Source organism: Nyctereutes procyonoides, unplaced genomic scaffold (assembly GCF_905146905.1).
Source record: "Nyctereutes procyonoides isolate TBG_1078 unplaced genomic scaffold, NYPRO_anot_genome, whole genome shotgun sequence".
NCBI classification, from domain to species: Eukaryota; Metazoa; Chordata; class Mammalia; order Carnivora; family Canidae; genus Nyctereutes; species Nyctereutes procyonoides.
The window spans coordinates 17,072,135-17,133,082 of record NW_026575160.1 but is presented as its reverse complement, the minus strand read 5'-3'; the positions used below and the strand labels follow the sequence as shown (position 1 = coordinate 17,133,082).

General features: G+C 39.8%; 1 protein-coding gene across 1 annotated transcript; it reads right to left on the bottom strand.

Annotated features, from left to right (window-relative positions):
* Nucleotides 1-311: 311 nt before the first annotated feature.
* On the bottom strand, nt 312-43,626 carry GARS1 (glycyl-tRNA synthetase 1). The gene is made up of 17 exons (XM_055314591.1): nt 43,367-43,626; nt 34,325-34,426; nt 33,469-33,571; nt 32,336-32,477; nt 30,554-30,642; nt 29,626-29,702; nt 25,657-25,802; nt 23,341-23,490; nt 19,017-19,179; nt 17,138-17,302; nt 12,906-13,013; nt 11,943-12,088; nt 6,959-7,044; nt 5,551-5,660; nt 3,037-3,130; nt 2,149-2,339; nt 312-594 (listed from the first exon to the last, which is right to left on the bottom strand). Exons 1-17 carry the CDS (start codon nt 43,592-43,594, stop codon nt 445-447), a joined length of 2,250 nt encoding a protein of 749 aa, XP_055170566.1. The 5' UTR covers nt 43,595-43,626; the 3' UTR covers nt 312-444.
* Nucleotides 43,627-60,948: the final 17,322 nt, after the last annotated feature.

Below are 60,948 nucleotides of genomic sequence, written 5' to 3'. Positions count from 1 at the left end.
TAGGTGAGTGGTTGTTTGGGGCTGGGGTTGGAACGGACAGTGATGCTAAGTGCACATGTGACTTCTTTCTGGAGTAATGGAAATGTTCTAAAATTGGATTGCAGTGATGGCTACACAATTCTGTAAATACATTAACCATCACTGAATCAGACACTTAAAACTAGTGAGTTTTATGGTATGTAAATTTTACCCCAATACAGCTGTTGATGAAAGAAATGTATTAACTGCGTTTAACATTAAGCCATGAGTATGTCTACCCAAAGGTGGAAAAATACAGCTTTGCTGAAAATGCAGAAACATGAACAAATGAATTACAAGTTTTTCAGAATTCCTTCAACTTTAATTATGGGGGTCAAATTAGGCAGCCACTGAGGATAAAATGCAGTCCTCAGGAGTAATTGCAATGCTGTTTGTAAAGTGGACATGATAAGAGCTACTTTTTCATTAGGGCAAGTGGTCGTCAGATGTCGCCAAATTCGTTATTCCTCGATTGCCAGTCTCTTGCCCTTCAAAGACAGGATACCTGGCCTCCACATCAGCCCACGTGATGCTGCCATTGGCCAGATCGCAGACCACACTGGGCAGTTCAGAGACCTGGGGGAAAGGAAAGAGAATTGCAAGAATCAATAAACTTGATTAGACTGCCAAAAAGAAGAGTCACTCTGAACTCAGGAGACCTTCTAGAGAGCCAAATCAGTGTGTAAATAATGACAAGATCCCTCTGTAAACTGGTCCCCACAGAATGTTTCCCATCACTCCTACTGAAACCTCCTTACTTACTTATACTCACCTCTTTCCCAGTCCTGCGGTCATGCTTTACTTCCAGCCCAAAATATCTACCAGCTGCCCTGGATAACTTAATTCTCCCGCAAAGCCCCTCCTAGTTATTCTAAATCTCTGTCACCGGGCAGCCCTGGTAGCTCAGTGGTTTAGCGGCACCTTCAGCCCAGGGCCTGATCCTGGAGACCCAGGATCGAGTCCCACGTCAGGCTTCCCTGCATGGAGCCTGCTTCTCCCTCTGCTTGTGTCTCTGCCTCTCTCTCTCTCTCTCGCTGTGTCTCTCATGCATAAATAAAAAAAAGTCTTAAAAAAAAAAAATCTCTGTCACCTGAAGCTACTTCATGTATGTTTAACTCTTAGAAGAGGAGCTGGTCAAGTAACATGAGTGAGGGAAGGTTGGCAAACTGGAGAGCCCTGAGCAAGGGGGCCAGCTGTTCCTTAGCCATAACCAAATATTGGTTACTACACAGCAGCAATTCTTAAACTTGTATCATAATCATCCAGAGGTCTTGCTGAAACAGTCATGTCATGCCCACCCTCATGGGTCTCCAACCTCCCACCCACCTCTGTTTCTCATTCAGTAGGTGAAGATTTTGCTTGTTTGACAAAATCCCAGGTGATATGAATGCTGCTGGTTCAGGGACCACACTCTGAGAATCACTATCAAGTGGGTATGTAGGTTCAGAGTAGCCAGATCTGGGTTTGTAAAAAGAAAAACCAGAAATCTTTGACTTCCGAATTAGAATATAGACTCCTTTGGAAAAAAAGCATTCTTTCACTTCTGTTTTCCTATTATTAACTCTCTGTAGAAAGCTGAGCACATAACAGGCACTCTAAATAAAACCTCTGCTCAAAATTAATAAATTAGTCAGGCAGTTGTCAATTAAAGTGGATGTTCTTTCCTTTCCCATCTCCATTAACCCTTCCCATTAAGTAAAATTACTGAAACATTATTGGCTATTTTGAATGGATTAATAGGAAAAGCTTATACATACATGTATACATTTGTATAGAAATATAAAGATAAATATGTCTAAGCGCACCAAAGCCTGCCAATAAAATTATGGCAGCAACCACTCGGGATTGTATTTCTCTTACCCAAGTAAACAAACAGCTATATAAAAGCAAACTGTTGGAGAATGAGCCCAGAGTGAGCCAAATGGTTATAAAACATTAGATAACTGTTAACGGGTATTTTCATAATTAAACCAAGGGGATTTGGGAATCTGTGCTCTGATATCAGCCTATGATTAAAATTCAAAAGGGAAAAAAAAGGGAGGGTGCGTACAAACAACTAAATCCGGGTCAAGTCAGAAGGAACCAGTAGACATTTCTAAGACTAAAAATGCTAAAGAAAACGCCAACCACCTCTGCTCTAATTTGCCGCATAGAGTCTCGGTCCCGCAGGGTTGCCGTGTGAGGGGTCTTGTTCACTGTATCGAAGTCAATGGTGATGCCAAAAGCCACGCCAATCTCATCCGTCCTGGCATAGCGTCTTCCAATAGACCCAGAGGAGTCGTCTACTTTATGAGAGACGCCGTTCCTGGTCAGGGCTTCCGCTATCCAAAACAAATTAAGTAAATTTAAAATAAAAAATGGAGAAAGTCCCAATGTCATTTAAATATTGTCACACAGCTCAGGAAATTTGTAAAAGGGACTGAGACAAGAGAGTAATAAGTAACAACTGCAAAAGAAAGAAAAACCCCCAAAGTTTACTAAGTGCCTTGCTGGAGTCCAACCCCTCACTCCTACCACCATCTCACATAGGAGAATGAGTATCACACCAAGAGTCAAGGCCGGAAGGCCCTGTCCAGACTCCCTCACCTCTACTTGTACAACTCTAAGCAACTCAATGAACATCTCCCATTTCCCGATTCTGAAATAAGTGGGCCCCACCACACGACCACTAGGAGCCTGTTCAGTGCTGTGGGAACAGTGGATGTAGATCTACCAGGATTGTTAACACTCTACTAGGATTCCCCCAATGAGGGGAGCAGTGCCAAGGTCAAGAGAAGTGAGGATACTTTAAATCTGACCCTTGGTTCCTATCTTTGACTAATTCAAATGCTAGGAGAAAACATTCTGAACAAGCATACTCTCTCTTTTAGAAATAAGAGCAGAGGCTAAAATCACTTAAATTTATTCTTTATTTAATATGTATTTCTATTGAAAAAAAAAGATACATTTCCTAAAATTCAGATTTAGTCTACTTGACAGTGTTCCCCTGGAGATTATTACCCAATTGGATTTGCTTACATAATTCCTTGACAAATGGCATGAACTCCTGGTTTTGACTCAGTGGCAGGACCGAACACTTGAATGGAGCTACTACAGCAGGGAAACTGAAGAACTGCATGTTTTTAAAAAGAAAGAAATCCAAAGGTGTTAGTTTATAAACATCTAAACATTATGTCCAAACTGTATTATCAAAATACCAAAACACATGATATGAAAAGCAGAGTAACAAAAGAGAAGAAACAAGATAATCAGGACCAGAAGGATCTGGTTTTCAGCTCTAAATTCAAACTGCCTTAGTGAACTCTGGATCTTAGTCTCTCCATCTAAAAGCAGGTACCTACCATCTGCTCTACTTACTTCACACGTCTGCTGTAAAAAGCTGAATGATGTGAAAGCATTCAGAAAGCTACCATATAAGATGGTCATTTTCTGGTACCACTTAAAGCCTAACGTGGTTTTCTACGTAAGGAGAAAGGGTGTGTGTGGAGACTGCTAAAGATCCTCTCTCCAAATCACCAAATAATAGGTGGCAATGCCAAAAAACAAAATCCCATTCTGTCCTTTAAGAAATTCAGCATAGCTGAAGGATCTGTGAGTCTTAGTGACCAGGTAAAATAGAAAAACTTAAATAATTTGCAAATGCATATCCAAATAGTATGAAACAAAAAGAGATGCTTTATATACCTGCATTGAAAAGTACAACCCATCTAAACTGCTCCTGAAATAGGTTTCAGAGTTACTCAGAAATAAAGAAAGCAAAGGTACTGTGTGGAAGGCAAACTAGTCTTCCACTTTGAGTTAGAAATAAAAGTTGAAGCCAGTTTTTAAATAATATTTGTATAAAAGGTCCACAGGAAGGCAAGAATATGGAACTCGGAATGACAAAGTCCCAAAAAATCACTGACATGGGTTCTAGCTGAGTCCCTCAAAAGCCTCATTAGCCTTAAATGCCAAGCAATGGTGACTACCCACTGTGAGTAAGCCCTAGAGTCCATGGCTTCCTGAATCATACAACATTCAGAATTCCACTCCTCTCTTCTATCTGGTGAGAGAGAAGCGAGGACCTACCTTTATAGAAAAATAAATTTTTTTAAATAACTTTTTAAATCTCACTGACAATGTTTGTATACCAAATTTATAGGAAAATGGATTAAGGGACTAGGTAATAAAAATTTAGAAGCATTTTTTGGCTTCCAAGAGCCTAATCAAATTTCTCTTCATGAGGGTAATCTCTATACAATTCATAAAACACTGTCACTAATTTATTCTTGATTAGGCCTTATAAAATCTCTATTAACATTCCAGTTATATCAATATTGTTAGATTCAAAGAAACAGCTAAAAGATTTTTAAAAGACCTTTTTATTAGAAAATTAAATAGAAAAGGCTCGAAGCAAACTTGGTATCTAAAAAGAATACTTTCAGTATGCTGCCATTCCTCAGGAATAACCATGCCTATATTTATTTACATGTTTGGTGTCTAGACCAGGTTCTTACTGTCTGTTGAATGAATGAGGAGCTTATTCCTTAAATGTCAGGAAATAAAGATGCAATTAGGGTAGAGAATAAAACAGTAAGTTTATTAGCTACATTATTACCAAGAGTATATCAGATTTTTTAAAATATTGGCACCAAGAACGTATCAGTCTATTCTTCAAGGTTAAATGTCCTAGAAAGATCTACAGAGTTGATGTCTCACATCATATACACTCATCTGTAGAATGGCTGTGCAGATAAGAATGTTTCATTCACTTAATTTGGCATATACAACCTCTCCAATCTAGCCAGTCTTCTGATTTTCCTGGAAATCTGTGCCTATAAATTAAAGGAGTATAATTTCTGCAGGCAGTGGCAAAGTGTGAAAGGTGGAATAAGGCACAGTGAAGAGATAAAGTGGAAGGCAAGGAGCAGTGAGTCAGACGCATCAGAGCCAAAAAAAAAAAACCAGTTTGTGGGAGTTAATGAAGACTTCTTAGAAACATTTATCTTTAGCAGTGCTTGAATGCTAGGAAAGGCTATACTCCAAGTACTACTGCCCAATTTACTATCTGTCGATCTCTCACTTGGGATTCTTATAAGAAAAAATATAGATCCTTGGGCTCAGTCCTGTGAATCAGTATCTTTGGACCAAAACGTTTACCCCTAAAGTCCTCGAATTTTATGTAGTTTGAGAAAGTTCCCTTTAATGCTTCATCCTCTTCCTCCCAATTTTCTAAAAACATGAGTATATCCAGAAAGTGCCAGTATCTTTCATTGAGGCAATACAGATAGTTCCCCCATAGTAGTATGTTCTGTCTCAGATAAAGAGCACCAGGCAACTGCATCTAGAATAATCTACATATCCAAAAGCTCAAATGAGCTAACATAAGAATGTAAACAGCAAAGGAGAGAGGAGTGTTCATACCAGTAGCACATGCAGGAACTAACCAATCACTAACTAACCAATCATTTCAGAGCCTTACTAATAATGTACTTCAGTAAATTTCATTCCCTGACACTATGAGAGAATAGCACAATATCCAAGACAACTTACTGTTCTCTGCTCATCTCCCTCACGCACATGGAATGTATGTTCAAATACCGTATACATGATCCTGCCCAGTCCAAAGGAGGGTTCAATTACATTCGGAACAACCTCTTCCACTGAAAAAAAGATAGAAATCCAATTAACACGTTCTCTCAAACTCTACATAATGCATTGTGAGTCCTCTCTCAACAACTTACTAACACTAAAAAGATCTCTATTTTTTTTTTAAAGATTTTATTTATTCATGAGAGAGAGAAAGGCAGAGACACAGCCAGAGGGAGAAGCAGGCTCCATGCAGGGAGCCCAACGTGGGACTCGATCCCGGGTCTCCAGGATCAGGCCCTGGGCTGAAGGCGGCGCTAAACTGCTGAGCCACCCGGGCTGCCCCAAAGATCTCTGCTCTGCATGGACTTGATTGATCCTGTACACCAGGACAAAGAAGTGAGAACATTCCTTAAAACTATCTGATAGGAAACATGATGCCTTTAAAGAGAAAGTTGGAGTGAAAAGATTTTTCATCAAATGTTTGTTTATACAACATAAAAATGAAACAAGGTAGCAGAGCATTCCTTCCATAGTAGACCACAAAATGTTATGTATACCAAGTATACCACAGTTGGTAAGCTATGAGCAGCAATAGCCAGTCCATCATCTGCCTTGCCTTGCAGAAAGCATTAAACCTCTCAAGCTTTTATAACACTTATCTAGAACCAAAAATCTACCACCACAGCTGGCCAAATTAACAAAAACAATTCCTATACACAATAAATATCACATGCTTTGTGTTTAACTTTTTATCTTGCTATCCTGATGAGAACTCTTTAAGAGAGCCAAATTACTGCCATTGTACTTCCAAGGTTCTGGGGTCAAGAGGCCCTCAGAGAAGAGTTTGCTCGGGGATCTGTACTCAATCAAAGACATTTACCAGAGGCCTCACAGAGGAGAGGCTCCACCTCTGGTACACACAGGAAATGTATTAATTATTACTTATTATTTGGAAAGGAAGGAGTGCTAAGCACTAGGTCTAAGGTAACTAAAATGATTTAACTTTGGACAGTTTGTTTCAAGGGAAATGAGAGAAGTAGAATCAAAAATTCACATATGTGGAAGAAAAGAGCGGCCGTTTCCTTTGTCTGTGATATAGAGTAAGAATAACATCTTAAAAATAGGGATCCCTGGGTGGCTCAGCGGTTTAGAGCCTGCCTTTGGCCAGGGCGCGATCCTGGAGACCCAGGGTTGAGTCCCACGTCAGGCTCCCTGCATGGAGCCTGCCTCTCTCTCTCTCTCTGTGTGACTATTATAAATAAATTTAAAAAAAAATTTCTGTAAAATGGTTATGTCATTAAAAAAAAAAAAAAACTTTAAGGAATAATGACCTTTTGTGTTTGTTTCTTAATTATTTTTACAAACTTACCATGTAGTGTTTTCTGGAATCTCTTCACGCTGACCATGTCTTTTGTTAACTGAAATGTTTTCCCGTCGGTTTCAACAGTGAATTCCCTACAAAGAAAAACACATAATATATCAGTGAAACATGCATCCCTATGCCTTAATTTAAAGGAGTTTTTTTTACCAAATACTAAACTGTTTTCATTTTAAGTGTAATACAGCTTGGTCAATATTTTTATCCGGATAAAAATAGCTGAAGTCAAATTTAAATTATTTGGAACACCAAATTAAGTATTATAAGGAACACTAAATTAAATATTATTTTAACAATGACATCAAACAGTATTCTGGGAAGCGCCCAAAAATGTGACTAGTTTTATAAAGTTCCACAAGTGTCTCAATGATTAATTCCTTTGGTTTTGAGATCAAAGTAAAGTCGAAACCACTTTTTTAAAAAATTCAGTTTTAGAATAATTAACATAAATTTGTCAGAAACCGGTCTGCTGGCAAAAGGATCACCGTTTTCATTATTGTTCTAACAAATGTAAAAATGACCAGCTTGTCATCTTATAGAAAGTAATCTTAAAATCCCCAGACTAATTCAATGTAATTTGACACCTACATTGATAAAGAGCAGCTTGCAGAAGTTTAATGATTTGGGTTGATATGTCAATATAAAACATTATCCCTCTGAAAATCACGGACTATATTATGCTCATATCCTGAGATATGCCCATTTCATTTGTAAGAATTCACTTTTATCAAGTGCTTCATGTAATACCTGTATTTCAGTTTAGAAAGTATTTCCTTACGTTTTGATCTGTTTGGATTTGTCTTGGCTCACAAGCAGCTCAGTACCAGGATATGAGAGCCCTCGTGTGGTTGTCTTTAAGCTGTGTAGCTGGTACACTGCACTGCATTTTGCTAGTTTCTAGCACTGATAAGCTTGTGCATTATGAATGGTTCTCACTGATTTTGTCTATTTTTACTATTTTGTCTGAGGTTGTAAAGGCATTAAAATTTACATAAACATTTTCATATATATTCTGTGAGTACAGTTTTAGAGTAGGTAACAGTCATAAAAAAGCTAAAATCAGTGAAGAGACGTTATTTGAGAATAAAGGTTTTTGACAGGTAATGATATCTAACTTGCCCATTTTAATGAGATTTGATGTTGTTTTTAGCATAAATAGATGTTAATTCTGGGAGACCAGAATGCTTTAAAATTTTCCTACTTAAATGGTTGATTGTATCTTCAACTTGTTACAAACTTTCATATCACAGAAGTTCTTTTGACAAATGTATGTGCACATGTAACCATCACGCTCCATTTCAATCTTCTTCATTCCCAAACAGACGTGCTTTCTTCCACTATAACCTAGACTCATCTTTCCTAGTTTTACATATAATCTTTTCTGTCAGACTTCTTTCATTTTGGCCAGATATGAAGTACTTCATGGTTAGCAGGCCATATGCAGTCTCTACCATGTTGTCTTTTTATTTTTTTATTTAAAAAAAAATTTTTTTTTTAAATTTATTTATTTATGATAGTCACAGAGAGAGAGAGAGAGAGGCAGAGACATAGGCAGAGGGATAAGCAGGCTCCATGCACCGGGAGCCCGGTATGGGATTCGATCCCGGGTCTCCAGGATCGCGCCCTGAGCCAAAGGCAGGCACCAAACCGCTGCGCCACCCAGGGATCCCCCATGTTGTCTTTTTAAATAACACTTTGAAAACGCAAACTCAGAGGGCTATTCAAAAATACAATATAAAAGACTTTACATGTGCACTTAAAAAACTATACTCTTCGGCTATTAGATATTTTTTAAATGGCAATTAAGTTGGTTATAAATTTATACCTTCAAACTCCTATCATTTTGTTTTGTCAACTTACTCTACCAATTACTGAGAAGGGTGTAGAAATCTCTGACTACAATTGTGGATTTGTTTATATTTCCTTCCAGTTCTGTCAAGTTTGCTTTATAGACTGAGGCTGTTTTTAGTTGCAGTTAGAATATGCCTTCTTGATGAACTGATTTTTTTAAAAGACTTTTGAGAGAGAGAGAGAGAGAGAGAGAGAGAGAGAGAGAGAGCGCGCAAACGAGCAAGCACACAAGAGGGGCAGAGGGAGAGGTAGAAGCAGACTTCCCACTGAGCAAGGAAGCTGAGCCAATGTGGGGCTCAATCCCAGGACTCCGGGATCATGACCCAAGCAGAAGGCAGATGCTTAACTGAGCCACCCGGGTGCTCCTGAGCTGATCCCTTTAACATTATGAAATGCAACCCTTGTCCCTAGCAATTTCCCTTGTTCTGAAGTTGACTTTGATATTAATACAGCCACTCCTATTAATTAATGTAACACTCAACACTCATTTGTATGGGAAATATTTTTTGATTCTTTTACCTTTAAACCTCTTTGTGTATTACAATTAGTCAATTTCCTGTAAACAGCACTTAATTGGGTCTTGATTTTTTTAACTAGTCTGACAATTGATGGCTATTAATTCAAGTGTTTAAATAATTGCATTTAGGGCAGCCCCAGCGGCACAGCCTGCAGCCCAGGGTGTGATCCTGGAGACCCTGGATCCAGTCCCACATCAGGCTCTCTGTATGATGCCTGCTTCTCCCTCTGCCTGTGTCTCTGCCTCTCTCTCTCTGTCTCTATGAATAAATAAATAAAATCTTATAAATAAATAAATAAATAAATAAATAAGTTATTGCATTTAATATAATTATTGACACTGCTGAGTTTAAATCTCCATCTCAGGAGTTACTTTCTATTTGTCTTATCTTTTCTTTGTGTTTTCCTTTCTCCTGTCTTCGTCTGCAGTATTTTTTTATTATTCTATTTTATCTTCCTTATTGGTTTACTAGTTATAGCCCTTTGGTTTCCTTGTTTTTTCCACGTAATTGCTCTGGAGTTTACTGTATGTGCTTTTTCAAACTTATCATAGTTTACCCCCACCCCCCAAAGAGTATCATGCCACTTCACATATAACGTATGCACCTTACAACAGTATGCTCTCTCAATTCTTTGCTCTCATTCTCTGAGCTGCTGATGGTATATGTTTTACTTCTAGAAGTTTCACAATACATTGTTAGTTGTTTTTGGTTTCGACAGTCTACCATCTCTTTTTTTTTAATTTATTTTTATTTATTTATGATAGTCACACAGAGAGAGATGAGAGAGAGGCAGAGACACAGGCAGAGGGAGAAACAGGCTCCATGCACCAGGAGCCCGATGTGGGATTCGATCCCGGGTCTCCAGGATCGCACCCTGGGCCAAAGGCAGGCGCTAAACCGCTGCGCCACCCAGGGATCCCCCAGTCTACCATCTCTTAAAGAAATTAAGAGATGTCATTTTAAAGAAATTAAAGAATATGTTATTTATATTCACCCACATATTTACCATTTATTTGAGTAGCTAGATTTCCACATTTCTGCCTGAAGAACTTCTAACAATTCACCTAGTATAGGTCTGCTGGCAATGTATTCTCTCAGCTTTTATTTTATGAAAGTATTTTGCATGGTAGAGTTATTTTTGGTTGCTATGCACTTTAAAAGATCTCAATCTATTGTACCATGGCTTGCACGTTTTTTGACAAGAACTCTAATCATTATTCTTATCTTTGCTCCTTTTTATGTAATGAGTCCTTGTTCCCCTGGCTACTTTAAAAACTTTTCATTATTGGTTTTCAGCAATTCTTTTTAAAGATTTTATTTATTTATTCATTAGAGAGAGAGAGAGAGAGAGAGAGAGAGAGAGAGAGACATAGGCAGAGACACAGGCAGAGGGAGAAGCAGGCTCCAAGCAGGGAGCCCAACGTGGGAGTTGATTCCGGGTCTCCAGGATGAGGCCCAGGATCGAAGGCAGGTGCTAAACCGCTGAGCTACCCAGGGATCCTGGTTTTCAGCAATCTGATTCTAATGTACCTTTCAGGTGGTTTTCTTTGTGTTTATTCTGTTTGAGGTTGAACTTCTTGAATTGGCTTACAGATGTTATTACATTCGGAAAATTTTGACCTATTCTATGTATCTTTGGATATTTTCTCCATATGTCCTCTGTGACTCCCAATTACACATGTTAGATTGCCTTATATTGATCCAAAGGACATTTTTTTCCCACTCCCTTTTTTTCTATGCTTCCCTTTGGATAGTTTCTATTGCTATGTCTTCAAATTCAATGATCTTCCTTCTGCAATGTTTAATCTGGTGTTATCCCAGTTGGTGCATTTTCATTTGCAATACTGCCTCTAAATTTCTGCTGGTCCTTTTTTTTTTTTTAATATGTTTTAATTTGTCACTTCACATGTTCATGTTTTCCCTTACATCCTTGACCATATGAAGTATATATATTACTGTTTTAACATCCTTGTGTGTTTATTCCATCACGTTCGTCACTTCATGTTTCTTTTAACTGACCTCCTCAATATGGGTCAAATTTTTGTGCTTTTTCATATGTTTAGATTTTTTTAAGTAGGCTCCATGCCCAGCATGGAATCCAACATGGGGCTTGAACTCATGACCCTGAGATCAAAAGTCAGACACTTAACTGAGCCACCCAGGCACCCCTGTTGAGAATTTTATTGTTTGTCAGACAGTAAATTTTACACTGTTTAGTGCTGGATTTTGTCATATTCTTTTATAAGAATACAATATATCTCTATTGTTTTTATATTCACGCTTAAAATAGAGACTACTCCAAAGCTCAAAAGAAGAACAATGACTGAGAGATGTGTCATTTTTAATTATTCTTCAGTCACTTCCTTAGACAAGTCCTCTCCTCTAAGAAAGTTATCACAGAAAAAAAAATATGATTATGGTTCATTTCAAATCTATTTCCAGGCTGTAATGCCAAAATTTCAGCAAACTGCTGAGATTTAAATATAGCCAAGAGATAATACTTACCTGGAAAAAATTTCTAAAGAAACTGATCTCACCCTTTCCAAACCTGCAGAGAGGCCGTATCTAAGTGGAGCCCACATAAAAGCACACATTTTAAATCTTACCCTTTTTCATTCAGTAGTTTCTCCATTTCTGTAATGTAACACTCATCACAAACAGCCAGGTACTCCAGCACCAGCTTTGCATCCTTCTTATACGCCTTACCAATTGCTCCCTTACTGGGTTCAAACTGAACAACATTGACAGTTTTGTATGAAGTAGTCAAGGAACCCAAAAATAGAGAATTGTCATGGTATTTTAGGAAACGATCTTGAGAACAATCCATCATCGAGTTAAAATGACTAGTTCTCTACTGGCATCCTAGATACTGTTTATAATGACTTCAAATGTAAGATTAAATAACTACTGACAAAATCATTCAGACAAACCTCACTCAAAATAAGTAAATGCTGTCAACATAGACTTCTACAAAGTTACAGTGAGATAAAAGGGATATTATATCTAATCAGCAACATAACCCGAGACACAGCATAATTACCTCTGCTAACTATTGCTGATTTCTGAAATGTCCCAAACACAACAGGATCTACTTTCTGTCACTGGCCTAACCCTAAGATGAGCCTACAACATCACTGCCTGGTAAAGAATGGAAACTTCTACTTTGCTGATTTACAGATCAAGTGAGCTAAATTATTATGTCATCTACCATAGAATGGCACTTATCTTTTAGTAGAGAAAGGATTCACCAGGTGCCCTTTATTTAAAGAACATGTAGGTAGGTACAGGTGTGGAGAAATGCATTGTGGAAATAGTTAAGAATAACTGGCTAACACTCAGAAAGATGTTCAGGGCACTCTTCTGAACATGCTTCTTTTAAAAACCAAATATTGAGTGAGTGTGCCAGATTACAAAAAAAGAGACTCAGAAAGGAGCAATAAGATGGGTAGAATAATAGGTTTAAATAAGTATTACTACAATATCCCAAACATCTCAATAGACTTGGACTTAACCACTTTCAGGATGTTTATACTTTAGTCCTAAGTTGCTGAAGTGACCAGAAAGGATATGGGCTCTTTCAGAGGTTTCTCAGCTACAAGTGGGACTTTGGTGGCTCGAGCATGACAAGAAAGGTCATAACAGGAACGATCAGCACATCCAACAATTTCAATCCAGCCCTAGGAAGACATAATACATAAAAGCACTTATTACTTATATTGGTTCATTCATAGATGCATGCAGATTATAAGATAATTCAATTATAATATCTCCACTCAACTTTTGTAAATGTTTGAAATGGGAATAGTTCTATACATTAGGCAGCTAATAACCCTATAAAATATAATTCACACATGTACACAAAGTTGTCTTATTTTCTAGACTTATTTTGCCATATTGTGAATATCTTAATATATTCTAAGATTCAATTAAGGAAATAAAATGTGAACCTAGACAAAAACTAGTAGATGCGTTTCAAATCTGTGACCATGATTCAAAATTAACCTGGCAAAAACCACCACTCCCTTTGGATGAAGCATCTATTGCATTCACAATTTGGCATCACCTGGTTGCGCTAAATACACACCTCAGTTGGCCATGAATAATGTGGGCTTTTGTGTTCAATTCCATTTCCTTCCCAACAAAAGAAATCTCAATAAAGAGCAGGTAACATTTAAGTCAGAATAAAACTTAACAGCATTACCACCACATAGATGTCAGGTTCCATTTCTCGTATGATGCTTTTCAAAAGCACAATCTAAACTTTTTTCTCTCTTTTTTAAAGATTTTACTTATTTATTCATGAGAGACACACAGAGAGGTTGAGACACAGGCAGAGGGAGAAGCAGACTCCTCACAGGGAGCCCGACGTGGGACTTGATTTCCAGACGCCGGGATCACACCCTGAGCCAAAGGCAGATGCTCAACCACTGAGCCACCCAAGTGCCCCTAAATTGTTTTCAAAGACCCGTAAGAACCTGTTATTTGAGTAAGAATGAAAGAAATAAAAGGCTTATTTTAGTAGATATCTAGTTAGTCCTTCCCATGATTATTTGTATTTTGCCTTTGACCCAAAGAGTATGAAAAATTACAACTGTCACAACTACTAAGCTTTCCAAGCATGGTACCACATAGGGTGAATCGATGAATGAGGGCAAATAAAAACCTCACAAGCTCAGAAACCCCAACACATAACAACAAAACAAGAATTAAAATTCAAGGCTAAAATCATGTACCTTGATCATCTAACATTCACTGAAGATGTTAACATACTTATAAATTAAAAGGAAAAATTATAAAAACATGTCCAAGAATGGCAAACAACAACTCTGGAAGAATGGTTACCCCTAAGGAAGAAGAGAAGGGTGGAACATTACCTAACTTTTTTTCCATTAAAAGAATAACATATGGGGCAGCTCAGGTGGCTCAGCAGTTTAGCGCCACCTTCAGTCCAGGGCATGATCCTGGAGACCCAGGCCTGAGTCCCATGTCAGGCTTCCTGCATGGAGCCTGCTTCTCCCTCTGCCTGTGTCTCTGCGTCTCTCATGAATAAATAAAGTCTTTAAAAAACAAACAAACAAACAAAAAGAATAACATATGAAGCACAGAGAAGTGTTCAAGTCCTTTTTTTGAATGCATAGACTGTCCAGTTTTATTCACCAGACACTGTTCTCTTGATGGAGTGCTTCAGATGGGGGAAGAAAGCTCTTTACCGGTTTCATTTCCCTGACTTAAATGAGTAAGAAACAATTCTCCTTTGTTCCCTTAGGCTGCGATGGAACAACTTTAACAGGGTTTTGGCATTTCATTTACTTCATAAAACATGCTCAGCAAACTGCACCAGTTGTTCACAGTTTGGTAAACTGTTAACAATTACAACATTTTATAAAGCAACTAGTTAAACTCACTACTGTGAGGACTTAAAATAATAAAAAGTCTTTAAAGGGACTTCTCCCCTCTCCTCAAAAATTCCTGCTATTTTTGAGCTTCTGGTTTTGTGTAGTTTTCTAGTGACCTTACATAAAATGCTGTAGCGTAATCTCAATGCTGGGCCCACATTTTCTTTTTTTTCAATTTTTTCTTTAATTAAAAAAAAAATTACAACTGACATGAAACATCATTATTTTCAAGTATGCAGTATAATGATTCAGTATTTGTATATATTGCAAAATGAGCGCCATAAGTCCACTTAACATCCAGCACCATATGTGGTTACAGAACTTATGGGATTTACTCTCTTAGTAGCTTTCAATATATAATACAGCATTATTAACTATAGTCATCGGGCTGTTCATCTCATCTCCAGGACTGAGGCATGGATTGGAGTCATTTCTGACTCCCATTACAGGACGATTTAGCCACAGCTCACTATGACACTCAGAAAGGATGAGCAGGAATGTAGTAGGTTCTATTAAAGCAACGTAGCACAATGGTTAGGAGCAAGGGCCTGGACGGAGACAGTCCTGGTTCATATCCCAGCTCTACCACTCACTGTGAGACTCAAGCAAATGTCTTACCTTCTCAGCACTTGTCTCCTCAGAAATAGGATCTAGGTTGAGGATTACATAAGATACTACATATGAAGCAATTAAAATGGTAAGCAGAGCCCCTACCAATTATACAGGCTGAACGAACAAACAAATGAAATAAATAAAATGTAATCCAGGCCACATTCAGAATCTCAAATGAGACAGCAAGAATTTACACCTACTTTAACCAAATTAGCGTCAAAGCAAACTAAGAAAGGAAACTGGTATGAAACAAAGAGAAAATAAATTATCTTTTCTCATACAACACAGAGTATTTTATTGGTTTGACTTGCAAATATGAAGAAATCCCAGAAAATCTAAAACAAGTGAAGAAATTAATAGTCATCTGTAATTAAAAAACTACTACTACTATCATTTTGGCATATATGTCAAGCCAGCCTGTGAGGAAAAGAAAGTAACAAGAAAAACTTAACAGACTATAGAAATCCTTCCTAAATCCACAAAAGAAAAAAAATACATTTAAAGCAACATCAGTAAGAGCCACTACAGATATTTGCATACCATTATGCATGTATACATGAGTGCATGTCTATAATGCATGTAAAGCCATCTAGAACAGGGGCTGAAAAGCCCATGGGGCTAAATTTAAAGAGTTGTAAAAAAGAACTGACAAAAATCTGCAAAGCCTAAAATATTTTTACTATATTTACTATAGAAAACAGTTGCTGATCTAAAAGAGACATGAACCACTTTTGGGAAGATGTATATAACTGAAGTTTCACTTTCTACATAATCTTCAGAATCACTTTTTGCTTTTTATTTACAAAAATGAGTCCCTTTCTAAATGGCTGATTTTTAATTTTTAAAAGTGAATCTGTTAAAACAAAGTCATTTTGAAAAGTAGAGTGAAACCAAGGGCATATAGGAATGAATGATTATTTTAAGTCATTGAGAAGCCTCTCTAGCATCAAATAAGGGAAATGCCAGAAGGCTCTCAGGCCCTTTGTTCCGATGCTACCTATTCCCACTGCCACCAGGGCAGAAAGCATTTTCTACATCCAAATGTCTTTGTATTTTTTTCTTCTTTTTACTTTAAAAAAAAAATTGTTTATTTTTAGTAATCTCTATACCCAATATGGGGCTCAAATTCAGGACTCTGAGATCAAGAGTCACACACTTTTCTGACTGAGCCAGCCAGGTGCCCCTCCTATGCCCAAATATCTGTCAATCTTAAGGTCCGGTATGAATGTTCATGTTTGGGAGGTGGGGGGTGGTAAGGTATAGCGAAGTGGTAGCCTGAAGGTCTTCTCTGAATTATTATTAAATACACAGAATTTGAGAAAAGGTAACTCCTAAACAAGAGATCATAATCTACTAATCTATCGATAAAACCTAATAAAGAAGCTCTCTAAACGAAGAGCACCATGTCTGTCTTTACTCATCCCTACCACCATTTCCAACATTTGCTAGTGTCCTTGTCAGGAAGGAGGCTACCCCATCTTAGCTGCACCTGGGGATACTACCCAAAACACTGCCTATCCCAGGAATGTACACACCAGCACTGCCCCATCACTGACCATCTCCCCAACCTTCATTCTCTGTTTGTAAGTCTATAAAGGACTCTTGGGATGCAAAAGTAACCCCTTCCTTCTTAGAAGGCAGGCAGCAACTGCTTTTTCCATTTTGTTTGGGAAAAGACCTCTTTTCTCTTTGTTCCACTCTGACATAAAGCACACAAAAAGCAATTTTGATATCCATGCTCCTAAATTAACAGTGTGAAGATCATATGCTCACAACCCTTCCATTCTCCTTACATAGGATGTTTTAGATTCGGCATCCCAACAGTCACAGGCATAGTGGGCCATCTCATTCTCCATGTGCTGGCGGAAGCGGAGCTTATCTGGAGATACTCCAACCTTCGTGAGGTAGAGGTAGATGCGGCCAATGAAGTAGCCTAATACTGAGTTGTTAATCACACCCTAAAAATCAATGAATAGACAAGTAAATAAGCAAGCAAACATGCAAGGACATAAAAAGGAAACAACACATTCTCTCAAAGGTCAATGTACCATTTTCAATTTACTCATAATCTATTGAAAAACACAAGGTAAGCTAATTTATCCAGCTTTCAGAACAATCTCAAATACCCAGAATGTGATTGTGGCTATTTTTAAAGAGGTTACTCTCAAGTAAACTAATTGATAAGAACAGAGTTATTCAACATCTTTCTGCCACACTCACTGGGTCAGCAAAATTTCAGCTCAATACTTCTTATCTTCTGAATCTATAGTACTAAAACTGACATTCATAATAATGACCCTACAAAGAGAGAGAGGCGGATTTATTTCTTCTGAATTAACAAAAGTAGTAATACATGTTGAGAGGAGTTCAATGTATCCTCATCCACTGAAGTTTGTGCACCTCATACTGTATATATCATTTTGATTCCAGGACCAGAAGGATCTTAGAAATCATCGAGCCTCATCTCCAACCTGCTACAGGGCTCTCTTCTGCAAAATGGCTGGCAAGTCATCATCCAGCCTCCAGTGGAATATTTTCAGGAGCAGGAAGTTCATTGTTCCCTGGGGCAATTCATTCCATCCTCAGACAGCAGCTACTATTAGAAAGTTTCACTCACTCATTTCTCTAGACAAATGATTAGAGAAATTCTATTCTATGCAAGACTTAATCCCAACTGCTATGCGGAATACAGGAAAGATTAAAACCCAGAGGCCTTGCTTTCTAGGAGTCAAAATATCTCCCCAAAAGTAATACACGTTGATAAAAGTTGGATTGACAGGGCACAGTTCAGACCAAGATCTTTTTTCCAAGTGATCTGCTAAATATTTTTTTTCACGTTAGCTCCCTGGACTGCAAATTGGCATGTTCGGGTAATTTCTTCCCACTATATTAAAAAAAGGGGGGGTGAGAGGGGTGCCTGGGTGGCCCAGCGGTTGAGTGTCTACCTTTGGCTCAGGGTTATGATCCTGGAGTCCTGGGATCGAGTCCTGCATCGGGCTCCCTGAAGGGACCCTGCTTCTCCCTCTGCCTATCTCTCTGTCTCTCATGAATAAATAAATAAAATATTTAAAAGAAAATCTCCTCCCCCTATAATAATAGTGTAGGATAAATATGGTCTAAAAACAAATACTAGGGGATCCCTGGGTGGCTCAGCGGTTTAGCGCCCGTCTTCGGCTCAGGGCCTGATCCTGGAGACCTGGGATCGAGTCCCACATTGGGCTCCTGGCATGGAGCCTGCTTCTCCCTCTGCCTGTGTCTCTTGTCTCTGTCTCTCTGTCTCTCCTGAATAAAAAGAATAAAATCTTAAAATAAATAAATATAAAAACAAATACTATATAAAAAATAAAATGGGGATCCCTGGGTGGCGCAGTGGTTTAGCGCCTGCCTTTGGCCCAGGGCGCGATCCTGGAGACCCGGGATCGAATCCCACGTCAGGCTCCCGGTGCATGGAGCCTGCTTCTCCCTCTGCCTATGTCTCTGCCTCTCTCTCTCTCTCTCTCTCTCTCTCATGTGACTATCATAAATAAATAAAAATTTTAAAAAAATTAAAAAAAATAAATAAAATAAAATGATCACTAAAATAAATATTTTGTCATCCAGTACACAGAATTTGCTAAGTGCTGTAGGCCCTAATTAAGAATAATCTAAATGAAGTCACTGGTGGAATCTTACCTGATCAACAGCGTCTCCTAAGCGCATTTTTCGAGCAGATTGTCCGCTGACTTGGGCTTTTGCTGAATACAAATAAAGGTGGAGGTCTGCCACATTCTGAAACTTAGGATGTTCCTTCTCACTGGGATCTACAAAGTGCTCAATTTCTGCCATTGTGAATTCCCTGGAAGCAAAAACATAAGGGATAAAAAATAAACAAGACCCTTATTTTCAACTTTACAATGATATAGGCCCTCATACTACAGGAATCTCTTACAAGAAAATTGTTTCCTAAGGGAATGGCAAAAAAAAAAAGGTTGGATTAAGTTTGTCTGGGTGGCTATTATTTTAAACATATTCATGAAAACTTTACAACTCATTTGAATAGTATTTTAAATAAATATAATACAATCAAGCGTCCCTCAAATATTAATAACTCTTGTCTAATGACAAAGATTCTTTACTTGCCCAAATGTTAGTCAGTCTCCTGAACCTTTCCTTCTATGCCCATCTATATACTTCCTTGTAAAATTCAGTTTTAGCAAGAACCCTAATAAGTTATTTTATTTTTAGATTTTATTTTTTATTTATTCATGACAGACAAAGAGAGAGAGAGGCAGAGACACAGGCAGAGGGAGAAGCAGGCTCCACACTGGGAGCCCGACACAGGATTTGATCCCAGGACTCCAGCATCACGCCCTGGACCAAAGGCAGGGACTAAATCGCTGAGCCACCCAGAGATCCTGATAAGTTAGTTTAACTAGAAATCCCCTCCCACCCCTCCAACCCCCCCACCCCAGCTATGTGATCACCTTTGATATCTTTTTCGGGTCCGTCATCCTCCACCATCCCCTAGGTGGTATCTGATCACTCTGGCCTGTGTCCAGCAAGATCCTATTAGGTTGGTTTAGCCAGAAGCCCCCTTACCTTGGCCCTGATATTCCCTTTTAGTAATTTTATAACCACTGACTCCACTCACCCTGAGCCTTGGCTATGAATCCTCTCTTGCCTATACTATATTCAAAATTGAGCCCTGTTCTATACCGATCTCTTTTCCCCTACTGCAATAGTGTTGAATAAAATCTGTTTCTACCACCTTAACTATTGTCCATCTGTTTTTCCTTCCATACTAGTCACAACAACAAAAGATTATTACTTTCAATGGAAAATAATTTTTATGGGCCCCTGGGTGGCTTAGCTGGTTAAGAATCTGCCTTCAGTTCAGGTCATGATCCCAGGGTCCTGGGATCAAGCCCCAACATCAGGCTCTCTGCTCAGTGGAGATCCTGCTTCTCCCTCTCCCTCTGTCCCTTCCTCACCCTCCTGTGTTCTTTCTCTCGCTCACTCTATCTCAAATAAAATTTTTTTAAAATAAAGAAAATAATTTTTAAAGAAAAGCTTGATACAGTTTTTAAATATTAGGGAAACTTAAATGTTAGACACAAAAAAGAAATGACATACTGGATAGTGACTTCCAAATAAAATGATTTTCTTTTATAGCACTAGCAAGTCTTTATAAATACATACTAAGTGAAGTTCCTGATATTTCCTTTTCAAAGAATGGGAAATTAAAAGTGAAGTGAAATTGTTCTTTAGAGCTTTTATAGTAGTTTGGTTTCTTACTTTTTATTGCTCTGAACAAGTAAATGACTGATAATGGCACCATACAGCTGGCTTCTTTAGAGTAACAGCTTTTTGAATAAAATGTTATTCAAGGCAGAGGACATAAGACATGAATTGAACAGGCTTGCATCAAGCTAACTGCATAATGATGAAATAAATATGCATATAGTAATGGTTTCCCAAAGAGATTTCTCTGAATGGTAATTAAGTAGCTATTGGGGGAAAAGTATTTTAAGTTAATTTTATGAGTCAAAATCAAATCTCTCTTCTTTTAACGCATTCCTCCACACACATTTACTAGTGCACTTTCATGATTATCTCAGATGTTTTAGAAGTAATGAAAAATTGCTTAAATGGATTCTAAAAATACATGAAATGCATTGCAAAAGAACTCTGATTTTTAAAATTTTTATAAGTATTTCTTCTTTGGTCCTACAGCACCTATATCTTGTCTTTCAACCACTACCAAACATCATCTGTGTGCAGAGAAATATGATAGAGACAAAGAAGCACAATGTCTGTCCTCACATACCTTATAGCCTGGCTGATAGCAAAAGAACATCTAAAATGCAAGATATCAAAATAAGGGCCCTGCCCATAATCCCCAGATAATCTGCTGCTAAAGCCTTTCCATCTGTTCTGTCAAATAATCCAAGCTCACAGACAGGAGATGGAAATCAACACCAATGATGATTTTACCAGCGGTCTCTTGTCTGAGTTCAGAGACTATACCTGAGCTGTGGAGAACTACAATACATATAGTCTACAAGACAGAAACAGCCAATCAAAATAAAATAGATTTTTAAAAATTTCACATGAACAGTCTAATACTCCCAACCTAAATAAAAGAAATCATAGCCATGCAAAGACTAATCACTGGACAACTCTAGAAATCAAGAAAGAAATTACAACACTAAACAAATCCTAGCCTTATCTGTGGAACAAAAACCATGGGCATACTAGCTCATGGAAATGAGTGGACTTCTAGTCAGGATCTTACAAATGTATGTAACAAAAAACCAGCCAGAATCCAGACAGGATGCTTTAAAGTGAAAATGGCCAAGGAATAAAATATCAAGAAGCTCCACAGACCTTTTACCAGTTACCTCCTAGGATCACTCCCCAGTTCTGAGCTGCTTTGTCAATTTACCACTTTCTAATCCTCAGGCCCCAGGTTTTGCCTTACTTCATGGTCCTTCTGTAACTTTCAGGAGCTGCTCTATATTATATAAATCCTCTCCAAAACACTGGCTTTAGACAAAGTCAGCCTTACCGGGCTTCCTTGGTATTTTGAAAGCATGCTTGCAGACACTACTGGAACAGATGGAAAGCAAAAAACAAAAAGAAAAAGAGTGACAGAAAAACCCAGATGCCAGGAAGTAGAATAAGACTCAATCCTGACAAGTTTTTCATTGTTATTATAGGTGATTCAAGTTTCTGAATACCTCTTCTTTCTGCATGAAGGCAGAATCACTCCCACACCATTTCTCTAAGTCGTGTAAGGTCCTTCCTTCTCTGTGCAGTCTCCCCTTTCTTGACCAGAAAGCTGACCAATCACAGGCCTGAAGAAACAGTTTGGACAATACATAGGGGTGTTTCCTCAGCAGGTGTCATGGGGATTAAAAGATGAAGCAGATGCTTTGGGTGCTTTGATGTAGAGTCAGTGGCTGGGATGTACTATGACAGAAGTCTGTGATTATACTGAGTAAGAAAAGAGAGGAGATGGGTGGGGTGATGGAGCTGTAGAAAATCCTTCTGTAGTCTAAGATAGTTAAATTTACCTATGTATCTTATTTTTTATATGGAATTTATTACATCAAGAGATGCTATCAGTAAGAAAATACAAAGAAATCACAAAAAGCTTAAGTCATAAGCAGCTAAATCACAGTAAATTTCTTTCTTTTTTTTTTTAATTTTTTATTTTTTTTATTTTTTTTTTTTTATTTATGATAGTCACACAGTGAGAGAGAGAGAGAGGCAGAGACACAGGCAGAGGGAGAAGCAGGCTCCATGCACCGGGAGCCCGACGTGGGATTCGATCCCGGGTCTCCAGGATCACGCCCTGGGCCAAAGGCAGGCGCGAAACCGCTGCGCCACCCAGGGATCCCCTCACAGTAAATTTCTAAAGAAAACTATAACTTATTGCTAATATGCCCTCCCACACATTCCTGGATACATCTGGCAAAGAGAGGTTATTAGAATAGAGACAGGTTTCTTGAGAAGCAAGCCTGCTAGCTGGCCTGCCATACAGGCACCTCAAGTATCTGGAGGAATGTCAACTGGTTATGGAAACACCCTTGGCCCAACTCCAACAGTACTGTTTGCCCTGGACACCCAGCTTGACTCTCCCCTCATGACCATCACCCTGTCCTCACCTCACCCTAGAGTTACATACATCACCACTGCCAGAAAATGCCTTGGTTTAGACAATCAAGATCTTGCCATCCTCCAAACATATGATGAACAAGGGTGAAAGATCATTTTGAAGCAGGTGAGAAACGTGATCTATTCTTTACCTTCCTTCCTTTCCCTCCAAGTTCTCATTAGTTACTCACAACTACCTGATGTCCCAGAGATTACAAACAAAACATAATCTTTTGGACCAAATAAATACATGGTCATGCAAAAATGAAGCAGAATTGTTTCAACACAGAAAGCTTCCCTTTTCCACTCAATGCCAAGCTCATTCATGAATTTTACTGGAGAATTATATGGGCAGTACCTGACTCTGATCAGTCCAGATCGAGGGGAAATCTCATTTCTAAAAGAATTTCCAATCTGAGCAGCAGCAAAAGGCAACTTTCCTTGGTTGAATTCCAAAAGTCTCTTGAAATTCAGGAAAATCCCCTGTGCAGTTTCTGGTCTCAAGTACCTATAAATTTAAATAAATCAGACTGTTAGAAGGAAAGAAATTATGTTTTCCAAAAATCAGAAACTCTAGACAAATCCTAAAAGTCTAAATATACTAATTTCACACAAAACAGTACCTATACTTTCTAAAGAAAAGTTTTAAGAGTATTTTCCTTGGTAGCAAACATTCTCAAGCAAGTGTCAGAGCATGAATCAATCAACTGGTATGACAATACTACTATTAGAAATGTCTTTTATTTCATCAGTCCAGTGAGTCAAAAGTCAAATACCACATCTCTCTTAATGTCGCTAAAACCTAATTTATCATTTACATGGAGGCAGACAATAATTCAGATTCTTCTGAAAATAAGACTCTAAATATATGCCTGTTAACCCACATATTAGAGAATAGGTGAGTGGCTACAAAGAAGCCAGTATAGGCTCACACTTAACATTAGAGCTCACTCATCACAATCATCACAACAGGCAAATTTCAACGTTTTCCTTATCATTTTCTCCTTTGGTAATTCTACATTTCCAGCCAGAGGCTTCTTCTCTTTTTCTCCATATTTTAAAGATACAACCAAGCAAATAAAACATGATAACCACTGCCCTCTTCTCAATTTTACAGGAAATATTCTGTGCAAAAATATCAATTAGGAAAGCTTTCCCAATAGCCTACTTCAAAATAAATATTTTATGAAAAGAATTTTAAAGAAAAAATAAAATATAGTTGTACCCTCTTCTCACTCTAACACACCAACTCCTCATTCTGGTGGCCCTTTCCAGATTTCATCCAAAAGAAGTATAACTACAGTTTATATACATTTAAAAAAAAAAAAAGCTGTGAGATTTTCAATTTTTATTTATTTATAGGTAGACTCTACACCGAACATGGGATTTGAACTCATGACCCTGAGATCAAGAGTCGTATGTGCTATCAATTAGCCAGGTACCCCTATGTGCATGATTTATAAGAAGAATGTATAAAATTATGTATTCTTTATTTTTCCATTTTTGAAATAATCACAAAAATTTCTCATATTTAACAGTTGCAGAGTATTCTACTAAAATGATCCACTTTACTATAACTTATATACTCATCTCAAGTTTTTGGACAGATAGGTTATTTCTACTTTGAATCTATATAGTCTTGATAAACATAGCTTCCTTTCCTTTTGAATTATTTCCTTAGATAAATTTCCAGGAGTGGGATGATAGGTCAGAGGGTCTGGCCCACTTAATGACCTTCTGTATGTACTGCCAAAATGAAAGGCTTATCTTTGGACTCTTTCTATAAAATATCCCAAGTCAACACAGTATGTGACTAAAATAATTCCAGTAATACATTCTGTCAAAATTTTTACCATTCTTTCATTTCTACTCCGAAAACATGATCTATCTAGATTCATCTAACAAAAGCCTACCCCTACCCTCTACTACCCTACAATGAGACTGTAAGAAAAAGATCTCAAGTTATAAAGTGAAATACTTTGGCTAAGTTTGTTAACATGGAGAAGAAATCTGTAAATACACATTCTAGTTCTGGATCATACTGTAAACAGTTTAACAGCTTTCTTTACTGTTAAAACCACATCTTTTAAATAATAAGCTAAATCTAAGTTGTTCAATATGGTAGACCACTAGTGAAATGCCTGTTTAAATTTAAATTTAATACATTTCAAAGTTGAGGTCCTCAGAAGCACTAACGCCATTTCAATGGCTCAACAGCCATATATAGCTAGTGGCTACCATACTGGACAGTACAGATTACAGAACATTTATACCCCTGCAGAAAATTCTATTGGACAGTGTTGATCTATACTAAATGGTTTCTAAGTCTCCTTCAGCAATAAGTTCAATGACTTTCAAATCATTCTTCAACTATCTCTCCTACCCTATACAGCTATCACAAGACATAATTATCACAGACCTGTTTATTTTGTGGCAAAAAAAAAAAAAATCACATACACACACACACACACAAAAAAAAATTCATTCAGAAATAATTAGAAGGAATGCATTTAAGAATATATATGTCATTATTTCTCCTTACTATACTTATCTATACTTTCTATATATATATCATTTTTCAAAAAATTTCCTTCATGACTGATTTGATGTTTACTTTTTATTACAAGCAATTTTAGTAATTTAATTACATAAAGAATAAGTGATACATACATACCCAGGCATGTTTCCTCCAGGCCCAATGAAGGTCTTGAACATTAAGTTAAAAGATACTGGAGGGGAGAGATCATTTCCAGTATTGGGGGATTTTACATTATAGTTCACAAAAAGATCCCCAAGTTCTTGCTGTCCATAGTTATCAAGCTAAAGGATAGGCAGAGAAAATAACGTAAAAGACAGGAAAAAACAGAGCATAAAAGTATTGTATATATAAAACCCATCCATCATTAAGTCACCCAAAGTAAGAACATCCAAGTTAATCTAACCTTCAAAAAACTCAAATTAAAACCATAACCAGCTCATACACACTTTTCACTTATCAGTTTTACCATTTACCACTCTAGAGAAATGGAGTATCTTTCTGGGACTGACCTAAAACTCACATATTCATCATTTCACAAGGGAAGATAAAGAAAAATATCTCTGGTTCAATTATAATACTCATTGGCAGGAATCTGAAATCATATAAGTAAGTTTTCAAATTTAAATTTTATGACTCTGTATATTTAAGAGTCAGGTACATACCTCTGTCTATCAATTAAATGTGCACGTACCTTTTCTTTCCCACTAAATATTAAGCTCTTAGAGGTAAAAATTATTTCCTATTCGTGTCTACTTATTCCAGTGTATTTCAATTTTTATACAATGGTAATCATCGTGAAACCCTCTAAAATGGTGCATGACCTCCAAGTCAAAAATCTCAAATGATTATGACAAACCATTTAATACTGAACAATATTTAAAAGTTAAAAAAAAAATCTCCTAATAGAAACAAAATCGATAAATCAACTCAAGACCATAAGAACTGAGGCTCTGGAGTCAGAAAAATGTGGATAAACTGCCCAACTCTACCATTTACAGATTGCGTGACTCAAGAGTAAATTCTTACCTAACTACTCTGAGCCTCAATTTGTGTATCTGTGAAATAGGGAAATAGAATCTACTTTACTATGAAGATTAACTACATAAAGTACTTAGCATAGGGCCTGGCACACAGCACATGCTATACCACTTACTAAGTGTTTTGCCAAAATATCTGATTGGGCCTCTAGGCCTGACTACCAAATTATAAGTAATGTAGACATAAAGCAAAATTTAGTGATGTAGAAACATCACTAAAATAATACAGTCAGCTAAATCCAGATAGTAGAAAACACTAAAGAACAAATGACTCAAAAAAAAAAAAAGGTCTCAACTTCAAAAAATAATTTTTTAAATGAAAATGAAGGAAAATTAGAGATGAAGAACCTACAGATTGCAAGAGATTTAAGAATTATACCAACCACTCATAAAGTATGGATTTAATGTGGATCCCAATTCAAACAGAAAAAAACTGGTTAACATTTGAGAAAATGTAATACAATGATGTTATAGATGTACTTCAAAATAATCCCGGAGAAGACGACAGGAAAGCAGGGAAGGATTCAACAAAATCTGATAAAACTGTAGCAGGTTCATGAGTATGTAAGTATTTAATAAACTATTTTCTATTTGTATATGTTTTGAATTTGTCATAACAAAAAGTTTAAAAAATGACTTAATAACTGGTACATGCAGAGATGGGTCAGCACAAATGGAGAGAGAAGAAAAACAGTTCTGAGCTGCTGAATCCACATAAAGGAATAAAGCTCTTCCTACCAGAGGGTGAATCAGTGCCTTTTAAGGAAACCATCATGCTGCATAAAGCTGAAAAGGAATCACAGGCACTAACAGGTGGAGAAAACACTATCATTTGATCAAGCAAACAGATGGGCCTTTGGCCATAAATCCACCAGGGCCATTACTGAGTACTGGACCACAGTCTCCAAATTTTCAATAAAAGTTAGTTACATTGACAGCTTGTACGTACATCTGATATGGCAAATCAAAAAACAGATTGCTCTCTGGGGCACCTGGGTGTCTCAGTTGGTTAAGCATCTGACTCTTGATTTCAGATCAGGTCATGATCTCAGGGTCATGAGATTGAGCCCTATTTTGGGCTCCTGCATTGGGCTACACACTGGGTGTGGAGCCTACTTAAAAGTCTCTCTCCCTTTCCTTTTGCACCTTTCCACACCAGCACATGTGCATTTTCTCTAAAAAAATCAAAACCAAAAAAATAGATTGTTCTCCTAAGACCATGGATGTGTGATGAGACAGTCAGTGTTCAAACTATAAATGGCTTAATAAACCAGCTAATTATAATTACTTCCTGCTCTGACAACTGACTCAAAAATAAATGAAACTGGGATCCCTGGGTGGCGCAGCGGTTTAGCGCCTGCCTTTGGCCCAGGGCGCGATCCTGGAGACCCAGGATCGAATCCCACGTCGGGCTCCCGGTGCATGGAGCCTGCTTCTCCCTCTGCCTGTGTCTCTGCCTCTCTCTCTCTCTCTGTGACTATCATAAATAAATTTAAAAAAAAAAAAAATAAATGAAACTGTTAAGATCAAAAACACATATTCACAAAATCTTAGTAAGTCTAACATTCTAAATGGGAAACAGTAATTTAGGGGTAATTAGCAGGGCTTTTCATTTCTTCTTTCTAATAAAGGTCATGCCTTTGGGAAAGAAAGGAAATGAGAAATGAATGTTCAGCTGTAATGGTGTCAAAATCCAAGAATTGATTTACTAAACTATGAGCAACAATACTAAAGCAATGAGCTTCAAGCAAAGGAAAAATATACCTCACAAGAAGAAAATAAATTGGTAGATGAGTCAACAGCCAAATTAAGAGTTTCTTTCAATTTAAATGAGGAAGGAGAAAATTTCTTAGCTACTGTTAGAAAGCCAGATATCACAGGGAGAAAAAAAATCAGCGTATTTTTAGAAAATACGGCAGCAGTTGAAAAATACCCAATAAACTGTCATGAGAAAAAAAGCAGAGATAAGGATTCCTATATATAGCCTCACCTATTTATATACCAATATAAAGAAAATATTTATAAATACAGCACGGGTTTCTGTGTGTATGCATGTACATTTTTGCCCAAGTAAATAATATTTAAGAGGTGAGCCTTGGTGGACCTCATGATCAAATATGGTGTTGAAGAAATGTACTTTGCTTAAACGGATACATGAGGTGATAATATATATACATGGACCTGTGCATCTTCCTGGGGAAAAGAGGTGCAGTTTTCATAATATTCTTTTTTTTTTTTTAATTCATGAGAGACACAGAGAGAAAGAAAGAGAAAGAGAAAGAGAAAGAGAAAGAGAAAGAGAAAGAGAAAAAGAGAGAGAGAGAGAGAGAGGCAGAGACACAGGCAGTGGGAGAAGCAGGAAGCAGGCTTCCTGCTAGAAGCCTGATGTGGACTCGATCCCGGATCCCAGGATCACGCCCTGAGCTGAAGGCAGGTGCTCAACTGCTGAGCCACCCAGGCATTCCTCATGATATTCTTAAAATGATATGTGACCCAAAACAGGATAAGAACTACTTCTGATATAGAGGGTATTCCTGCTCTTGGTAAAAATCAGAACATTATTTCTATGGTCTCTTTTAAGTCTTCCCTAAACTTTGCCAACTTAAACAGAAGTTAAAAAATTTTTAGTCTACAGGAAAAGCAGGGGGCCTGCTCATCATGTTTTAAGAATAATACCACGTAGCCAGGGTCAGTGCAACCAGAAGCAAAGTGGCTGATGAGACAGTGCTCAAAAGAGATCTGCCCCAAAATCTCCACATCAAGACTGAACACAATTCATCACTAGTCATGCCTCTGGTTTTTGCTATTAAATCCAGAAAATTGGTTTCCAAGGAGACAGAACAAATTTCATGCCTATTTACACTGAATTGCTAGTTTGGGGTAAAATAAAGTGTTAGTCACAAAAAGTAGAGAGAAAAGAAAACAAAAATTCAGAGAGAGACAGAAGGTAAATTCCCCTTCCTTACAATCGTGGCCTGGGTCAGCACAATGTGGAATTCAACAGCCACTAAACACTGAAAGACAACACCTACCTGAGTTGCTATGATAACATCTCTAAAGTACTCACCTGAGCCAAGACACTTTCCATCTCTGATTTCTTCTCAGCAGAACACTTCTTATCAGACATCAATTTCTGTAAATGAGCTACAAGAACAGTGTTGGTACATGTCAATTTCAATCAATGGATAAAAGGACAATGTACTTTGAGTTTCAGTGCTGGAAAGGTAAGAAAATGAATACAAGGATAATGTTCTTACTTTATATAAATTCCATGGCTGATTTTACAGGGAGAATCGTGATGCTACCTTGATTCTTTTGCTAACTTAGAATTTCTAATTATCATATACTACTTTTTGTTAAATAAGGGTCTTGGGTTGTATAGGCATACCTTGGAGATAGTGTGGGTTCAGTTCTAAACCACCACAATACAGCAAATATTTCAATAAAGCAAATCAAACGAACATTTTGGTTTCCCAGTGCATATAAAAGTTGTTTGCACCATACTGTACTCTGTTAAATATGCAATAGCATTGTATCTTTAAAAAATGTATACTTTTATTAAAATATATATTACTAAAAAAAAATGCTAACCATCACCTGAGCTTTCAATGAGTCCTAATCACTGAACACCATAACAAATATAATAAAGTTTGAAATATTGCAAGAATTACCGAAACATGAGAGAGACAAAGTGAGCAAAAGCTGTTGGAAAAATAGCACTGACAGACTTGCTTGACAAATTGACCTTTGATTTGTAAAACACATAGTATTATAAAGCACAGTAAGTGGAGTGCAATATGAGGTCTGCTTGTATGTTTAATTACAATCTATGCACTTTACTCTGTGTTATGCCCAAAAAAAATTTTAATAGAAAAAATGAGTATACATGCTGCCAAAGCAAGCTCATAGAAAAAAATGAGAAAAATTTAATCTAAACCCTTTGTTTTGATCATTTTTACTTGGAAGAACATTTATCTGAAGTGAAAAAACCATACCTTTTAAAAGATGGTCAGCACGAAAACACTCTCCATTTTTTACGTCTTTCACCATGAAGTCTGCAAATTTGTCTACATGGCCAGAGGTCCTAAGTTAACAAATGCCAAGCCAATTTGTTATTTTCATACAAATTAGTACATAGACTTTACCTCCTAAGACAATAGTATATCATGCTTAAATAGTATATCATGCATCTGTGTATATCAAAGATGGAAGCTCATATATATATATATATATATCGCGATACATCCATGGTAGATAATAATTTAGGCCAGAGAAAATTCTTCCTCAAATCTATCCCCACCCTTTCCCCAAGCTCTTCCTTTCCACAGGAAAAAGACTTCAACTGGATTACACTCTTTTACAAGCTGTCATAAAGTACGTGCTATCTTGCAGAATCAATTAATTCAAGAGTTAAATCAATTAATTCATTACGTAATTAATTAATTACTATTGCTTAGATCCTATTACTAGTGATCTAAGCAAAGGTCAAAATCATGGGGAACTTGACTAGGAAAGAATTCATGATAAATTCATGATAAATCTTAAGGAAAGCATCTTCTGCCACTGAACACTATATGGACACTGGTATTATCTCTTACACAGTTCCTATTAGTGGAGCAAGTAGCTAAGGAAAAGGTTGTCTTGATCTTTTAGATCCATCATCAGGAATTCATCTTGTTTTTATTGGCTGAAATTACTGAGAGAGCCCAAAGGATCTAAACAGTGCAAATGGGCTCTTTACCAGGCAGCATTAAATGAAATGATGAGGAGCACCTGGGTGGCTCAATCAGTTAAGCGTCAGCCTTCAGCTCAGGCCATAATCTCAGGGTCCTGGGATCGAGCCAAGCATCAAGGTCCCTGCTCAGCAAGGAGTCTGCTTGTCCCTCTCCCTCTACCCTTCCTCCCCACTCATGAGCACACTTGTGGGCTCTGCCTGTCAAATAAATAAATAAAATCTTTTAAAAAATACAATGAAGTGATGAGAGATACAAAATGTAAGAATTCTTCTTTCGTTTTATATTCTACAAATCCTGCCCTGATTTCAATGTTAGTAGGAATGACCTAAATTTCTGTACTAACACTTCAGCACAAATAGTAATTATAAGTGTATACACACCTTTGCCCAGAACTTCTAAAAACTTAGAGTAAGGAAATAATCACATATACACAAAATCCATCAGGATGTTCAATGGACTCAAACATCAGAAACAAATTTTTTTTTTTTAAGATTTGAGAGTGAGCACGCACATACATGAAAATGAGGGCAGGGGTGGGGGTGGGGGGGAGAGAGACACACCTCACAGAGGCTCCCTGCTGAGCACAGAGCCTGACGTGGGGCTCAATCCCAGGATCTTGAGATCATGACCTGAGCTGAAACTAAAGAGTTGGCCGCTTAACCAAATGAGCCACCCAGGTACCCAAGGAACAATTTAAATGCCTACAATATGGCACTAGCTAAAGAAACTGTGGTATATCTATGAGAAAATATTATGCTGTCATTAAAAATGCTTTAGAAGAATATTATTATTTAATGATATAAGTAAATGTTCTCCTATATTACATTAAAAAAGCAGTGTGCTAACACTGATGTATATACAAGGACTTACAAAGAAAGAAGACAATAAGGATAAACACAATAATTTTGACATGGCTGTCTATAAACATTAGGTGTATATTTTTTCTTTATGTTCTACATTTTTACAATGAATATGTTTGGTAATCAGAAGTGCTTAAATACACATATTAATGAATTTCAGCCGCCAAAGTAGAAATCTTACTTTAAAACTGGCTCAGGAGTGAGCATGGTACAATCAATCTCCAGGATCTGTTCCTCTTGGATAAAGTGCTGCCTCCAGGTCTGAATAATATTGTTCTTCAAAGCACATCCAACTGGCCCAAAATCATACAGACCACTAACACCTATAAAATATGAATAAGGAACTTTACCTTGTCACTGTCAGCAAATGAAAGCGAGGAGACATGAGAAACTGTAAAACTTCATATATTCCCTAAAAAGGTATTAAAGTCAATAATTCAAGCCCCTCAATATAGAAAAGCCTTACTTCCAGCTAGCTACAGAAGTAAAATTAAAAACTCTTGCTTCATTTACTATCTCCATATTAAGGATTTCAAGTAGGATTAGTAAAAAACTAAAGGGAAAAGATGTTCCTCCATATATGAGAAACAATGAAAAACAGACTACAGTTTTCTGCCATAAAACTAACTTGTTGCATCAGCTGATAACAATGATGAATTTTAGCACCCAATTCTCTAATTTATTCTTGGATATATGAGCCACTATTTTTAAACTTCAAAAAGTTAAACATTTAGAGATCTGCTTAACCAAACTCGAATCAAGTTTCAATGGTAAAGTACTGAAAGTCTAACACCAGTATAATGATCTCCACTGACTATGAAAGATACTACTGCACATTTAATCAGTGAATTATCTTTGCCTATACCTTCATACAGTGTTCAGAAGGATGCAGATTTACCTACATATCCATGAAGAATGTTTTCTCCTGACAGTTGCCATGAAGAATAATCTAGGGACCCTGGCTTATCACTGCCCTTGTGTGGAGAGGCATAGTACAGTAGTTCAATGTTACAACGGCCCTGACTGCTCCTAAGAAGAGTCTATCTGATAGGCACAGGGACATATTAAATGCTTACTACTTGGCCTCCTAACAATTCCCTACATCCTAATGGAAAAAAGCAGTCTTTGAGAATAAGTAGAGTAGAAAGAAATAAACAGATTTTACACCAAGTGGCCAATTTTAAACAAACAAGGGCAAAATACTCTGTTTTATGTGACCTGATACAATTAGGTATCAATTGAAAAGCCAAGTTTTTTTTATTTAAGAATATTAAACCAACCAACAACATAACTGCTCTATCATTAATCCCCTACCTCCATAAATAGCAAAAGCTTGATCGTAGAAAAACCTCCTTTTCAGGGTATCTTCCATTTTTGCTCTGTCTACAATGTCATCTTTGGGTTGTAATGCTAGCTCCTGTAAGGGATTTTTAAATAGAAAACGTGTGATTAGGGATGAGAAGAAATATTAATTTATATATGTGAATTCCACTGATTCCGTAGCCAAATTCAATATAAAATTTAACAGACAAAATTTTGATAACTTTAAAAAATAGAATCCTTAGGTTTTTTTCCCCTTTTAATTACAGAAAAGATACCTTTAATTATTTAGGAATAGGAAGACTAAGCTTACTTAGATGCAGATACTGATAAGCAATATCTGAATTTTTAATGGATCACTGTAGTGAGACTTGGAACTCCAAACTATTTCAGTTTGGTGATGGGAGATTTATTGTTTGAAAGATTTGAGAAGAGGCATCAGATAGATACACCCTTTCCTTAAAAGAAAAAATATTTAATACATAACCATTATTTCCAAGCATAGAATTCATAAGGAAGGGCAAGAACAAAACAAAACGAAACAAAACAAAGAGCAAACACAATGCCTTCCAGGGAAATTCATGAAGTGTATCAAATCCAGGATTCTGGGGAGGGGTAGGTCAGAAGTCATAGAGGCTTCACAGACAACGTGATGTTGTAAGAGATGATGTGAAAGCATGAGAAATCTGCCAGGTAGAGGAGGAGAAGCCATGCTGGATAAACAGAGATAAAGCAAATGATACTGATACTTGCTCAGAAACTTTTTTAGTCTTTCCCACCTAAAGAGATTAAATAAAGATGAACAATCCTGTACCTATTTACATTCCCCTTTTAGGATCCCAAGACTCACCTTTGCTTCCAGAACCCTCTTCCGGGCTTTGAGCTCAGCTACAGCTCTGTCTACATCTACTTGGGGTGCTTTATCTTCTTTCAGTTTTCGTACAAGATCTCCCTAAGTCAACAAAGACAGTTTATATTCAGGATTGGTTTCAAAAGTCAAAAAAGTAATGAATGTGTTTTTAAGCATGTCTTTTTAAAAAGTATCTGTGTAAGAATGTTTATTATGTGAGATGTCATTATAAATAACTGAAGGTCTTTGCCCTTAGCATTTATAATCCAGCAAAATACACAAAGTATACAAATAACTATGTTCTAAGGGTGATTAGTACTAGTGTGCTTTTTTCTTTTTGAGAGAGGAGACAGGTGGAAAAGGAGGAGAGGAAAGCATTGATAAAAACTATGAAACAAGGTTAGTACTGAGAACACAACCAATAAATAAACGACTCTCCCAGGCGGCCCGGGGGGCTCAGCGGTTTAGCACCACCTTCAGTCCAAGGCATGATCCTGGAAACCCCGGGATCGACTCCCACGTGGGGCTCCCTGCATGGAATCTGCTTCTCCCTCTGCCTGTGTCTCTGCCTCTCTCTCTGTCTCTCAGGAATAAATAAATAAAATCTTTAAATAAATCAATAAACAAACGACTCTCCCCTCTCCTGAATCTCTCTCCTACCTACAAAAACAACCCTTTTGGTTTCCCACCTACTTTGACCATTTCTTCTTAGTCACAACTGACTCATATTCCTCTGCTCTTTTCTTGGTAGAATTTTTCCTTGCTAATTACTCTAGAATACCGCATTCACTTCCAACAACCTACCACCTGTATACTGATTCCCATACTCATGGTAATGTGGTGAAATAAGTAATCTGAAAACGCAAACAAACAGAACATTACCTACATGACCTAGGAAACTTCAAGTCGAGAAATTAAAGTTGTCAAATTGATAGAGCCTTTGAGTTCCCAAAGGAAGTAACTGCCCTCTAGAGAAGCAGACCTTCCACACAGGCCTTTTAGGATTGCCACAGATCAAGGTAACCAAAATAATAAGCACTCAATTCAAAATTTAAAAACCCATTGCAGAAAAAAGCCACTATAGGAGAGACTCACTGGAAATGACAACAGAATTAGACCCTCGAAAGTATTAAAATGATCAAATACAATTGTTAAATGCTCAGGACATTAAAAAAAAAGTCAAAAACAGGAGCAAAGAACAGACTATAAGAAACAATCAGGAAACTTGCAAAAGAACTGCACAGGTTCAGGTCTAAAAGAGACAACAAAAGGGTGAGGAAGGGGCAAAATGGGTGAAAGGGAGTGGGAGATAGAGGCTTCTAGTTATGGAATGAATATGTCACAAGAAAAAAAGAGCATACAGAATACAATCAATTGTATTACAATAGCATTATATGGTGACAGATGGTAACTACACTTGCATAGCATAACGTATAAACTTGTCAAATTACTACTTTGTACACCTATATAACATGTGTGTCACCTACACGTCAAAATAAGTAAATAAATAAATAAGCAAAGAGAAAACGAATCACGTAGATCATCTAGAAATAAATCACTGAAATTAAAAACTCACTGGACAGGTTAAATAGCAGATCAAAGTTTAAGAGAGAATTAGTGATTTACAGTACAGATCTAAAGAAATTATCCATGCGTAATCCATTTAATGGAGCAGAGAGACAAAGATTTAAAAGTACAAACAGGGCAATGAGACACAGAAAAAAGACAGTCTGACACTCATCCAACCAGAATTCTCAAAGAAAATAAAGAAAATCCATAAGAGGTTCTATTTGAAAAGATAATGAGGGATGCCTGGGTGGCTCAGCGGTTGAGCATCTGCCTTCAGCTCAGGGCGTGATCCTGGAGTCTCGGGATCAAGTCCCACATCAGGCCCCCTGCATGGAGCCTGCTTCTCCTCCCTCTGCCTAGGTCTCTGCCCCTCCCTCTGTTGTCTCTCGTGAACAAATAAAATCTTAAAAAAAAAAAAAAGATAATGACTATGAATTTTTCTATAATTGCTCAAACACTTGAATTCTCAGATTTAGGAAGCACCATAAAATCCAAACAATATACAAAACAAAAACCTACATCTAGACAAGTCTGTAAAACATTGTATTTATGAGGAATTAAAGACTTTTTAGAGGTTTTATGCCCTCTAGCTAATTGTGAAATCCTGAGCAAGCTGATACCTTTTTGAGCTTCTTTCCTCAACTGTTCAATCCTCACTGAACTGATGACAATCCTCACTGAACTGTTATAAAGAGTGAATAAAACAATTTAAGTACGATATTTTAAATAGTACCTAACAAACAGTAGACACAAAAAATTATAGTTATCATGCTATAAAACACCCCAACTTTGAAGTGGCTGAGTTACTTTTCAAATACTTCAAATCCAACTAGTTTATAACTAAATTATTTTTCTCTGCCCTACACTTGTTCCTTCTTTTCCTTAAGTATTGCCTTCCATTTGTTAACAACAACCAAATCTACCATTTCCCAAACAAGAAACATCAAGTTATCCTTCTTTATCTCCAATATCTGGTCATTTTCAAATTTCAATCTACTCTCTCCCTTTTATACCCCAAAATGAGATTGCTAAAACATTATAAGGTTCTCATCCAAAAGTGTCTATGCTAAGATACACCGCAACCTACCCTAATTCATGTCATTTCTCTCCCACCTTTGTAAATCTTTTCACAAGCACAAAGCATTTCTAATTTCGTGACTGTTCCTACTCCCAAGCCTTCAATAATGTTTACTTTCAGGGTAGATATTTTGTATGAATTTCATTGTTGGAGAATAATGGGGAATTCCAAAATATCTGATGTAAAAGGGGACACTGCGTGCGTCAAATATTTGTTGACTGATATCACAACCTAAACCTAGCAAAGTACAAAGCACTTATGATGCAGTAAATATCTACTGACTTATTTCTTTACTCACTCAGTAGTTCTTTTCCTTTCCTCTACCTATCAGAACACCTATCTTACAAATGTTCACTAACAGAGCTTTTGATGAGGATAAGAACTCTGTGAGAGCCTTTGTTTTGAAAAGCAGCAAATGGTAGTTCTTTTTGAATGTCTGAAAGTAAGCAAGTAGTTCTGAATATCTATCTTCCATGTGTCAAAGGTTAGCACTCCCACACACTTAATCTACCTTTTCTTTTGAAACTTCTAAGAGAACACTAGCAAGCAAAGCCACAAGTAAGGGAAGGAAAATTTTTAAATAAATTCCCCTAAAACAATTTTTTGGGGGTCTTTTAAGGTTCCAGCACAGAATACATACAACAAAGAAAGTGTAGCTATTAAAAAAAAAAAAAGAAAGTACGAGGACTCCTACACTGAGTTAATCCTCTGTAAAACGCAGTAAAGAAATAATAAAAAAAAAGAAAGGAAATAATCATGCTTCTCCTAAATAATAGAATAATTAAACCATGATTTATAATGATCCAATCCTGAAAACAGAAGAATTGGAGGTGATCTAAACATGGAATACAGATAGAGTCCTATTTTCTAATTCTTTTTCTCCCTTCTCTGTTCACCACTCAATTATATTTTGGGTTGTGCTTGCATGCATGCATTGGGTGTGCTGAATGAAGGTGACATGAAATATCATGACTATCTCTAAACCACCCTTAAGATAAAGTTTAGTTCCTGGATAAATTCCTACCATAAAGACATATATTAGAACTAAGAGCCTGCAATCATTAAACAGAGTAGCTATTACATAAATCATTCCAAGGGATCTTCTTCACAGATCCTTCATATATATCATGGTACATATTCAGCCAGCCAAAAAAAAAACCAACAAGAAAACATTTCCTCACCTAGCTTTACTTACACATATGTAGGCAGAAAACTCTTATTAAGATTGAGTTCATCTCAGATTCCCAAATGTTTTATAATCATTGGCAGAAACTTCATAAACTTTTCATTTTCCCTTTGTGAATTAAGCAAAAGCTTTAGTGGGCACTCTTAGTATAGAAAATCAAAGCAGAGAAAAATCCAGGGCTCTTCACCCTAAGTCTTATTACTACTACAACGATGTGAGTTTCATCTGTCTTCCCAATCACAGCAAAAGAAAATTTGAAGTACTAAAACACAAGTAATATTATTCACACATCTATTCCTACCATTAGCGTGGAAGACAGTAAATCATTACAAAAGACCTCCCAAGAAAGCACTAAAAAGGCTTTTCTAGCATCCTATCTCACCAAATTCAGACATCAATCCTCCCCTAAAGGTGCAGAATGTTATCAAACTGGCAACCACAAGAAAATGTGAGCTCCATGCCAGCAATGGTTTGGTAAAACTAGCATCCCAATAAACTACAATCATCTCAGAGCAATACCTAAGTTAGCAAGAACTTACTCACTATATGTACTGTTGGCAGCATTCTCAGCACTTCACATGAACTATCTCATTTTAATGTTTTCCTGAACAGCTGAACATCAGCTAATAGATCCAAACTCTAGAAATACAACTACATTTTTTTTAAAGATTTATTTACTTATTTGAGAGAGAGAAAGAGAGAGCTGGGGAAGTGGGGCAGAGACAGAAGAGGGAAGGAGATAATCTTAAGCAGACTCCCCACTGAGTACAGAGCCTGACACAGGGCTTGATCCCAGGACCCTGAGATCATGAGCTGAAATCAAGAGTCAGACACTTAACCAACTGAGCCACCCTATAGCCTACACTTTTAGGGCTTATAGGTGCCCTGTAGGCTACACTTTTATAACTAGACACAGCAACACAAAAATATACAAAGGTATAAAGAGACCCAACCAGCAATTCTGCAAAAACATTTATCTTGACAGTTTAAAAAAAAAAAAAAAGTTTTACAACAAGTTAAAAAAAAAAAACAAAAAGGTCCTTCTTGGCTGCTTTTCTCCATATTAATTACTATGGTAGAGCATCAAGCAATATCCACCAAAATCATTTGAGTGACCTCTTAATTCCAAGCAATGAAACTGAAACTATATCACCAAATCTCTACACCAGTTCCTCCCTAAATCTCCAGATCAAGTGAAAGTCATCTCAATAGATCCTGTTTGTATTGAGACTTGAGATACGTATTTCTTCAGCTACAGAATCTCACTTCCTGTTTAGACAAAGCTGGGGGTGGGGAAGCATTCTTGACAGGAAAGTGTGATCAACACAATTAAATGCTGAAGATAGGTAAAATGATAATCATTGAAAAGTACCTGTTAGGGTTCCAGACAAGGGCAGTAGTAGAGCCAAAGGCAGAGAGCAGTGGAAAAAATGAATGAATGAGAAATGAGAAAGTGGAGACAATGAGAGGATAGGAGAAAACACTGAGCTGTAAAGGGAAAAACAGGCTGAGGGGAATGGGAGCTTGTGGGGGGCTGCATTCCAGACAAGGGCCCAAATCTGTCTTCATATAAATCAGATACTTCCATTCCTCTAAAACATCAGTTCCACAATTTCTTGGTCTTAGAACCTCTTTATACAGTTAAAAATTACTGAGGATTCCAAAAAGTTTTTGTTGTTGTGGGCTATTTCTACCAATTTTTACTATTTTAGAAATTAAAATGCAAATTTAAAATATTAATTCATTTAAATAATAAAAGCTCAATATGTGCCAATGTGCTAACAGTAACATTTCTGTGAAAATAATTGTATTTTCCAAAACGAAATAAAAAGTGAGAGTGGGTTTTATAATTTTGCAAATCTCTTTATTTCTAGCTTAACAGAAGATAGTTAGATTTGCATATCTGCCTCTCTTGCAATATACCATTTTAATGGTGAAGTATACAAAGAATATCGTAAGTTAGAAAAGGGAGAGTTTTAAAAGCTTTTTGAAATAACTGTGGATATTCTTCTTTTAGACTATACCAAAATTCTGACAAGTGGTAGTTTCTTAAAGGTTATTTCTAAAGGTTACCAGCAATGTGAAATTGGAAGCTATACCAATGAACTTTTTATACTGTTACATTAAATCCATTAATGTATCTTAGACTCTGAATAAATCTTTTACCAATACTTGATTCTATAACATCATGCATTGATCATTTGGAAAATATTACATAACTGAGTTATGTAAATCTTCTAGATACTGACCCATTTATTACACTATATCAAAAAAAGTACATTTGTTAATAACACTACTCATCCATCAGAAAAGTCTGTTAAGTACTGTGAAGCTGCCAAGCTCATGCAGCAGGTAAGGTTTCCAACATTCTAAAATTAACCAAAAACCTGATTCAAGTATTGCCTACAAATACTATCAGTTGTTTTCTTGAAATCACAGGCACACTTCACTCATTTTTCAGAAAATGAATGCTTAGTATCCAAAGTGAATTAGACAAATAGTGTTCCATGAAAATAAGACAGTTCAGCTTGCAACTCAAACAATCATACAAGTGTTTTTCCTCAATCATATTTCTGTATGCTTTATGCATATTTCCATTTTGTCACACAGAACACCAAAAAGGTGTATGAACAAAGGTCTGGATTTAATAAAATTAATAATTTTTGCTGCTCCATCAAAGACACTCTAATTTTTTTTTTTTTTATGATAGTCACACACACACAGAGAGAGAGAGAGAGAGAGGCAGAGACACAGGCAGAGGGAGAAGCAGGCTCCATGCACCGGGAGCCCGATGTGGGATTCGATCCCGGGTCTCCAGGATCGCGCCCTGGGCCAAAGGCAGGCACCAAACCGCTGCCCCACCCAGGGATCCCCATCAAAGACACTCTAAAGCAAAACTTTTTTTTCTTTTTTAACTGTTAGGTTGTAACAGAGAATATGACTTAGGGTCCTCATTTGTTTAATGCTAAGGCAGTTTTATCCACTACTGCTTTTACATCTTCTGTGCAAATAACACTACAGTAAAAAATGAAAATAACATTTCAATTTTATTATGAAAATGGCTTTGACTTTAAGGACCTCCAAAGGTTTGCAGATCAGAGAACCACTGCCCTGGAGCAACTGTTCCCAAGCGAAGACACTCCAAATGGAGTTTTTTCCAAAATATGGTAAATGGGAAAAAAAAAAAAAAGACAACGTATTAGATCTTTTTTCAAACCTAGAGCTATTAAATATTAAAACCTAAATAAAGATTTAAAAAATTTAATTAAAAATAAAATAGGGGATGCCTGAGTGGCTTAGTGGTTAAGTACCTGCCTTCAGCCCAGGGTGTGATCCTGGGGTCCAGGATCGAGTCCCACATTGGGCTCCCTGCATGGAGCCTGCTTCTCCCTCTGCCTGTGTCTCTGCCTCTGTGTGTGTCTCTCATGAATGAATAAATGAAATGAAATGAAATGAAATGAAAGAAAGAAAGAAAGAAAGAAAGAAAGAAAAGAAAGAAAGAAAGAAAAAGTTAAATTCTCTTCCAGCTGACACTGGAATCTGTGCAATTCAAGGTTCCAGGTAGCTAACCGATACACGGGTGGTCCTGGAGAAATAGAAAAAGAACTCTAACTTACAAGAACTAACTTACATCTTCAGGGAAAAAAATCTGAAAAGTTCTCAACACAAAACAAAAAACCGGAGCCAACATAAACAACACACTAAATAGTAATCACATCAGAAGGTCGTTGCGGGATCAAAGTTTACTGCAGTTAACTAGCTCCACAGTCTTACTACAACATGGTAAGGACACTTTTGCGCTGCAGTTTCAGGCTAACGTGGCAGAGGGAGGGGTTTGGGTGTGTGTTTTTCCAAATTAGATGTAGTCTCCCTCCTCAAGTAAAGGATGTGGGGGGGGGGGACTGAGAGTTACAGAAAGGACAAAGGAACCACACCTCATTGTATTTGGGTAGGGTGCCGCGAGGGAAACAGAAAACAAGCATACACGGTAGTCTGATATCAACAACAAGGAAAAAATCAAGCTTATAGTGAAATTTCAAGAGAAATACTTATTGGATCACAGGCTCTAAGTGGAGAGGAGTCGACATCACAAAGTGGCAGAAATCTGCTTAATTTTTGGCAACTCTGCTCAAAAAAAAAAAAAAAAAAATCATTTCCGAGGCAGGGTTCCACCCTCCAGAGCTAAGGCAAGTTATTGCATCAGGCACTCGCGCGGAAGAAACCCCGTTTGGTATTCCACTACTAGGTCACCGACACCCGAGTCCTGGGCCAAGTTTTTGGCTTTTCTTGCCTCCCTGGATGTGAGCATCCACTCGAGCTGATCTTTTCCCTCGTCCTCCCTACGTTCCAATATTCACGCGGCGCCCTAGGAAAAGGAGGCCTGTATTGGATCATCAAGCCCTCCAGCTCACGAAACTTGCCCCCACCCCACCCCAAAAAATCAAAACATCTCAAAATGTTCCATAAGGAGGATGGATGGCTGACTTCACCCAGGTAACTCAGCAACATTTTACAGTCCTCCCAGGTCGGCGATGCGTAAAGCTCACTCAATCCCAAACCGTCTGTGCCTTGGGAACCCGGAGAAGATGACAGGAGCGAGCGAAGGGCGACCAACTCCCATCACGATCAGAAAGGGAAGTTGGGACACCCCCTCTCCACGTTTCAAATTATTTTCTCAGCCTCCTATGGGGCTGAGAACTAAGCACCGAGTGAAGGGAGATGTCAAGGAGGAAACGCTTGATCCAAAGCATCCCGACGATTTAAAAAAAAAAAGGGGGGGGGGTGTCCAGCAATAAGAAGACAGAACCGACAGCTCCGCCTGTGACCCGGGATGAATTAGGACCTCGCCCCCCGGGTGGCACAAAGGGTACCGCAGAGGCCGGAACCCTGGGGCGGGGGATACTGGGCTAGGCCGGGCGGTGGGGGGAGCGCACGGGCTGCGGCCCCGCCCGAGGCCGGAGGGGCGCACACGCGGCCGAGGGCCGGAAGGAGAGCAGAGGGCGAGCGGAGGGCCGCGGGGGTCGGAGGGCACCCGAGGGGGCCCCGCGAGGAAGGACCCGACGCACACGGGGACCCGAGTCCAGGGCGGCGGAGGCGAGGAAGACGCCGGGGCACCAAGGGCTACCAGCGGACGAAGCAGAGAGGTACCTCGCGGGGGTGGGGGCGTGGAGCAGAGCCCCGGGCCCCGGGGAGCGGCGAATGCCTGTACCTGCTGGCGCACCGCAAGCCTGAGAGGGGCCAGCACCTCCTCAGCCCCGGCGCCGTCCATGCTGCTGCTCCGGGCGGCGGCGGCGGGGAAGGAGGCCGCGGCGCGGGCGGGCGCGCTGAGCGGCCGGCAGGGCGGGAGAGGAGCGGGCCGGGCCGGCAGCCGGGCCGGCAGGGACAGCAGCAGCGCGGCGCGGGCGGCTCGGAGCAGCGCCGAACGCGGAGAGGGCATGAGCCGGCGAGCCTGGGCGGTCCGGGGCGGGCGGAAGCGGTGCGCAGGCGCGCAGGCGCGCAGGGCCCGCCCCTCCCACGAGCATGATGAAATCGCCGCGTAAACGCCGCGGCGCGCGCGCAGCCGCACATTCCGCACCCCACGACGCGGCGCCGGCTCGGCCGCCCGCAGATTCGACACGGGATGCGCGACCCTCTCTACCTTGGGCGCGCTGGAGGGCGGCGGGACCTCAGGGGACACCCGGCCGGCAGATCTGCACGAAGATGGGCCGGGCCCCTCGCCCGCCACTCCGGTAGAGCGGACCGAGACGCGCGAGGACCTCCGCAGCACACAGGCTTTGGGCGCGGATGCTGGGGCTCGCCCGCGGGAATACACACGTCTATACAAGCCTCCGAACACATCAGGGACGGAGAGTCCATGTTGCTCAAGCCCTCCTGCTCCTCGTATGAAGGCACAAAAGAGGTTAATGATGTGCCCATTTTAACACACACCCCACCCCTGCCTCGACCTCATGGAAATAGCTGGGGAAAGGCGGAGGAGATGCGAAGGGCTTTTTGGAGGTGAGCCCTGAGCAACCTTTGTAGGGTGAGCAGGATGTGAACCAGCAGAGATGAGGAAAGACCAAGAAACAAGATAATGCAGGGAGGGGAGTGGAGCTGAGCATCCAGGTGCCTGCGATTCCCTCCGCCGCCCTCCACCAGGCCTTGCCCCCGCACACCTGCCGCAAGGCAAGCCGTCCTGTGCTCCCTGTGCTCCCTGTGCTCGGGGGCCCCAGCGGATGACTTGCCAGACAGGGCTTTCTTCCCTGGCTTCTGCCCCCAAACGCGGGTCGGCAGGCAAAGCTGGAGCCCCTTTCGAGAGAGGGAATAGGAAATTAAAGAAAGGGTTGGTTTATGGAAATAGCATCGTGCACAACCACTAGGATGTCTAAAATGAAAGTGATAGAAAAATGCCAAGTGAGGCTCTGGGACTGTCCCACACTGCTGCGAGGACTGTGGACTGATACAGCCGCTCTAAGGAACTGTTTGATGGCGTCTACTAAAGCCAACCATACACACATTGCCTGTGACCAACAGTTTCCAAATTCCCAGGAGTTTGGGAGAGAGTAGACAGGCTCACCAGAATGGGGTTGCCTTTCCCAGTACTATCGAAGTCCATATTCTCTTCCTGTTCCCATTCGTGGTTCTGGAAAAGTACTGACGGTTTAGCATAAGCAGGGCAGGTGCAGGAGAACCTTCTGTGATATTAAGCAATTTGTGCTTTTAAAACTTTTATGTCAAGATTTGATATTTATCACAATTATTTGGGTTTATTTTATTTTATTTTATTCTATTTTACTTTAAGACTTCGTATTTATTTATTCACGAGAGAGGCAGAGACATAAGTAGGCTCCCTGTGCAGAGCCTGATGCAGGACTTGATCCCAGGACTACGGGATCAGGACCTGAGCCAAAGGCAGACGCTCAACCACTGAGCCACCCAGGCCAGGCACCCCATATTTGGCTTCATTTTAATAGATAATTTTGAATTTAATGTTTTTAAAGTTGGAAAACAACTTTATCTTGTACATATACTTTTATTTACATTTTTATTAAAACGTATTCAAATTCTATGTATTTTAAATACAATTCCATATGTATTTGCAGTTCTTTAGATCAGTAATGTCTCATGGGTTTTCACGTGAGGACAGTCCCAGCTCTAGTCTCCAAATCTGTTTTCCCCCCTCCAGTGCATCTCCCTACTGCTGCCTCAGTGGTTATTTCTAAAACACAAAGCTGTGCTTCTTGCTCATCTGCTCAGGACACTTCAGTAGGTCCACATGGCCCTTAGCAGAATTCCCTAAGTGGTTCCCCATAGGAAGCTACATCTACAAGACAATAAAAATAGGTTATATTCACTGAAGGTGTACTATGTACAAATTAACATTCTAACTCACCTCTTGTAAATTTATTCACAATATGATGAAATAGACTCCGTAATAATTCCTATTTCATAGGTTCAGGATTCAGAGCACTAAGATATAAATAACTTGGCCATGGTCAGGTAACTACTGAGTGGAGGACCAGAATGTGAGCTGGGAGCAGAGGCCGTTTTAACATATAACTTAATGAAGTTCGGTTTGTCTCTTTTCTTTTCCTTTACTCATTTATTTTGTTTCTTAAATTCCAAATATGAGTGAGACCATGTGGTATTTTCTTTCTCTGACTTACTTTACTCACCCTTATACTTTCTAGCTCTGTCCTTGTTGCAAATGACAAGATTTCATTCTTTTCTTTTTATAGCTGAATAATATTTCATTGTATATATATTCACCACATCTTTATCCATTCACTTATTAAGGAACACTTAGGCTGTTTCCCTAATTTGGTTATTATTAATAATGCTGTGATAAACATAGGAGTGCACATATCCCTTTGTATTAGTATTTTTATATTTTAGAGGTAAATACCCAATAGTGTGATTATTGGATCATAGGGTAGTTCTATTTTTAATTTTTTTGAAGAACCTCCATACTGTTTTCCACAGTGGCTACACCAGTTTGCATTCCCAACGACAGTGCAAGAAGGTTCCTTTTTCTCCACATCCTCACCAACACTTGTTTCTTGTGTTTTTTATTTTATTCATTCGTCCTTTGGCCATCTGTATGTCTTCTTTGGAGAAGTGTCTATTCATGTCTTCTGCCCTTTTTTTAATTGGATTATTTGGTTTTGGGGTATTGAGTTGTATCAGTTCTTTTTTTTTTTTTTTTTGTATTTTATGCTTTAGGGAGAAGGACTTTTTTTTTTTATTGTAGTTCAATTTGCCAACATATAGCATAACACCCAGTGCTCATCCCATCAAGTGCCCCCCTCAGTGCCCATCACCCCCGCCCACCTCCCTTTCCACCACCCCTTGTTCGTTTCCCAGAGTTAGGAGTCTCTCATGTTCTGTCTCCCTCTCTGATATTTCCCACTCGTTTTCTCTCCTTTCCCCTTTATTCCCTTTCACTGTTTTTTATATTCCCCAAATGAATGAGACCATATAATGTTTGTCCTTCTCTGATTGACTTATTTCACTCAGCATAATACCCTCCAGTTCTATCCACCTCTGGAAGCAAATGGTAGATAGTATCAGTTCTTTATATATTTTGGATACCAACCCTTCATTTGCGAATATCTTCTCCCATTCTGTAAGTTGCCTTTTAGGTTTGTTGATTGTTTCCTTCACTGTGCAGAAGCTTTTTATTTTGATGTAGTCCCAATAGTTTATTTTTTCATTTATTTCCCTTGCCTCAGGAGGCAAGAAAACCTAGAAAAATGTTGCTACAGCCAATTTCAGAGATTACTTGCCTGTGCTGTCTTCTAGGATTTTTTATGGTTTCCGGTCTCACATTTAGGTCTTTAATCCATTTTATTTTTTTTTTAAGATTTTATTTATTTGTTAGAGACAGAGAGAGAGAGAGAGAGGGACTTGATCCCGGGTCTCCAGGATCGGCCCTGGGCTGAAGACGGTGCTAAACTGCTGAGCCACCCGGGCTGCCCTCTTTAATCCATTTTAAATTTACTTGTAAGTCATCCAGTTTCATTCTTTTGCATATAGCTATTCAGTTTTCCCAACACCATTTGTTGAAGAGACTGTCTTTTTCCCATTGTATATTCTTTTCTGCTTTGACCATATAATAGTAGGTTTATTTCTGGGTTTTCTACCGAGATTGTTTTCTTGATTTCACTTTCTGCTGCTTCATTCTTGGTATATAGGAATGCAACATGGGGCACCTGTATGGCTCAGTCGGTTAAGTGTCTGCCTTCGGTTCAGGTCATGATCCTGGGTCCTAAGATGGAGCCCTGCATCAGGCTCCCTCCTCAGCAGGGAGTCTGCTTCTCCTTCTGTCCCTCCCCCCACTCATGCTTGCACTTGCTCTCTCCCTCTCTGAAATAAATAAAACCTTAAAAAAAAAGGAATGCAACAGATTTCTGTACTTTGGTTTTTATATCCTACAACTTTATTGAATTCACTTATTGGTAGTCTTTTGGTGGACCCTTTAGTTTTCCTATAGGTGGATTTCTCAGATTTCACTACTGAGTGTGATGTTTGCTATGGGTTTTTCATGTAAAGACTTTATTATCTCTTTTTTTTAAGATTTTACTTTTTTATTCATGAGAGACACAGAGAGAAGCAAAGACATAGGCGGAAGGAGAAGCAGACCCCTGTGGGAGCCTGATGTCAGATTTGATCCCAGGATCCTGGGATGATGAACTGATCCGAAGGCAGACACTCAACCACTGAGCTACCCAGGTGCCCCAGACTTTATTATCTTGAGATATGTTCCCACTAGACCTACTTTGCACAAGATTTTTTTTTGTCACAAATGGATATTTTACTTTGTGAAATGCTTTTTCTGCATCTATTGAAATGATCATATAGTTTTTATTCTTTCTCTTATTGATGTGACATGTCACACTGATTGTTTTGCAAGTATTAAACCACCTTTATATCCCAGGAATAAATCCCACTTGATTGTGGTATATGTTTTTTTTTTAAATATAATGTTGGATTCCCTTTTTTAATATTTTGTTGAGGATTTTTGGATCTATACTCATGGGAGATATTGGCCAGTAGTTCTCTTTTTTTAGTATCTTTATCTGGTTTTGGTACCAGGGTGATACTGGCCTCATAGAATGAATTTGGAAGTTTTCCTTCTTCTTGTATTTTTTTGGAATAGTTTGAGAAGAATAGGTATTAACTCTTTAAATGTTTGATAGATTTCTCCTATGAGGTCTTCTAGTCCTGGACTTTTGTATTCTGGGAGTTTTTTTGATTACTGATTCAATTTCATTGCTGATAACTGATCCATTCCAATTTGCTATTTCTTCCTGCTTTCATTTTGGTAGGTTATATGTTTCTAGGAATTTATCCATTTCTTCTAGATTGTCAGTTTGTTGGCCTATAGGTTTTCATAGTATTCTGTTACAATTGTTCGTATTTCTTTGGTGTTGGTTGTTATTTCTCCTCTTTCATTAGTGATTTTGTCTATTTGGGTCCTCTCCTCTCGCTCTCTCGCTCTTTTTTTTTTTTTTTTAATGAGTTGGTAGAGGTATCTCAATTTTGTTAATCGTTTCAAAGAACCAGTTCCTGGTTTCTTTGATCTGTTGTATTTTTTTAGTTTCTATGTCATTTATTTTTGTTCTAAACTTCCTCTTGCTGGGTTTGGGTTTTGTTTGTTGTCGTCCCTGAAGACTATTCTCAGTTTTTTTTTTTTTTTAATTTTTTTTATTTATTTATGATAGTCACACACAGAGAGAGAGAGAGAGAGGCAGAGACATAGGCAGAGGGAGAAGCAGGCTTCATGCACCGGGAGCCTGATGTGGGATTCAATCCCGGGTCTCCAGGATCGTGCCCTGGGCCAAAGGCAGGCGCCAAACTGCAGCGCCACCCAGGGATCCCCAAGACTATTCTCAGTTTACATGATTTTCTTTCCTCTCCTTTGCTCAGCTTGGTTACTTTCCGATACTGCCTTCCAGTTCATGAATTCATTCCTCTACTTCATTTAGCCTCCTACTTATTCCATCAAGTATATTTTTTATTTCATTTGCTGTGTTCTTGATCTCTGATTGGCTCTTTTTTATCTCTGTGTTAAGGGTCTCACTGATGTTTCCCTACTCTTTTCTCAAGTCCAGAGAGTATCTTTATGATCATTATTTTTAAATCTCTATCAGACATATTATTCATATCCATTTCACTTTGGTCTCTTGCTGTCGTTTGATCCTGTTCTTATGCTTGGGAGATATTTCTCTGTCTCCTCATTTTGTCTTTTTCTGTTTGTTTGTTTGGTTGGTTTTTTGTTTGTTTGTGTGTGTGTGTGTGTGTGTGTGTGTGTGTTAGGAAAGTCAGCTACTTTTCTGGTTTTTAACAACAGCCTTATGAAGAAGAGGTCCTGTAGTGCCCTGCAGTGTGGTGTTCCAGTTCCCCAGGGCTTGGCACTTCAGGGAGTATCTCCTCCTAAGTGTGTTGCCTGTGCTCTGCTGTTGAGTTTTCTTCTCTTTTTCCTTCATCCATTCTATTTGCAGAAGCTCTCTTTGGCTATTGTGGGGAGTGTTTGGTCCCCAGCAGGAATGGGTTACATTTTATCAAGGTGTGGGGTGGTCTGCTTGTGAAACAAGATATACACCCACTGCGGCTGGAACTGAGATCTTGCAAAATGAACAAGTCTAGAGATGTGTTGTTAGCCGGATTTGCACAGGTCTGGTGAGCATAGATTAAGGTGAGCGTGACTGGAAAAGGCAGATCTGTGCTGGTGCAAGCAGGTTAAGTAGAGAGTTTTGTTGAGGTGTTGCTGCCTGCAGGTAGCCATTGTTTATGCTGCGGGGCACAAGAGGAAAGTAATGCCTGCCAGCTCCTTTGTTCCTAGAGGGGTCTCCCTGTGACCCTTCTCTCTCTAGGCCACACTTTGAGATAAGCAAGTCACTCTCCCTCTCATCTGCAATCACCTTCCCTCTCATCTACCCCTGGCATTTTTTAAACTGATAGGTCTGTGCTGCATCTGCATAGGCTGTTGTCCACTTCCTAACCCTCTCCAGGCTCCCCCAGAGCTGAGCCTGCAGATTTTTAATTTCTAGGCTTTAAATCCTGCTGGTTGTAAGAACCCATGAAACTGTCACCTCTGTCTTTCAAAAGCAAATGTGGGGATTTATTCTTCCTGTTTATGGGCTCTCTGCTGTGATAGTCTGTTTTCCGTCCTTTTCCATGTCACTGACTTCTTCCCCGTCCCAGATGGCTATGGTCCGTTATGCTTCCAGACTGCGTCTTCACCCTTCCTGCCTTCTTTGATGAGGCCTCTTCTCAACCTTTGGTTGTGGAGTTTGACTGCCAGTCTTCAGATTGTTTTCGGGGTTATTTATGCTGCTGTGAGTGTTACCTAGTTGTACGTTTGGAACAGGGTGACCTTAAGGTCCTCCTGCTCTACCATCTTCCCCAACACTAATTGTTAAATGGAAAAAAGCTCACAATATTTATTTTACCATTGATCAGATACAGTGCCTGTGTTGCAAATAAATTGACTATATTAGTGTAAGGCCATTTCTGTGATCCCTGTTCTATTCTAGTGATCCATCTGTCTGTCAACCTTTATGCCAATATCACACTTTCTTGACTGCTGTTGCTTTAGAGTAAGTCTTGAAGTCAGATAATATACATTTTCCATCTTTCTTTCTTTTTCAAAATTGTTTTTGACTATTCCAGGTCCTTTCCATTTTTGCATACATTTTAGAATTGATTTGTCAATTAAAAAAATATTTCGGGAGAAATGACAGCTTAATACAGGCTTTGGGTTCTTTTGTTAAATTTATTTTTAAGTGTTTTTACTTGTTAGCTCTGAGTGTTAATTTTTTCAATGGTTTGTTACTAATGTTTAAAAATATAATTGATTTTGTATAGTGATCTTTTATTTACTAATTTTAGCAGTTGGGTTTTTTTGGTAGATTCCTTGGGATTTTCTACATTAATAATCATGTCATTTGTATATAGCATCAGTTTTACTTCTTCCTCTCCAATCTTTACACTTTTTTTTTTAACTTGCCTGGCTGTATAGACCACGTCATCTTGTACAATAGTGAATAGAAGTGGTGAGGATGGGGTACCTATCAGCTCAGTCGGTTAAGTGTCTGCCTTTGGCTCAGTTCATGATCCAAGGTCCTAGGATCGAGCCCCACATTAAACTCCCTGCTCAGTGGGGAGTCTGCTACTCTCTCTTCCTCTTCCCCTCCCCCTGTCTCTCTCTGCTCATGCTCTCTCTCACTCACTCTCTCTCAACCAAATAAATAAAATATTAAAAAAAGACTTAGTTAATTTCCATATATTGAAAACTTTAAACATACACTATTATTTTTTTATTTTTGCTTTCTAGCTTTATTCCCATGTGATTAGAGAAAAACCTTCGAAATTTATCAACTTGAGTAAATTTTGTGACCCAGCATATGGCAGTACCTTGGTGAATGTTCCATATGTACTTAAAGAGAATATACATTACGCAGTTGTTATGCATAACATTTTATAAGGGTCAGTTAGATAAGGTAGTTGATAATGCTTAGATAAGGTGGCTGTTCAGATCTATGTCTTACTACTTTTTTGTCTAGTTCTATAAATAACTGAGAGAGGATGTTAAAGCCTCTCATAGTAAATTTGTCTATTTTTACCTTTTGTTCTCTTGTGTTTGCTTCATGTATTAACTTTATTAGGCATATACACATTTATAATTGTTACATCTTTTTGCTGATGCTTTTGTTATTATAAAATGTTCATCTCTAAATATATCTCTAAGTCTACTTAGTCTCATATTAAGATAGCCACTGAAGCTTTTTTATAATCAGTGCCAAGGGCTAATGAGGAGCTGAGTCCTCTTGCCATAAGCCTTATGTGTGGACCACCTAGGAGTCATGCCTTCCAGCCCCAATCCAGCCTTCAGATGACTGCAGCCCCAGTCAACATCTTGGATCTAACCGTATAGGAGAAGGTCCTGCCCAGAACCACCTACCTGAGCTGCTTCCAAATTTCTGATATATGGAAAATGTGAGATAATAGATGTTTGTAGCTCTTTAAACTGCTGGGTTTGGGGATAACTTGTTACACAACAACGGATAACTAATACAGGGTTTTTCCCTGAACTGGTTGTACAGTCTCTTTTTTTGAGAAATGAATGACCAAAGTGCTGGCTTTCAAGGAACCTTCTGAGGCTTTGACAGTGATTGTCACTGCAGTGAGAATAATATACTCCCTGAATCTTTTTACTACAGAAAATCCAGGTACCTATCATATTCAGTAAACATTTATCCCTTTACCTAAGAAACAGAAAACTCCACAGCTTGATTTTCTGGGCCTTTTTTCCTTAGGTGCAGGCAGCTACAGCGGAGGCTAAAGCAAAGAGGTGCCCCGAAGAGAATTATAAATATAGGGTGAGTGAACCTGGCCTGTGATCCACGTGGTCTGGCTTCCATAATTTTCTTGCATTGACTCTCCTTTCTGGCCCCTAAACCATTGACAAAGTTTTGCATCAACTTCCAGCCTCCCTTAGCAAAGATTTGTTTCAGCCTCTGTTATCCAACAACAAGGATGTAAGGATGTTTCCTTGAAACCTTAGTGATAATGTCTATGGCTAAGGCAGGGTAATTTATTGTAAGATTAATTTCTGTTTTGATTTCACTGGCGTAGAAGCATCAGGAAAAAAGAGAACAGCTTCTGTCCCCTTCCCTCTTGATTCCCAGGGCATAGGTAAGGGAAGGTTTAATCTTCTAAAACTCTGAAATTAGGAGTCAGGGGATGATCCCCACTTAAGGCTTGTACAGTGAGAAGCAGAAGTGGCTAGAGTAGTAAGATTTTCTCTGAGATGAGGAATAGGCATCTGTGAACCCATAAGAAATGGAGACCAGCAACTGTTCCCAAAAACCATCTGGTCACAGTGCTAGGGTCTCAGTGAGAGGTGGTTAATGTGACACCAATAGGGCGACTGGATCCAAGTGCTGGGACTTGGCTTTGAAAGGATTCTTTGCTCCAGCTTGGCACAAAAGTGACCAAACTGTTGGCCTTCAAGTCACCCTCTAAGGATTTGGACAGGGAATGTCCAGTGGTGAGGCAGTGTCTCCACTAAAACTTCTGTGATGCTTAAGAGCCCTGATGCCTGTCACATAGTTACTCAGTAAACATTTACCAAGCACCTAGTCTGTGCCAAACATTGTTCTAGATACTGGAGGAGCAGATTGAACACAACCAACAAATTTCCTCTTCGGACAGGAACTTGGATGCTTTGAAACCAAGTGCACAATATGAAAGTAAGCTGGTTAGGGGTGCCCGAGGGGCTCAGTCAGTTAAGCATCTGACTCTTGTTTTTGGCTCAGGTCATAATCTCAGGCTCCATGCTGGGCCTAGAGTCTTCTTGAGATTTTTTCCCTCTCCCTCTCCATCTGCTCCTGCCCCCGTTCATTCTCTCTCTCTCTCTCTCTCTCTCTAATAAAATAAATAAAATCTTTTAAAAAATAAGCTGGCTAATAAATAATTTCAGATAGTGATAAGGACTCTAAAAATAATAAAGCTGGGAGGGGCACCTGGGTGGCTCAGTCAGTTAGGTGTCCAACTTTTAATTTCAGCTCAAGTCATGATCTCAGGGTTGTGAGATCAAGCCCCACATCAGTCTCCACGCTAGGCATGGAGCCTACTTGAGATTCTGTCTTTCCATCTACCCCACTCTTCCTCTCTCCCCACCTCTCTAAAAAGTAATAATAATAGGGGTGCCTGGGTGGCTCAGTCAGTTAAGCCTCTGTCTTCAGCTCAAGTCATGATCCCAGGGTCCTGGGATAGAGCCCCACATCAGTCTCCCTGACTGGCAGAGATCCTGCTTTCCTTCTCTGTCTGCTGCTTCTCCTGCTTGTGCTCTCTCTCTCTGTCAAATAAATAAATAAAATCTTTAAAAAATATTAATAATAATAAAGCAGGGAAATTTGGAAAAGCATGATATGGGATGAGGCTAGTCTTTACATAGATGGTCAGGCGTCTCCAAGCAGGTGACATTTGATCTGAGATAATAGAGATAACAAGGAATCAGCCATGTGAAGCTCTAAAATAGTGGCATGTGCAAAGGCCCTGAGGCAGGGACCTACTTAGCTTGCATAAAGAATAGTTAAGAAAACCCATGTGTCTGTAATGTTGTGAATGAAAAGGAGAAAGATATGAAATAAGATCAGAGAAGTCAACAAAGTCCAGATCATATAGATATTATAGGCCATGATTTTTTAAAAATGTTATTTATTTCACCTGCAAGGGGGAGTTGCTAAAGCATTTTAAGCAGGGGAGTAAATGGTCTGACATCTGTTTTAAGATGATCATTTTGGCTGTGTGTGAAGATTGGGCTGGAGTGAGACTTTCCTTTAGGGAGTTCTGGAACCACGCTGACAAGAGTCCCCTGTACTCGTGGAGCCATTTGCCATAGTGTGTGGGCTGCACTCGGTCCTTGGCAGGGAGAGCCTGCAGGAGGCATGCCTCAGCACCAGCTCTGTCATAGATTTCCAAGGGCAGCAGGAGGGGTCCTTGGTCAGCGACACTCCCTGTAGTAGGAGCTCTGTAAGCACATTTTGATGGGGCCTCACCTCCCATCAGATCAACATTTAACTTAGGTTTTTTTTTTAATTTTTTTAAAAGATTTTATTTATTTATTCATGAGACATACACACACACACACACACACACACACACAGGAAGAGACACTGGCAGAGGGAGAAGCAGGCTCCCGGCAAGGAGCCCAATGTGCGACTCGATCCCAGATCTCGGGATCACGTCCTGAGCCGAAAGGAGATGCTCAACCGCTGAGCCACCCAGGTGTCCCAAACCCAGGTTTAGATTTAGTTTTGTCTTGTCCCTTCTGGATCCTTTGAGTTCCAGCCAATGGAACACGATTGAATTTGCCGCACGCTACTTCCCAGCCTCACCTAGAGGAACTCCTGTGTGCTGTCCTTGTGCCCTTCCCTCTCTGTTGGCTGGAGATTGTTATCCACATGTTAAATAAAGACAGCAGAGCCTGGTCCCTGAGTAACTGTGTGAACAGAGCCCATTGCTCCACCTTTTCCTGATAAGCTCTTTAAACTGTTGACAGGAGCGAAAAGTAAATCTCTATTGCATTTGAGCTGTGATACATTCTGGTCCATTCGTTAGAGCCACAAGCTCACCAAAGTTACTACACTGCTGTGGGCCAGCTATGAGAAAGATGGTAATGAGATCCAAGACACAGAAGAAGGGGGAGAGATCAAAGAGAGCTTTTGATTTACAGAAGTTCTGTGGATACATGAGTTTTTAGGAGAATGGAGTTGGCCTGTACTGGGATCACTCGCGGCTGATGGGCAGTTATCCTGTGTGAGTGGACTGACAGGTGGTCCTGGTACCTTCTCTGGGCCAGTATCTCCCTAGCTTTCTCATGCCCCTACTTGCAGTGAGATACCCACCCCTTCTCTTTTGCCTTCTTCTCCTGCTGTTTGTCTTCCCCTGCTCCCAGAGCTCCAGCCCATGCCTCTAGGATCCTGAGGGATGCTTCCCAGACCTTGGTAAGAGGGAGGAGTCTCCTGTCTAAGCCCAGCTCTTCCCCTAACTCTGTCTTTTGTTTTCAACAAGGCCTTTCACGTCTCTGGCCTCCGTCTCCCTCTCTAAACAATAAAGGGGGGCGGGCAGCCTGGGTGGCTCAGCAATTTAGCGCCTGCCTTCAGCCCAGGGTGATCCTGGGGATCCCAGATCGAGTCCCACGTCAGGCTCCCTGCATGGAGCCTCCTTCTCCCTCTGCCTGTGTCTCTGCCTCTCTCTCTCTCTCTCTCTCTCTCTGTCTCTCTCTCTCTCTCTGTGTGTGTGTCTGTCATGAATAAATAAATAAAATCTTAAAAAAAAAGTAGACAATAAAGGGGGCTGGACCCACTGACTTCTGGCCCCTTCCCACTCTCACTATGGGTTTATAAACTTGTGACTTAGGGAAACAAATCTGTAAGAAATGGAAGGAGAGCAGGTTCCCCTCTGTCCAGCAGAGGGGACCAGTTCCTCACAAACTAGCACCTAGGCAGCAAGCGAGCTGTCAGGTGCTTGCAGGCCCGGCCTTCAGAGGCTTTCAGAGCAGAAAGGAGCCAGAGCTCTGAGCATGAGAGAGCCCCTGCACCAACATGGTGAGCTCATGGAAGCCCGCCAAGCTGTTCTCCGCTCTATGAGAAATCATTCAGGCCCGCCAAGCCTCCTGCAGAGAAGGGGTGGGGCAGTCACCAAATATTCGTGGGGCTCTGACTTTGCCAGTTTGATGGGAAGGAAGAAGCTTATGTAAGCTAGAAAGACAAGACAGGCAAAAACAGACCAACAGGAGGATCCCTGGGTTGCTCAGTGGTTTGGCACCTGCCTTCAGCCTAGGGCCTGATCCTGGAGTCCCAGGATCAAAAAAAAACAAAAACAGAAACAAAAAAAACAACAAAAGCCTCACCAAAGCTTTTACTCCCAGATTGACAAGTCTGCAGCAGAAGGGGTCTTCAGACTTTGGGTTGTGGTTTGAATTGTGCCCCTTCAGAACATCAGGCCACCTCAGAATGTGACCTTATTTGGAAGGAGGGGTCAGTGCAGATAGAATTAGTTGAGTTCATACAGGAGTAGGGTGGACCCTGAATCCAATATGACTGGTGTCCTGATAAAATGAAGGGAATTTGGACACAGAGGGAAGATGGCCATGTGAAGATGGAGGCAGAGGTTGGAATCATGCCACCAGAGGCCAGGTAACCCCTGGAGCTGCCAGAGGCTCGGAATACCTCCCATAGAAGCTTCAGAAGGAGCATGGCCCTGCCAATGCTATGAGCCTCCAGAACTGTGAGACAATACATTTCTGTTGTTTAAGTCACCGAAATTTGGGGTACTCTGCTATAGCAGCCCTAGCAAACCAGCATACTCGGCCTCTCATCTTCCACGGCAGAGGCGGTGCATTGGCTCCGTCCCACCTCTGCAGCAGGATTTGTCGGATTGCACAGCATTTGTTGCTGCTACTGGTTTCAGTTTGTGCGCCGCTACTGGACTGCTCTGTGGGCATTTGAGCCGCAGTCCCTACTTCATACTTCCTTGAGGGGATTGGGAGAAAGAGCCCCTCAGCCTCCTCCCAAGGGCCTTTCAGGTGGGCTATTTGTTCCCCCACTGGGCTTCCTGTCCACACAGGGCAGCTCTGATGCAGAGAAGGTTCTTTATGTTGGGCAAAAATATGCCTCCCTACAACTTTCGGCCTGCCGGTCCTTGCTGTGTACTCTAGGGCCACAAAGAACCCTCTGTATTCTCTGCCTTTAACATTTCCACACAGGAGCCTTTTAGCCTTAAAAATTGTCTAATCCCAGATCCCTCAGAACGTCCTCATTAATATGGTTTCCTGATGGCCACCTTACCTAGACAATTCCAGTTGTTAAACTCCCCCCTGTAGTTAGGGACCAAGACTAGACATGATACACCCGGTGTGTGTTCTAACCAGAATCAAGGGGCCAAGAGCATCACCTTCCTGGTTATGAATTCAATACCTTTGATGATGCAGCCTAAGGCCACTTGAAAGACTATGACTATTACGATTTCAGGAGAGGGATGAGAAAGGATAAGTTCCTTGGCCACCAGGAACACTTCCACGGATACAGAGGTGTGTTGTGAGGATGATAAACTGCCTGCTGAGGAAGGAGTGATATCCGTCCAGGTACTCAAGCCAGAATTCTTGCTTCTGAACTTGACCTTTTTCTCTACTTTTCTTATCAAATATAGTTCTTGCCTACTTTATTTATCTCTAAGTCTCTCTGAAATCTGTTTCTTCTTTCCCACCACCCCGTCATCTCTTTTAGAATCCCTGCAATAAGGTTCCCTGTCTTCAGACATACACACAAGACCTACCCACCCACCCCCATGTTTTCAGGATAAAGCCCAGTGTCACCAGGGCCTGTGTCCCAGCCTCACTCCACACGCATCATATGATCCAGTCTTACTAACTTAGAAGAGGAGTGGTCGTTCACCTTTGGCCTCTGCATATACTCCTACCTGGAACATTTTCTTTCATCTCACTTTCCCCACCACACCTCTAATTTCCTCAGTCCCTCCCACCTAGCATATACCTTCTACCAGGAAAAGTCCTTGGATACAAATAGCATCCCTTTCAGGTCAGGCTTGCTCCAGTGGCAGGACATGTATTAGGGCAACAGCAGGAGGACTCACAGAGTCAGCAGGAGCCTAGAGATGAAGCTCAAGAATGAAATTGCTCTGAATGGCCAAGAAGCAAAGGCCAGTGTACAAGTTATGTTATGAGACTGATGCGCTGCCTGCTGCACTAAGAAGGTATCAGGTATGTTAGTTAGGACTTGCCTTTGACCGTAAGTCCTAGAGACGTGAAAAACAGATACTGAACAACAAGTGCTCTATTTTTCTACCACCTAAAAAGAAGCTTAAAGAACATGGAACAGCCCAGCATATTGGTAGCCTTCCCAGCAGCCATGTGCAGCAACTTCTGACATCTCATTGACAAGAACTGGGTCATTCGATGTGATGGTAATTTCGTGTGTCAACTTGGCTAGGCCATGGCATTCAGATATTGGGTCAAACAGATCTGGATGTTGCTGTAAAGGAGTTTTTATATAAGAGCAACATTTAAATCAGATTGGTCAAGTGAACCTCTGTAACGTAGGTACACCTTACCCATCCATCAAAGGCCTTCGGAGAAAGAGGCCCTCTGAGGATTCGGTCCATGGGCTGTACTTCAGAAGCCTCGGTCTGAGGTTAGCAGACAAGGAGATAGAAAGTACAGTGTAAGGGGCCAAAGGGGAGGGGAGGAAATTAGTGTGAGAGCAGAAGGGGATCTGGGCAAAAAGGAGCCCTTTACATCTTTCAGGGACAGATGAAAGGAGAGTCTTTGTTGTTGCTCCACAGTTTACCTGCCTGGAAAAAAAGGGTGAAAAGGTCTGTTTAGCTGGAAAGGTGTCTCTGCCATCTCAGGGTGGGCCCAGCATCTGTCCTGCTGGCCAGATGCCAAAATGCATTCAGCTCACTGTGATTTGTTCCTCCTGAAAACAGCAGGTGGAGAAATCTCTGTCTCAGCACCATAGCAACCAGATCTCATTCTCCTGTAACAGGAGAATTGGCAAGTGCACCCCTGCAGGTGCTGATCCATTAGTGTGCAGCTATGCTCCTTTCAAGGCCAGGCCATGGGTTGAGTGGTTGGAATGCGAAGATGCATAAACTGAAGCCCCCACTTGAAGGGAGTACAGAGGCTGGCAGAGGAGACGGAGATGCACAGCCAACCGTATACTAAGGAATCCAGAGAAGGGATGGACCCAGTGTTGCCCGAGCAGCTCCTCCTCCCTGGGATCCAGGAACTGACCTGCTGGGCTTCTCCGAAGAGCTGAGCTTGACTTGAATTTGAGTCAGTCACAGTTGGTCAAGGCCCAAGGAAGAAACCAACTTGGGAAGGGCTTCCCCCCTGCTGAGACTCAGACACCCCTGGGGAGACATTCTGTGGCCCTTCTCCCTCCCACACACAGGTGCAGTTTCAGGGAGCACAGGTTGCTGTTGAATTTGATTTGGATCATGGTTGCATCGGTTTGGTTAAGGAATGTGAACAGGTCTCTGATTGCAATACACGGCTTCACCCAAGGCCACCTGGGCATCAGGAGAAGCAGGTGAATTTGTATCAGTTGGGTAGACACAGGTTGTCCCAGTCGGGTGTTTGAGTAGTGTTCAGAGGCACGTTTGGGGATGCTATCAGAGCACCTGGCACAGAAGAATACTTGAGAAACGGCCATGACCTTGTAAATTTTCCTATTTCCATAGTGTGCAGGTATACAGACAGGGATGACAAAGCCCACAGAAGGGCAGGTGGTAGCAGTAGGGGCCCCCTGGCCCAGGCAGGCCTTGTGACTGCTCCCAGCTTAGTGGACAAGGAACACAGCAGTTGCACCTCTGTCCTCACAGCTCAGCACCTGCAGGATCCAAGGTATGTCCTCCCCAGGTGCTGGGGTTACTGCCATCCCTCTACCCCACAGAATCAGTACAACCCATTCTAGTACCTGTACCTTCATCTTGCAGTCATCCCTACCACGCATCCAGACCTTCTGTCCAGAAGGGGCAAGTGCAAGGATGACAAGGACGTTTTTGCATCATGTACAGAAACCTACTAAAGAGATGTATGGGTCACTGCAGGAGCAGGGCTCTTAACCAAGGGGTCATTGATCTTTTTGATCCAGGACCATCTCAAGCCAAAGGGAAAATCCAGGTAGCTGAAATAGAATTAAGTTTGTGTCCTCTCAGTCCATTTTGGGGTCCCTTTTTAGCTTGTAGAAGAAAAAAAAAAGCATCATGACCAGGAAAGGTCAGAGTAGAATCCCAAATTTTCAAAATAGGCTTATATGACTCACCACCCCCTCTTGTCATTACTTGGGAAGCACCAAGGAGAGATGATCCCATGCTAGACTTGGCACATTGAGTGACTGTTAGCTTGAGCTGCCATAACAAAATACCACAGCCTGGATGCCTTAAACAATAGACCTGTACTTTCTCATCCTTCCCGAGGCTGGAAGCCCATGATTGAGGTGCTGGCAAATTCATGTTCTGGTAAGAGCCCTCTCCCTGGCTTGCAGGGGACTACCCTCTCATCATGTGCTCACATGGCCTTTGGTATTATCCATGATCCGGTGTCTCTTCCTCTTTTTGTAAGGACACCAGTTCTACTGGATCAGGACCCCACCCTTATGACCTTAATTATACTTCTAAAGGCCCTCTCTCTTAATACAATCACATTGGGGGCTAGGGCTTCCACCTGTAAATTTAGGGGGGAACACAGTTCAGCCCATAACAGTAACCTCGATGAGA

What these genes read in the sequence shown, in the direction of transcription:
- GARS1 (XM_055314591.1), bottom strand. Translation starts at nt 43,594, where the DNA reads ATGCCCTCTCCGCGTTCGGCGCTGCTCCGAGCCGCCCGCGCCGCGCTG. An exon ending in TGCTGACCATCTTTTAAAAG is followed by an intron (nt 29,703 to 30,553) that starts GTATGGTTTTTT and finishes CTGTTCTTGTAG; the next exon opens with CTCATTTACAGAAATTGATG. An exon ending in CCGAATCTAAAACATCCTAT is followed by an intron (nt 13,014 to 17,137) that starts GTAAGGAGAATG and finishes ATGTCTTCCTAG; the next exon opens with GGCTGGATTGAAATTGTTGG.